A 72,089-nucleotide genomic window follows, 5' to 3' on the forward strand; every position below is an offset into this window, starting at 1 on the left:
TGTTTTCCTTTGTTCTTTTCACTGTTTTTTTGCATCAGTTCACATAAATCTTTCCAGGATTCTTGGTATTTATCATATTGTACTTCTTTGGGTACAGTAATATCCCATTACATTCACATACCACAATTCATGAATCCATTCCTCAATCAATAAGTATCTCCTTGATTTTTGGTTCTTTGCTGTTATAACAGATGCTACGTATTTTTTTGCCATTGACTTCCTTAGAGTATATGCTTAGCAGTGGAAGCTTCAGGTCAAAATTTACAATATTTTAGTTACTTTTCTTACACTAATTCCAAGCTGTTTCCCAGAACAGGCATAAAAGAGTCTTTAATAAATATTTGAATGAACTGAATTCGGTAAAATTAAATTCAGGAGGGATAGAAATATCCCTATTCAGGAATAATAACACTAAATTATAACAAGAACTAGAAAAGCCATAAAGAGCAGGAAAAGTTTTCTAAGATCATCAAAATCACAGAAAGGGTATTTTTTGATTGCTTTCTTTTTTTTTTTTTTTTTTTTTTTTAAGAAAAAACGACTCAATGAAAGAATAGGATTGTGAGTCCATTTGGATGGGATGACAAGGAAATGAGGTCAGAACATCTAGTCTCTTATTTCACACTGGTTCCTTTACTAAGAATTTCAGTCAGATTTGGAAAGAGCAAAACAACTATGTTTTTTGTTTGTTTTTCTTTAATTTTTTTAAAAAAATTATTTTTTATTAAAACTTATTTTCAAAACATATGCATAGTTTTCAACATTCACCCTTGCAAAATTTTGTGCTCCAAAATTTTTTTCTCCCTCCATTCTCCTCATCCCGTTTTCCAAATGGCAAGTAATCCAATATATGTTAAACATATGCACTTCTTCTTTACATATTTCCACAAGAACAACTATGTCTAATGGGAAGATGATACTTAAGATTAATTGGGTAATAAAAAATAGAACTTCTAATTGCCCTTGATGAATTCAATTTACAAGGCCTTATTAGCACAATTCTGGAATGGATTCTTAAAAGGATTGTTAGTGAACATGCTCTAAAGGAAACAATGCTCACAAAGAACCAATGTGGCTTTATCACATTTGTAGGTAACCTCCTTGAAGACAGCCACTATCTCATTTTCATCTTTGTAGAATTGCCAGAAGGCAGTACACTAACTAGCACTTATTAGGCACTTCATAAATACTTATTATAATTGACTGATTGATCATGAATTAGCCAGACTAATCTTATTTCTTTTTTGAGTGTTATTAGCCTTCTAGTGAGGGGAATGCTATAGCTATATAACTCACCCAAATTTTAGCAGAACATCTAATAAAATTTCTCATGCTATAATTGGGGACAGGATGGAGAGACATGGGCTAGAGAGTAGTATAGTTACATAGATCCAGAGCTGGCTGGATGTGTTGATTCAAAGAAAAGTCATTAATGACTCGATGTCAACTTGGAAGGATGGCTCTTGCTTAGTGAATCCTAGAGATCTCCTTGGCCCTGTGCTATCTGAGATTTGGATTAAGGACTTGGATAAAGACATAGCTAGCATTTAAATCAAATTTTCAGATGTCATAAAGCAGGGAAGTAGAGTTGTTACACCAGAGGACAGAGCCAGGATTATAAAAAGATTTTTTTATAGGCAAGAACATTGAGCCAAATTGAATAAGATGAAAATTTAACTGGAATAAATGTGAAATCTTTTCCTATGGTAAAAAAAGTCCAACTTCCCAAGTAAATAATGGGGAAGACAAGGCACAACTCGATAGAAAAAGCTTGGGAGAGGGAACAGTTGATCAAAAGCTCAATAGAAACCAACAAGATTGCAAAAAGTTGAAGAAAGTTAGTATGATCTTAGACGGCATTGTTAGGAATAGTGCTTAAGAATATAAAGATAGTATCTGATTGATTCAGTTCACATTGGGAGCATTATATTCAGTCCTGAGCATGACCTACATGGTAAGCAGCTAGATAGTATGGTGAATAGAGCAGATTGTAGAGCCAAGAAGACCTGAGTTCAAATATTACCTAAAATTCTGGACAAGTCATTTTCTTCATGTATAAAATGGAGATGATAACAGCACTTACCTTACACAGTGGTCCTGAAAGTATAGTCCAAAGAATTGTTGGGGTCTCTGAAACCCTTTCAGAGGGTCTACAAATTCAAAATCATTTTTTATTTCTAATATAGTAAATTGCTATAAATATAACCCATGTGAACAAAAACTCTTTGAACTCTATAGTTTTTTTTTTTTTTAACAACATGAAGATACTGAGAACAAAAGTTTGAGAACCACTGCCTTACAAGGTTGTGATGATCAAATGAGAGCACTGAAAAAGTGCTTTGTATCTATAATTACTAAAAATGATGAGCAGGTTGGTTTCAGAAATGCCTGGACAGTCTCACATGAACTGATGCTAAGTGAAGTGAACAGATCCAAGAAGTCATTGTACACAGTAACAACAAAATTATGTAATAATCAACTATGATGGACATGGCTTCTCAGCAAAGATAATTCCAATAGACTTGGTATAAAAAATGCCATCCACATCCAGAGAGTAAATTCTAGAGACTACATAAGGATTGAAACATAGTATTTTCACCTTTTTGTTTTCTTTTTCATGATTGTTCCCTTTTGATCTTATTTTTCTTGCACAACATAAAAGTTATGGGGGAAAATCCTGGTTCTACCTCCCTGAAAAATTTCAAGCAACAGTTGAATGACTACTTGTAAGGTATGTGTAGAGGCACGTCTTCACAGTTATAGTTTGACCTGGATTGCTGCTGAGGTTTCTTCTAACTGTGACATTTTATAATTCAGTCACTCAATTGGCTGGTTGGCCACAATTATGTTAAGCCAACAGTTTGATTATTTTGGAGCTAAATTTGAGAGGCCTGGTCCCTTTTCACAATGCTTTGAGAACATGGTACAAGAAGATGTCTGACCTAGCAAAAAAAAAAAAAAAAATAGCTCTCCTTAATTTCTGGATCAAGGAAGTTAAAGAAGAGAGCTGATTTTTCCTGATTTGCAAAATAGTTATTTGCCTGTGATTTGAAAGCTGTAACAATTTTTGACTTCCTTAATCCTAATTTCCTCAAGTCTTTCCTTATAAACACACTTTCCTTTGTTTAAAATTCTAACCCCATCTCTAGGAGTCTAAACTAAAAAGATTTTTAGCATACAATGCTGAAAATGTAATTGAATGCACTGAAATCAGGGTCAGAGCCAAGAAATAGAGTTAGATGGCTGTTCATCAATAAAAACAATATTACAAAAGGGACCTCGCTTCTCTGGCTCTCACAACAGACTTCCCTCCCTTTTGCCTCTTCCTTTTGCTTTGAGAAAAAACAGCAGCTGAAATCAATGACTAATGACCAATGTTTTTTTTCTCCTCACTCTACTGTAATACTGATCTGTACCAAGGTTCTTATTTGAATTTTGAGATCAATCGGCTGGAGTAGAGTTATCAATTCTCATTCATATCAGGAGGTATTGGTATTGCTTCATTTCAGTTCATTTCAACAATTTCTTTTGAATAAGCCCTTATGTACAAGGCATGTGTTGAGTTCTGTTGCTGTTTGTACTTTGTTCTTGAAGAAGCCAAAAAAAGTTATGTGACTTGCCCAGGAAAAAAGGAGACATCCTGATGAAGTTACTCAGGAACACATGGAAAGGGAGAGGTCATTATTAATTTCAGGACTCAAGCAGTGCTTTATAGAAGAGCTGAGCAGAATCTTGAAGGAAAAAACATGTTCTAAGATGCAGAAATAAGTTCAGACCATGTTTCTGCTGAAGAAGTTGACTGGCATGGAGATATGTTTATTTGTTTAAAATAGAGAATGCAAGAAATAATAAGAAATAAGAAAAGGAGGTTGGAGCTGGGTAATGAAATACCTTTAAGGATGTTACATGATAAAATGTATAGGGCACTAGCCTACAGTCAGAAAGATTGATTTCAAATCTGACTTCAGACTATTTATTGTGTGACCCCAAATAAATCGATTAATTTTGCCCTTTTCACATGTAAAATGGGAGTAGATGTCTACATGGTGTAGTAGAGAGAGCACTGGGCCTGGAGTTGGGAAGACCTGAGTGAAAATCTGGTCTCAGACACTCTGTAGCTGCGTGATCCTGGACAAGTCACTCAACCCTGTTTGCTTCAGTTTCCTGATCCTTAAAAAAAAAAAGGGTAGGAGAAGGAAATGATGAAAAAAAAACAAGAAAAACTCAAATGGAGTCACAAAGAGTAAGATGTGATCAAACCACTGAACAACAACAACAAAATGGGGATAATCATAGCACCTCTTCCCAGGGTTGTTTGAAGATCAAATAAGAGAATATTTGTAAAGCACTTATAACTAATGCTTAATAAATATTTGTTTAAAAATTCAAAGATGGAAAAATCACATTTTAATAATAGCTAACATATCTAAGATGTTTTGGAGTTTGCAAAGTCTTTTACAAATATTATTTCTTTTATCTGCCAAAGTAGTCTTGGGAGAGAGAGATACTATTTTTATTCCATTTTATAGTTGAATAAACTGAGGCAGAGAGGAGATAAGTGTTTTACTTCAGAGATTTACAACAAGGAAATCTCTAAAGCAGAGTTTAAATGTAGTTCTCCCTGACCTCAAATTCAGTATTCTATCCAATATTTACTGTTCAGTCAATATGGGATTTTCTTGGCAAGATATTGCCTTTTCCAGAGGCTATTAGAACGACTTGTCCAGGGTCATACAGCCAGTAAGATTTGAACTCAGTTCTTCCTGTCTCCAGGCCTGAGCTCTGTTTCCTCACCCAACTGCCTCAATAAACCACTGACTTTAATCAAATAGGAAACTTTTTTTTTTTTAAATCAGGGAAATGACAAAATATAAGCTCTTAGGGTCATAGACCCAAAAAGGACCTAAGAAATCCTCTTGCTTTTGTAAATGTAGAAGCCTGAAGGCCTATAAATATTTTTCCCTGAGACAATTGGGGTTAAGTGGCTTACTCAGGGTCACACAGCTAGGAAGTGTTAAGTGTCTGAGGTCAAATTTGAACTCAGGTCCTCCCGACTTCAGGGCTGGTGCTCCATCCACTGCACCAATTAGGGCCTATAAATGTTGAGTAATTTTTCTAAGGGCATGAAGATAAGAAAGAGCAGATTTTAAATTCAAATCCAGTCCTTTTTACTACAAATTCATTATGGTTCTTTTTGGCTGCTGTGTTTGCAGCTATTTTAGGGGGTGTCAGGGCTATTGAGCAGAGGCAGGGAAAGCTGTTGGGGGCTTATCAAAGTGGAATCTAATCTTTAGAAATGTTTAATGCAAGAGCATTGAGAGAGCTTTTTTTCCCCTGAAGGGATCACACAATTCAGATTATACTAAGGTCAGAATCAGCCATAAGGTTACCTACAGTTGGTAGTTACTAGCATTATGTTCTTGTTTGATGGGCAGAGATAGGCCTCCATGACCAAAAACATCTCATTAATTGGCTCTGCCAAAGGTACTAATATTCCCATATAACTCACTGCTCCCTTGGGTTAAGGCACGGAAGCCCCTGTTAAAACATAAATGTCAGGTGGGAAGGACGGCCCATTAAGCCATTAGCATCCATTAACACACCAGGGTGAATTAATTTATAGTAATAATAACTGACATTTAGATAGCAAAGCTCTGCTTTATTTGCATCACCTCATTTGAGTTTTACAATGATGATGCTGGTACTACAGGAATTATTTTCTACATTTTACACGTATGGAAACTGAGGATGAAAAAAAGCCAAGTGATTTATCCACAGCTCTGAAATGAGATTCGAACTCACTTCTTTCTGACTCCAAAAGCCAAAATCTATCCACCGGCTTTTCTTTCTCTCCGATCAATAAGAGTCCCCATCTGTCATTTGGCTAAAACTGGCAGGAGTACGATGAAGGACGGATAAATTTTGATGGGAAGAGGAGAAGCGTGGGAGATGGGTAGGTTATTTCTTCTGTTGACTTGGGTTTCATGAGTCAGTGGGAGGCCAGTGTTGAAAGGGATCCCAGAAAGGGAGGGCAGGGGCATTGAGGATTAATCCACCTACTTCCCCATTCTGCCTCAGGCCTGCTCCAAGCAAGAGTAAAGTTGAATTCTCTTGCCCAGGCCCCCTCCAGTTCCCATCCTGCAGCTGCTCTAGGAGCCAACATTATAGGAACCCTTGGGTTCCTCAAAAACACCCCAAGGAGAGGCCCCCAAAATGGCAGAACATGATGTTGCTGGGATTGCTGCCAAGACAAAGAAACTTGTAGTTTTCTGGGGACGAGAGGCCTCGTGAAAGGAATTTATTTTTTTCATCTTGAAAAAGAAATACTAAAAAGCAGCAGAAACGTGTGTGTGTGTGTGTGTGTGTGTGTGTGTGTGCATGTGTTTGGCAGAAGTTTGATCAATTAGCCCAACAGCATCGGCTTTAAATTAAAACTATTTAAAATGTGGCAGGAGAAAACATGGGAGCGGGACATAATCTGAATTTGAGCAAATGAACAGCAAATGGGGAATTAGAGGCAGGGACTTTGCACAAAGTGAATCGAACCATATGGAGCCCAGAATCAGAGGGAGGCGGCCCAAGAAGCGGCAACGAATGTCTGGGATGTTCCAGCTCTCCTCTTGCAAAATCAGGGCCTGGAAAGGGGTGGTGGAGAAGCAGAAGAACGGGCTGAAACGCAGCCCTCTCCAGCTCCAACGAGCGGGGCCAGATGGCCTTCTCCCAAAAGGCCTCTGGTTCTCATGACAGAAAGGTTCATTCTGAGGAAGGGAAACAGAACAGGCTCTACATCCCTGCCTGCAGACAATGAACTGAAACAGGCTGCTGGGGCTGGCCCGCTCCTGGGCCTATTTCTTTACTAGGGATAGGATGCCAAGGTTCTCCCAACAGGAAATGAGTGAGACTCCAAGGAGAATACTAAAGTGAGTCAAGAGGAAACCATTGATCCTGGTCACAATAGGAAGAGGGGAGGGAGGAAACCAGGGGGAAGTGTTTGTTTGTTTAATGTTGATCTATTAAAGGTCAGTGATATATGTTGAGGGGGAAAAAATATTCAGGGCTAAATGTATAAAACTTCAGAGGACAGAAAGGAAGGAGAGGGGCTTGTGTACAGGACCAGAGATCCGGTGCAGCCCAAGGGGTCCAACTCCCCACTAAAGAATAAAAACTGGTTTTGCTTCTTCCTCCAGACATGGGTCTCTGTAGGGGGGCACCTGTGAAACAAGGTCCTGAGAAAGATCCCCAAGTCAAAATGCCTCATGGACCTTGACCAGGCCCAAAAAAGGACACATTGCTCCAATTCAAGCACCTCAATCATAGTTAAAATTAGACACATCCAAATTCTTTATTTCATAATTGAAGTAACTGAAAGACTGTGTGTGCAGGTTTCCATTCCCTGTACCTATAAGTGGAAAAAAAAAAACAAATCTAACATGATCAAATCCCCAAGTCCAACTCACTTCTTTTTAAAAAATATTTGTCAATTGGTATTGTCATGGTATAATATCAAGCGAATCAGAAAAAGACACACTTATAGCTCTCAATATTTTGTTTTGTTATTTTGCTAATAGTTATAAAAGATCCTGCCAGCACTCATTCAGGGACTTTGAGAAAAGTCATTGGCCCAAATTATTGGCTATTACTAGCCTAACTAATAAATTAATCATGCTGGAGAGGGGGAACAAAAAACAAACAAAAAACTCAAGCCCTTCTTCTCTGGATCTGAGAGACATAGGGAAGGGGGCCTCAAACACTTTTCCAATATCTGATGTCATTTAACAAGAAAAAGCCTTTCAATCCAGAACATCACTGGAATGTGCTTCCATCAAAATGTCTTAAAGATGCAAGCACTTGCTTGTGGCCTATGGAAGGCGACTGCTCCCAATTAGGTGGAAGGCAAATAGCAAAGTGTCTTCTCCCTGATGTATCCCATATGGGCGCCTCCATTTTAAATAATCAGGGTATATATCAAAGCTTTGTTATAAAAGTTAACATTGAGAAATGAATATCAATAAGAATGAGACATCTAGGCTTTGATGTTACAGATAAGTGAATTAATAAAAAATATGGATTAAGTGTTACATGCAAAGGGACTGGGAATACAAATACAAAAAGCAAAATGATCCCTCCCCTCAGGGAACTTAAATTTTCTAATGGAAGAAATAACATATTCAGAGAAATTGTAGTCTCGAAGGAAGTTTTAGATTTGGGGAATCACAAGAGAGGGAGTACAATGCCAGTCTTCCAATGCTATTCCATGTCTTCCCAAAGCTCTGAGAGATCCAAGGCATTAGGTATTATTACCCAGTTGAGAAGTTTCCTATATCAGTAAACCATCTAAATCACGAGTGATTTTTTAAAATAGATCTTGGGTTGCTTTATCCTCATTGTGATTTGTTCTACACACCTTTGCCCAATGATAAGCCCCTTAATCAAAGGTAATCTCCTTGAGAGAGAGGGTTATCTAATCATGTTCTGCTTATTTCAGAATGTTGCACCTGGAAAGCCCCTGATAAAATTTTCCTGGATTGTATGATTGGATGTGAGTTGCAGGGGAAACCAAGCTAGCCTCCTAAGTTTTCTTCCCTAAGTTCATTTCAGCTTAGTCTTCTTAAAAAAGAAATTCTGTTTGTAATCAAAGTACATTGAGTAATAAAAGATGTCTGTTATTCTCAGACTGGGATTCAGAGATACTGGTGACTGAAAGGTGTACTATTATGTCTGAAGGACGGTCCCTTGTGAAGAGTTCTACCCTACATACTTAGGAGAGAAAATATCACAGAATCTCAGAATTTTATGCAGGGATGTGCTGGTAAATATTTAACAATTGAGTCTCCAGGAGAAAAAAATGTATGCATGACAAATTTTCAAGCTTAATATGAATAACATTTTTTATCATTTTCTTAAGTTTAGACAATAAGAAAGAGAGAAAAAAGAGACAAAGAGAAAGAAAGAGAGAAAAAGAGAGAAAGAAAGGGAGAGAGAAAAAAGAGAAAGAAAGAAAGAAAGAAAGAAAGGGAGAGAGAGAGAAAGAGAAAGAAAAGAAGAAAGGAAGAAAGAAAGAAAAGAAAATTAAGTTCTGATTTGTAGTTTACTGATTTCCAAGGTGTAAATGGTCACACTGAAATTTTAACACTTGGCTTTCAGGAACCAGTTGAAACTAATTCCCCAAAACAATGGTTATAATAGATTTACCAATATAATCATTACTCCAAGCTGCCTCTACTTGACCAAGTTGTTGAGGAATAATAGCTGACACTTATGTAGTATTTTAAAGTTTATATATGTCATCTCATTTGGCCTTCACAACAACCCTGGAAGGTTGGCAATATTTTTCTAGTCATTTTACAGCAAAGGAAACTGAGGCAAATAAAGATTAAGTGTCTTGCCCATTTATATAGCCAGGAAATGTCAGAGACTAGATTTGAACTTAACTTTTACTGCTCTAAATACAAAGCTCTATTCCCTGAATAGATTCCTCAAAAAGCATATCTAGTGTCTATTTGGAGATTTTTGTTGAAAGGAAACTTACTCCCTCCTGACTTGGTTTATTCTTCCTTAGCCTACTGTTGGGGGAATTTTTATTTACATGGAGCCAAAACTTACCTCTGTGAAATTTTTACTCATTGTTCCTCACACTGGTTCCCGGGGCCAACCAAAATAAAGATTATCTCTTTCTGCTTGACCTCAGGAACCAGTGTGAGGAACAAGGAGTAGAAATTTCACAGAGGTAAGTTTTGGCTCTATTTGATATATATTTGGCCTCTTTCACACACACAAAAAAAGTCTTCTTTAGCCTGAAAATCCCCAAATCCTCCAACTTCCCTTTGTGTTTTTAGTCCTTGAGACATCTTGGTTAACTTCCTCTGGCTGTGTTACAGTTTATTAATGTCTTTTATAAAAGTAGGTTCTAGAAATACTCTAGATATACCCTGACTTTGTAGAAGAGTAGAATGGGATCCTTTATTCACTCCATGCTACAATTTATTAATTCTGCTTAAAATTAGTTCATAAGTTCTCCAGCTTTGTGGTGTCTACCTTTTGGAAGGACTGTTTATTACAATGATGTAAATGCATGAACTAAAATACACAAGATTACGAAAGAAACTAATTATATTGAAATTATCAAAAAAAAATTTAATTCACAGATCCCAAATTAGGAACCCCTGAATTAATTTGTTTGGCTAATATTTAGCACTGCAAAATATCCTGAGAAGAGGTAAGATCTCTACCTTCAAGACACTTTCAATCTCTCAGGAAAAGTCTCAGTTTAATTGAAGGTAAACTTAGGATGGAAATTCCGGACCATTTGGAAAATGTGTGACTAATTAGGAAAGATTCCTGGAGGAGGCTTTCAGCTGTAGGTTTTTTTTTTTTTTTTTTTTTTTTTTTTTTTAAGGGATGTGGTATGACAGAAAAGAAGTTAGTCCACACAGATGGGACAGATTAGGCCACTACTCAAAGGAGGAGGAGGACCAGATGCATCTCCCTTAGTAGCTTGACTCCGTCTGGCCTTATGCATGATTTGGGGTGATTCCCCCAAGGAATGGAAGTTTCTTGGGGCTTTCATCTTTCAACCTTCAGTCCCCAGTCTCCAACTCTCTTCACTTTCTCCGGTCCAACTTTTTCAGGATTCCTCACTTCTTTCAAAGGTTAATTACTATGCTCAGGCACAATTTTTTTTTTAGTTTTCATTAAAAAGTCATAAGAATTTGCCTTTGTAAAATGTATGTGAAATGCATGATATTTTTCCAATTACTCTTATACATCCCATCATATTGGATTTTTCCCCAAACCCTGAAATTTATAGGGTTACAGGTCAGGAAGAAAATCTTTTCTTATCCTTCCATTTTACAGATTAGGACACCAAAGAGATTAAGTCACATGTTGGGTCACCTAGATTTTATGTATCAGAGATAGTATTTAAACCTAGTATTTGAAACCATTTTTTAAACCATACCACACCATATTATTTCCAGTTCTATTTGAGGAAAGAGGAACCAAGAGGTTAATGAGAATTACCCAAAATCACCTGTCTCATTCCTGACAGGGTCAGGAGGAAAAGTCCCCTTTCAAACCCTTCTCTCCATACATGGGTGGCTTGGGTGGAATTGATTTCTATACCAGAAAAGAGCTTGTGTTCCACAATGCAGGTGGTATAGGAATTCCAGCTGTTGCCAGTAAGAGACTCTTAGAAGGTCCATTCCAAGGTCCATCCACTTAATAGTCTCTTTGGCCCCAGTTCACAGGCCCTTTGAGAGCTGTTCAGGCTCTGTATAAATACTATCTAGTTTTCAAGTTTCCTTCGCTGTGGTGGTTTTATCTTTTACAGCCGATGTTTAAAATATGTGCTTTATTAAGCCTTGATTGTGCAAAACTGGGGGTGGATAGGGGTGCGGAAATGTATTACTTTGGAAATACAGATTGGATAAATATTACATAGGGATTTACTCTTTTATTATGGTTTTAATCATTCCATATGAGTTTTCTCTGCAACGACCTGGATCTCAGGAATGGGGAATCATTCAGCATCATGCTCTTTAAATGCACAAACTACTGGATAAACGGAATCTTTAAAAAAAAAAAAAATAAAGGAAACGAAACATTTGTTACGCGACATCAAACAATTGTTCCATTGGCACACCTTCCTAATGACTTCTTTATGCAAACGTTATGGCTTTTGTACCATTTTCTACTTCTGCTGTTTCCAGTACATTTATTTCAATGAAGGCTGCAGTAAACCTTTAGAGGAATTTGGGAGATTGGCCCCTTTCCTTGTGCCCCAGGATGTGCCTGCATGGGGAAGTTGCCTAAACCACCAGTGAACGAGTAGGAGAAGGAAGCTCTTTCTGTTTAAACTGCACTATTTATGAGAGCTACAAAAAATGCCAAACATATGTGGTCCATTTTAGCACTTTAAATTTTTACTGAGATATTTAATTAAATGCATAGAGGCAGATTTTGTATTGCATTGGATTTTAATATATTTGCTAGGACTAGAGTTCACTGCTATTATCTACAAAAATTTAGAAATATAACTAGGAAAAAATAAAATAAAATGAAGACATTGCAGTGTATATATATATATATATATATATATATATATATATTTACAGAGAGAGAAAAAGAAAGAGGGGGGAGGGAATTTTGGCACTTGGGAAAATTTTAATTGAGATAATGGGGCATGTGGTTACCTAAATAAGGAAAAAAACTCAAAATTCAGGACATTAGGCCTCCCTTCAGGGGAGAAATCATGGGAAGCAATTCATGGTGGGAAAGGAGAGGACATAGACTCTGGGATATCACTTCAGGAGAGGGATCACAAGAGGTCAAAGCAGAAAGGGAAAACAGTGGGCAAAGTGAGGGAAGTCTAAGAAGGGGTACCCCAGGGATAGGACTAGAGGAAGGGCAGTCCCATCAAGGCAAGGAAGAGGGGAAAGATCTATAGTGTGAACCAGCAGGAGACTACAGATGAGAGGAATTGCATCCCTACCATAACGATGCTCTATCTCAAAGCCCTGATTGTCTTACCCCAGTAATGTCATTAAAAGGAATAAAGAACAATAAGCTTATGAAAACAAGATTCTTTTTGCACTGTTATTGTGAAGGAATATAATTACTTGCTAGTTAAGGAAAATGCAATGCCTTGAGGAAAAGTATTATTATCTATGACCACTTTCCAATGCTTTCTCCTCTGTATTTTACCATTTTGCCTATTTGACACTGTCAAAAAACATATGCTTCGTAAAAACTTTACTTTTCAATGCCTTTAGTTTTCATCCAACATTTTCTACTAATATCTGAGTAAGAGCAGCAGTGCATGAACAGTAAGAATATAACGTATTGTCAGTGCCAAGGGAGGCCTGCCACCCTTTTTTGGATGAGATAAATTTGAAAATGAGACAGCTCCCAGAAGTCTTGAGCATTCAAAGCCTAACGCAACTGCCTGTATGTTCCATGGAATGGATCCCAGACCTGTTGAATTCCCTTTGTCTCCTGGCCCCATTTGACTAATGGGTCTGACCCTTCACTGACATGTAGTGTCCATGTTCCTCTTATCTCATACTATAGGAATTGATACCAGTTACCAATATTATCAGAATCCAGTAATTATTCCTACTCTTCTCTGTTCATCTTTGGGCTCCTACAATGTGTCCTTACTGATTATCTATTGAGACCAGGACTCATCTTTTCAAAGGCTTGTAATTTCCTTTGCCTAGTTCTATATCCAGTGGGACCATTCCATGGACATTCATGTACAGTCAGAATTTTGCCTTATATTCAGCTGATTTAAAAAACAGCTTCCAAGGATTAATTTGACAAAAACTAATGATTAAAAGTAGGCCCTTGGTGCATATAAAAGTGTTAATTAAATATGTCTCTGTTGTGATATGACACGAAATTCGAAAAAGTGGATCTGCATTAAATGTAGACCCAGCAATGGTTTCTAAAAGATAGATAAGGAATAAAAAACAAAAACAGACAAACAAAAACCATGTTGGTTATTTTTTATGCTTAATTGGGTACAAAAGGGAAAATTAAAGATGAGGTAAGATTGCTGCTTGTGGTAGATAGAATGAAGATGAAATAAAAAAGGAGGAAAAAAAGACTACCAAATTCCTATATTGCTCCTGTTTTTGTACTAAGGAAAATAATCTCCATTCTAGGAAGATAAAATCACACTGCATAGAAAGGAAGTAAAATCCAAGGTAACTAAGGAGACATTAAAAGAACACCAGGTTGCTGTGGATGAGTTCAAGCCGCAAGGTACTAGGAAAAAACAAAGCTTTTGGATGTGATTGGTAAACTGTTAAAATTGATTTTTCAAGAATTGTGGAGAGCAGATAAGATGCCACAGGAATGGAGATGTGTAAATAGGAGCCTGGTTCTTTAAATGAGGAATAAGGAGTATTCTTTAAGCTATGGGTAAGACAAGGTGGCCATAAATTTTAGGAAAAATTCTAGTTATGTTATTAATGAAATGGTTTATGAACCCTTCTTGAAAAGAAGTATCTGTGATCTCCAATAGTCAGCTCTCCTTCATCAATTCTCATATATTCCAAATTAGCTTTATTTCATTTAATATATATATATATATATATATATATATATATATATATGTATATATATTTGTTTCTAACGAGGAAGTTTTCTGCATTTAACTGCATTGGCCCTTGAATGAGGCACAGTCCAACACTGGCACATGCCTGCAGTCGTTCAAGCTTGGCAGGGACTGCCAGAGTTTGTATTCCACTGGCATAGGCTTTGAAAACAAACTCATAATCAGAAACAGACAAGGGCGAGTTGTAGTGGACATTGTGATACTATGGGTAATAATATTGTGACCCACATTTGGAAAACAGACAGGTATACCATTACATATCTAAAGACTAAACTCAGATTCCTTCAGAATAGTAAAAATCAAATAGCATTTTTAATTAATTAAACACATTCCCAATCTCTGTTGTTTGATTAAGCCTTTCTCTCTTCATCAGTCTGATACCACATGAAATAATGGAAGAGTTTGGTTTCAACTTGTAAAAAAATAAAATGTGTGAAGTTCGATGAGACTTGTGAAATATGCATATGAAATATGAAAGTTTTCATTAACTAATGCCTGCAATGTGACTATACAACATTCTTGTTCTGAAGCAAATGATAAATTAACTTTAGTAATAAGAATAAATGGAAAGTAATAGTGCAATAAAAGCATGATTTATGATTTTTAAATGCTCCTTTATATTACAAACTTTGATCAACAGTTTATTTTATTTGGATTATGGATCTATGTTGGCTTTAACCATATAATGGGCAAAGAAGAAAGTCTTGGAAACACTATCCTATCCAGCTACAGGTGAAGGAATAAATATTGCATGACCCCACAAATAACTAAACCATCAAATGAATGCATGAATGAACATGTGTGTTTGTCCACATATACTATTCTATTCTCAGAGAAACATTTGCTATGTTTTGTCACTATAGTAATTATATATAATTAATACACATACACACATTCAAATTTATATAGACATATATGCACATATATATGGTGAATGGACTAGCTCTGATCAAACTAAGCATAAATTGACTGTTTCTTAAGGAAATTTACTACATCTAGTTTCTAACTTTATTAATTCTATATTTATGGTATTAAATATATGTACATGCATGTATGTTCATATTCATATATATATGATTAATACAGTAAGAAAAATAGCTTTTATGAAAATGGAGTAGCATAAGTCAGTCAATTAACATTTATTAAGTACTTCCTATGTAAAGAAATTAATTTAGATTATTTAGTGGAAGATCAAATACTAAAGCTGAAGCTTAAATATTTTGGCCACATAATGAAAAAACAGGATTTGTTGGAAAAGAACCTGATGTTGGGAAAAAGTGAAGGCAAAAAGAAAGGATAAAGACAGATGATGAGATTGATAATTAGTGTTATGGAAGCAATAAACATGAGCTTGGACAAAATTTGGAAAATAGTGGAACATAGAAGGACCTGGTATGTTATGCATGGTCCATGGAGGTTGTGAAGTTAGTCACAACTGAAAACAAAAACTGACTTCTACTCTCAAAGAGATTACATTTTAACAGATACAAACAACTATATTCATACAAGATATATACAGTGTAAACAGAAGATAATCCCAGAGGGAAGATCTTATAGTAGGAGAGACCAGAAAAAAAAAAAAAAAAACACTATAGAAGGTGGGATGTGAGGTGAGTTTTAAAGGAAGGTAAGAAAACCAAGAGTTGGGGGGAAGCGCGAGATTTTCCAGCCATGAAAGATAGTGTTTGCTGAGAGTGAGAGATGGAATGCTGTGTATGAGGAACAGTAAAGTAGGTCAGTGTCATTGGTTCACAGAATATGTGGAAGGAGTAAAATGTAAAGAGATTGGTAAAGGAGGGATAGACCAGGTTGTGAAGAGCTTAAAATGCCAAATAGAGGCTTTTATATTAATCCTGGAGATAATAGGGAGCCACTGGAGCTCAATAGAGTAAACCAGCATTTTAAGAAAATCACTTTGGTAGGTGATGTAGATAAATAAGGGTGTGTGTGTGTGTGTGTGTGTGTGTGTGTGTGACAATCACAATAAATTAAATCACAATGGGTAAAATCAAAGACAATGCATCAATTATAATTTAATGGAGGTTTTCAAAGTATTTTATTTACCTTCCCTAAAAATCCTCTTTAAAATATCATGTTGTAATTGGAGGGGAAATAAATATGATTTTAAAAATAAAAATAAAACTAAAAGTAAAAAAGATTATGTGTAATTGAAATCAGGTATGGAAATATTAAAGAAAATCTTTTGTATTGGGGGATGAATCCAAAATGACAATAACCATAACAAAAATGAAAGGTAGCATAATATGATCTGAAAATCAGAATGATTTTGGTTTAACTCCTGTTTCTGATGTATACTTTTAGATTGTGTTTACAAAGGCCAGGATAGCTTAACGGTCACTGTATTCTCATGGAAACTTAATTACGTGTGTGTGTGTGTGTGTGTACTTTTTTTTTTTTAAACAAACTTAAAGATTTGAGACACTTCCAGGTATTCCATTTCTAATTTCCATGATGATGCTATAGTACTTGAGTAACTAGGTTGTAATCCCCTGGCTCACTTGAACTGGACATCCAATTTGAGGTATTGGACAGTGCATCAGATAACAACAGACATTGAACAGAGACAATTTCTCTACTTTTAATAGACAGGTTTTCTTTCTAAGCCCCAAATGGAACAATGTTCATTGCAATTTTAATGGAGGATAGGGCCAGCCACAATTCCTTGAATTTGCTTCCTCAAATCAGTCCAGCCCATTTGGGAACAAAGGGGGAGATAAAAGTCCTCCCTTTTCATTAGAAGCCTGAGGGAGATGAGCTGTAGGTTCCCTCAGTCACGGAAGAAAATAAATATGTTCTAGTGTCATTCCATGCTCTTTCCTGAACTATACTCTAAGGGATACCAAGCTGCTTACAGAAAAGTTTTAAAACAGTATAATAAAAACCAGGAGAGGTGTTTGTTAGTTTTAATGTCATACAACTTTGTGATCCCAGGCAAGTAACCTAATCTCATAGCCTCCGCTTCCTTATTTATAAAACGGGTAAAAAGATATTATCCATCCTATGTCTCCCAAAGTAATTTGAATGACTCCATTGAGGTGCTAGCCATAATCCTTTGTGTAATGACCAGCACAGAATAGAAACTTAGGTAATATTTTTCCATAGTCTAATTAAGGACATAATTAAAGTATCCTTTTTCTGAAAAATCTCCCCTCCAGGCCAGGCCATCCTGGGTCTTGAATTCCACTATTAGAGAATTATTCTTTTGGGTTAAGCCCTTACTTCTCCAAGATTCTTCAGTTGAAAGTAAGAAGCCTGCACATTTAAGCTTTTATCTGCCATTAACATCCTCATACAAAGTAATTCATGCATTTAACAAGTACTTATTAAGGGTCTACTGTAAGTCAGGCACCATATTAAACATTAGGCATTTAAAAACAAACTTGAAGCAATTACTACTCACACATGAAGGAATGCGATGAAGTAATGAAGGCATGAAGATGCTGGGCAGGTGAGTTTTGCTGAAACGACAAGAATAGCTTTGTATATTTGGGAAAGAGAAACAGTATGGTAGAATGTTTCAGCACGAGGGGCAGGAAGTTCAGTTTAGGGATGGACCTTATTCAGGATAATTCTCTGTTAGTTCAGGTTTGATGTGAGGAAATGAGGCACATGCAGGTCATTTAACACAGACGTGTCAAACATGGGTCCCACTGACTCTCTACACTTTGTCTCAATACTCCCTAGTGAGTCAACTAGATTAAAATGTAATTGGGAAATATTTAACAAAATAAATATACTATAGAATACAGATAATCTTAATGCAGGGTTTTCTAGGATGATAGGCAACCCCCAGGGATCTTTACATACCATTTCTATTTGGTTTTAATACCAATGAAAACAGTTAATAAAAAGATGCATTAAAGAGGTTTTTACTTCATCCTATCATGAAAAAGGTAAGTAATGAGGATTCTTGAACACTCAACTTCAGCAGATCCAGGCCCCCATTTCTGGACTCTTGACCCACCAAAATTATAGAGCCCTGGTTCCACCTGGATGAGCCTATTAATGCCCTCAAGTGACCAGGAAGCCACATTAATATGGCCAGGAAACTCCTGTCAAGGGAGATGAAGCTTGATCTTTGGCCTCTTGGTCAATGAATCCTGGGACAGTTTTGTCACCTTTTAGGGGAAAATTAGTCTAAGCTTTATTGGGCTTGGAGGGGAGGAAGGGGACCCTGTGGCACTGGGGGGAGGGGGCAGTGAGGGGATACTTCCAGAGGCCAAAATAAGAACAGGGAGCACTTGGGGCAAAAGTGCTAAAGAGAAGAAGCATGTTATACCAGCTGCTCCCATGGCACTATTTTGCTGAGAGTAAACCATGAACTGTGAGCCAGGAGTATAGTAAATTTAACCCAGAGAACCTACTGGCAACTTCTCTTAAGCTTGGACCTGCCACTTAGCCATGTGTTTTGGCCCTACCTGTCCCTTTCCTGCACCATGGGTCCAGAAGAACACAATGACAGTCTGGTGGGTGCAGAGATGGAAGGCCAGGCCAGGTCTCTTTCTTTCCCACACTGCCAGGATCCTGCTCCCCACCCACCCCTCCAAATGTGGAGCCGCAGGTGTAAGAGGGCCAGCTATCTCAGATAATAGCCTTCTCCTTTTAAAGCTCTTTTATTTCCAACCCAAGTTCTTAACCGATAATGTCAGCCTCTCTCATCACCTAGGCTTATAAGGACTCAATTGCAGCTCCCCAGTGGCGGTTCCAACATCATCAGAATGTGTGACAGTCTCCTGCACAGCCAGCTCAGAGGAAAACCAGATCATACTTGCTAAGGGGAAAAATAATGCAGCAGGCACTCCCCCACCCCAATAGTGCCCTATAAACATCACCCAGAAAACCAGGCCACAGAATTTCTGTTATCTACAAACAATGAACTGGGCTAATTTTCTACTGAAAGGTAGTATAGCCATCCAGAAATGGCTTTGTTAACTTAATTTGAAAAACTGATTTTGTAATTTAAAATGAGGCTTAAGAGCATAATTAATATAATGCAGGGAAGAACAGAACTGCTTTGTACAAATTGTATGGGGAGGATTTGGCCCCAGAAGGGAACCAGTAGGACACCGCTTTGGACAAAATTCTGGCTTTTTCCCTTCCAGAAAGAGGAGCCCATACAGCTATTTATACATAATTTTTACCCTCAAATGTCTCCTTTCCAGCTGTGCCTTGTTTTGCTTCTCATTCCAGTGTGTACTGGATCTCTTCATGTCTCCCAAGATCTAGAGATAATATAGTTTGTTTTTTTTCTTGGAATGAAACAGAGTATTTCATTCAACAGACATTTATGAAGTGACTTTGCTTTGTGCTGGGAATGCAAACAGAGACAAAAGATTGTTTCTTCCTTCCAGGAGCTTACAATCTATTCTAAGTAAATAGAGTCTTGAAATTTGAGTCAGGAAGACCTGAGTTCAATTATTACCTCAGACACTCAACTAGCTTTGAGACCCTCAACAAGTTAGTTATTGACCTGCTTTCAAGTTCCAGTTTCCTTATTTATAAAATTGGGATAATAACATCATCTTTATCCCAGGATTGTTGAGTAATAGGAGACCACACAGGACATGCTTTATAAAACCTTCAATACCAAACTATTATTAAGTGTGTAATGTACTTACTAGAAGAAACATCAGGCATCCTGAAGTCAGGACACCTACATTCATTTTCTGATTCTATCATTTGGCATTTCTGGGCCCCCTTGGTGTCCTCATGTATAAAATTATTTTGGGGCAGTGACTTCTAAGTCTATTCCAGTTCTGGAATTCTGTGATTAGAACTCAGGGACCTTTATTGTACTACATATAGGAATTTTAGCTCAATTTGTGGATATGAAGTTTTTGCTGTAAAATTAGAAGTTACATCATAAGACATCTGATCCAACTTCCTCATTTTATAGATGAGGAAACTGAAACTTAAAGAGGTTGTGGCTATCCCCTATCCTTCGGTCACAAAGGCTGTAAGATATTGGAAATATATTTGAACCCAGTCCCTCTCACTATAGCTAAATTAATCCTCATTTACAAGTATTCATTATCGCTGTTAGGCACTATGCTAAGCATTGAGGATACAAAGAAATATGGTGCTTTTTTTTTAGGTCATACATGTGCATTCATTTTTTACATATTTCCATATGAGTCATATGGGGAGAAAAAAATCAGAGCAAATGGGAAAACCATGAGAAAAAAAACAGAAAAAAAGCTGAAAATACTATGCTTTAATTTCTTTTCAGTCTCTCTCGATGCAAATGACATTTTCTACCCTACATTTATTGGAATTGCCTTGGATCACTGAATTGCTAAGAAGAGCCAAGTCTATTAAAGTCGATCATCACACAATCTTGCTGTTGCTGGGATTCAGACATTTTTTTAAAATAGTTCCTGCCTTCAGATAACTTGCATTCCAATGGGAGAAGAAGCAAAGAACATGACTCGTGTGTGTGTGTGTGTGTGTGTGTGTGTGTGTGTGTCTTATTTCCTCCTTTAAAGTATACAAATCTATACAGAGTATATGGAAGATTTTCTCAAGGAGAAAGCCATGGAAGTTGGAGGGTTGGAGAAAGCCCTCCTGCTTCAGAAGGTAGAATTTGAGCTAAGCCTTAAAGGAAGCCAGGGATTCTAAGAGGAGATGAGGAAGAAAAACATCTCCAGATATGAGAAATAGCCAGTGTATAAAGAGAGAGGAGATGAGGATTGTGTGTATATCTTTCAGAAAGGAGAGTCTTGTCTATGGCAGATTAGCTCAATAGCTCTCTCTTTTTTTAATTCCCCAGCTTCTATGTGTCCTTGTTACTAAATCCCAGGTTTCCCTTCTCCACCTTCTCTCTAGTTCAGTGCCCAAAGACTAAACACCATAGAAGTAGAATGATTTAAAACAGAGGCATTGGACAACAAACCCACAACATTCCCAAATGTGGCCTGAATCGTATTAAAATGTAATTGGGAAATATTTGATAAAATAAATAAAAATATTACAACACTTGGTATATTTTGAAACTAAGTCAATATGCAGGCCACAGAGAATCTTGTGTATAGATTAGTGACCCTGATTATTCGAACCACTGGTGTGGTCTGAAGGAAAGAACACTGTATTCAGTCACATGATGTCTAGTTCTTACTTTTCCTGACTGACCTTGGGGCAAGCCACTTAACCTCTAAATTTCTCTTTCCTCTTTTATTAAAGGATGGTTTTTGATGACATGAAACTCCAAGACCTCCTGTTGCTCTAAAATTCTATGAGTCTATCAAATAACATTGCTTATTAAGTAATCATCAACTGTAAATCAGAAAAATGTGCTTAAGTTAAAAAAAAATAAAATTTGAGCAACACACATAATAAACAAGAAAGAATATATGTCCCAAATGTATGAAACATCATATATCCCTAATAATAATCCACTCTGTTTAATCATTCCTGTTATTTATGAAGGCCATAAGAAGTCTTATTTTAGCCACTGGGGAAATGAAGCAACCTCTGGAACTTCCTAGCAGTATAAGTCACCCAACAGCTTTATGGGAACACACACACACACACACACACACACACACACACACACCCCTCAACCTTCATAATTCCAAAAGGCAAATGGAAAGTTACATTGAAATAGCAAGGAGAAATTTAATTGGGCTGATGGATATTTCAAAGTAATATTATCAAGGATCTTTCTCCAATTCTTCCCTGTCCCTGTTCTGCTTCGTAGAGAATCTCTCTCTGTTTCTGTGTCTGTCTCTTTTTCTGTTTCTCTTTGTCTGTCTCCCTCTGTCTCTCTATTTCTTTTTCTGTCTCTGTCTCTCTCTGTGTCTCTCTTTCTGTGCCTCTCTCTGTCTCTCTCTTTCTCTCTATCTCCTATTTGTCTTTGTGTCTGTCTCTCTCTTTTTCTCTGTCTCTCTATTTCTTTCTCTCTCTGTATGACTCTCTTTCTTTCTGTGCCTCTCTCTGTTTCTCTGTTTCTCTCTGTCTGTTTCCTTCTATTTGTCTCTGTCTCTCTGTCTCTCTCTTTCTTTTCTCTACCTCTCTCCCCCCTAATGTACCAAGCAGTATTAGGAATAATAAATTTAGAACGAGAAAAGACCTTAGAGTTCATATAGTCCATTCCCTTCACTTTACCATATGAGGAAACTGAGGCCCAGAAAATTTTAAGTGACTCATCTAGTCACACAAATAATAAATGACAGATCCAGAATGAAATGTTTCCCCATAAGTCAGATATCCGAAGCTCCACCCCTTTAAGTACCAATATTTTGTATATATTAACCAATTTGCATAAACACCTTAAAAATGTATGACCTACAATACTGCCTTCTAAAACAAGCTATGGGTCATATGCATTAAATGAGCTGTCTATGGTGTGGAAAGTTAAAATCAGCTTTAGAACTTAGATCTCTACTATTATTAGTCTGACTTTTGATGAGTTTTCATGAGTTCAAAGGCTAGGACACAGAACAAACTCTCATCCTCATTTCTGTATCTCTAACTCCCTTGGCTCAACCCATGTGGTACTTCCTAATTAGACCTTTCTTGATACCTCTCATTTTTAGTGTTCTCTACTCCCACTTTCCTAACAAAATTACTTTGTGTTTAATTCATATTTATATAAATATATGTAAATGTAATTTTTACACATATGTGTATATATTATATTTATACATCTATAGATGTATTGTATAGATACACACATACATACATGTATTAATACACACATATATACATATACACATTTATGTGTGTATGAATAGATAGATAGACAGATAGATAGATAGATAGATGTCCTGGATAGGTAAATGTATAGGTAGGTAGATAGGTAGGTAAGTAGGTAGAAGTCTCAGTCTACAAGTTGCTTCTCCCCTAATAGCAAATAATCTTCTTGAAGGAAGAGGCTATTTCCTCATTATCTTTAGCCCCTTGCAAAGAAATGAAAGGATTGAGCATCCAAGAGGTTAAGCAACTTCTTAAGCAACACAGGAAGTTTAGAAATGGGATGACAATTGTCTAATAGAATAACAGGCAGCCCTGAGAAAAAAACCTAAAATCTTTGGCCCACTTTGGGATCCCCCTCACCCTCATCTTCTTTTACAAAATCTAACTTACAAACTCTAATTTGTGAGTTAGGTCAGCGTTAGTGTCATGATTTTCTCCATGCTTGTCAAATGAATAAAGGAATGCTTTTGATTTTTCTGACTTCTCCTCTCATGGTACCCATCATATGCTCTGGTATCTACTTTCTCATAGAAGGGACCTAGTAGCCCGGAATGAAACTTCAGTTGACATTTCTTCTCTTAAACCGATGCCCTGCCAGACTTCCCATTTTTTCCCAGTTGACCTGAATTTTCTGTGGGAATAATAATGAGCCTTGATAAGGATGGCCTAGAATCATTTGAAAGACACCATGCCAGAAACTCAGCCTTTGGTTTTCCACAAGGGATCAACTAGACACTCACTTGCCTGCCCTAGTCATCAGGGTTCATGTTTGTTATAGTCAGAACAAGAATATTTCCTTGTTAGCCCTTTGATCTTGCAATGTCACGACAGCCCATACTGCTGATTGCTCATCAGACATTGAGGGCTAAATGTTCACAAATCATTGATTGGGAGAGAAGCTTCCACTGTAATTCTCCTTTTGTAAACTATGCTACAAAGGCACCGTCCTCTTCTGTCTGCACATCTGCACATGATAAATTATTCCTATTCTCTTTAATCCATTTTTTATTATTCTTCAAAAATCCCGTGCTTTATGTCTCTGGCGTTGCAGAAAATAAATCCTTGCCAAAGCTCAGCACTATTGTCAGGAGGATGGCATTGTACAGGATGGACGCAGCTTCGAGTTAATGAATTAGTAAATTAGCAAGCAGTGATTTGAAATCAGTTAATTGTCTTAACTTGGAAATCTATGTATTCATGAAGCCCATTACTGGAATAATATTTATTGTCTCTGACATCTTCCCCACTTGATCTCTCCCTATGTCTCTGAATTTTAGTGCTAAACTCATAAGATGAAGGAATGGCGGGGTATTAATGTCTAGATTTCTGCTTATGCCAGCTAGGAGTCTATAAGCACCAGGACCATTTAGGATCCTCAGATAACCTTCCACAGAGAGCTCATATATTCTCATTCCATTTTCACGCTCTTGGTTATTATGGTAGAGGCTGCCTGCAATTCTCTGCTCTGCATTATTGACGTCTGAATTTTACTCTCAAATATCCTTCGAAAATTAGCTGGGTATTTGTAATTTTTTTCCATTATGGAGAAAATTCTCAAATTGCATTCTAAATAAAATAGGGCCCCATGCTGTCACAGTGTCCTTCTGTAGTCACTTTCCAAACCATAATTAATTAAATCTTACAATCTCTCTGTCACATGTGTAGATGTCACTGTCCCCATTTCAAAGCTTACAGCCTTAGTTAATGGCAATTACTTAAAGTAAATGAAGGACCAGATCAAACAGAATTAGCAAGGCAGTGGCTATATATTTTCAGAATAGGGCCACATTGAAAAAACCCCGGAGTCAGAACTGGGCTTCTCAATTCTTTCATCAGGTCTACCTCTGTTTCTTAAAGAGATGCTCAATTAGGCTGATCCCTGTGTATAAGGAGAGGGTAGAAGTCCCTATATTATGATTTACTATTAGAAACCCAGGATGTCCCTAAAATGTTTTCTCCAATCCCCTTTCCTAAGAAGCCTAACATTCCCACTGATTAAGTTGTTGTTGCTTGGTTGTGCAGAGATACAGTCACTGAGTAAAAATGTGACCTCCCCTGCTCTTTATTTGTCCAGATGATGGGGAGCACATTGTTTGAAATCCTCTGCAACCTTCATTTGAGTTGAGAGCCAATGTTTGGTACTAGTAGTCCAACCCTTCCACTACAATAGAATGTAAAATCCTTGTAAAATGCTTGTAAAAAGCAGGAGCTTTTCTATTTTTGTCTTTATATCTCCAGTATATAGAATAGTGATTACCTAATAAATGCTCTTTGATTTAATGTTATTGATGGATTGTGCTCAGGTCAGAGAGTTTAAGTGACTTATTCGATGCTACACAGATGACTGACCAAATGGTAAAAATGGAACTACTATCTTGGTGCTCTTTCCATCATTTGACAAGAGACTTCATGAGAACCTGGGGTCTTCTGGAAATGGGGTCATCTAGAGAAATAACTCCTCATCCTTAGGCTCTGGCTTAGTAATCAATTTGCCATGAAAAAATGTGAATCTGACATCTTCATTACCATCTTCTAAAAGAATTTAGTAAGCCCCTTATTCTTTGTGTATGCTGGCATATTCTACGCTACAACTGAGATATATTTAGATCTGGTCTCTACTTCTTTTAGTGATTCAAAGCATAGAATCACACAACCAGAAGAAAGTTCATTTAGTCTAACCCATACCTGAGAAGGAATCTCTCTCCATGACATTCTTGTCAAGTAATTATTCAGCCTCTGCCAGAAGAATACTGGCTTTGGTCCATAAATCTGAGTGAGGGTGAGTCAGCCAGTTAATATTTATCAAATGTCTACAATTTACTTAGCTCTACTAAATATAAGAACAGAGATAATATGATTTAATGGAGAAAAAAATTGAATTTTTTCTCAGTATTTATTTTTCTAAATACACAAAAAATAATTTCCAACATTCATTCTTGTAAGATTTTTTTTCAAATTTTTCTCTTTCCATCCCTTATCTCTTCCCTCCCCAAGAAAGCACATAGTTTACAATTCTTTTAAATGTATTTCCATATTTGTCATGTTATAAAAGTAAAAATTCAAAACAAAAAGGAAAAATCACTTAAAAGAAAAAGCAAACAAAAAAGGCCAAAATAGTATGCTTCAATCTGCATTCAGTCTCCAAAGTTCTCTCTCTGGATATAGATGACATTTTCCATCCCAAGTCCACTGAAATTGTCTAGGATCACTGAATCGGTGATAAGAATTAAGTCTACCATAGTTGATCATCACTTAATCTTGCTATTACTGGCTATCATGTTCTCCTGGTTCTACTCACTTCACTTAGCATCAGTCTCTCCAGGCTTCTCTGAAATCAGTCTGCTCATTTCTTATATGAAATATTGAACAATAATATTCCATTGCATTTACTTACCATAACTTATTCAACTATTCTCTAATTGATGAGCATCCACTTAATTTGCAATTTCTTGCCACTACCAAAAGGGCTGCTACAAATAATTTTGCACATGTGGGTCCTTTTCCCTCCTTTATGATGTTTTTGGGATACAGACCCAGTAGAGACACTGCTGGATCAAAAGATATACACAGGAAAACATTGAATTTGGAGTTGAAACATTTAGATTCACATCTTGGTCCTATCACATACTAATTTTGTGAGTTTTTCATTAATTTATAAGCATTTAGTTAAGTACCTAATATGTGCCAGACACTGTGCTAAATATTGGGGAAGCAAGACACAAAAACTAAAGAGACTCTTACCTTGGGGAGTTAATATTCTCTTGAGAAAAACATGAACACATATAAATAAATACCCTTATGCCCAAAACAAATATCAAGTAATTTGAGGAAGAGAGATCTAGTAAGTGGAGATTTGAATTAGAATAGGAGTTTCTGAGCAAATAACAGAATCATATAATTTCAAAGATAAAAGCAACTATCTAGTCTAAACCATATCTGAACCAGAATCTCAAATGCTATCTACTAGACAAATGTTGTTTACTCAGTCTCTGTTTAAAGATCTCTAATGAGGTTTGTGAACGTGTAGAATTCCATGATCTCCATGGGTATTTCACTTTCATCATTAGCGTAAAGTCTGTCCTGCCCATGGAGGTTATATGTATTTCTACCTGGAGTAGCTAAACATATACATGAACAGCATGAGGGAGTCAGAAAGATATCTCAGGAATCTTCCCCACCCCTTTCCTAAGTAATTTGTTGTTCATCCCTTCAGGGGAGCAAGAGAAAGGACCAAATCCAATCACTCTGTCCTCCTCTGAGAGAGAAGGTACCAGACTAGAATTACATTTTCCTGCCTTTCTAAATCATGGTAGTCTAGGGATACATTTTTAAGTTTACAACAAAAAGTTACTATCTTCCCTGGTCACTGTTTCTTAAAACGTGAAGGGTAATCTTTAGCTTGTACTTTATAATCTGATTCCTTCTCAACAAATATTGGTAATACAAAGGATCATCACAAATACCAAAAAGTAACTAAACTCTCTCATCCAAAAAATAGCAAATAGAAATCTACAAACAGTACTAGAAAATAGATGAATTAGTTCTATAAATGAAAGCAAGATGAGATCCTTCTCAATCAAAAGGGAGGCAATAATCTCCTCCCAAAGGGAAATTCCCAGCAGTCTCTGGGGAGTAAAGCAAAAAAAATCAGACATTGAGAAGTTTCCTTTTCCTATATGTCTTTAAGAGTTTATTTTTTCTTTCTTTTTTTAAAGCTTTTTTATTTTCTCCCAAATATTTTATATTATCTATAGTTTTTTAATGGAATTTTTCTTTGTGTCTCTTGCTGCTGAACTTTGTTAGTAATATATAAAAATGCTGCTGATTTATGTGGATTTATTTTGTATACTGCAACTTTGCTGAAGTTGTGAATTGTTTCTAGTAATTTTTTTAGTTGATTTCTAGGATTCTCTAAGTCTACCATCATATCATTTACAAAGAGTGATAATCTTGTTTCCTTATTACCTACTCTAATTCCTTTAATCTCTTTTTCTTCTCTTATTGCCAAGGCTAATATTTCTAATATAACATTGAATAGTAATGGTGATAGTGGGCAATCTGGTTTCATTCCTGATCTTACTGAGATTGATGGTTTTAATGCTAATGGTTTTAAATAGATGATACTGATCATTTTAAATAAAACTCCACTTATTTCTATACTGTCTAGTGTTTTTAGAAGGAATGGGTGTTGGGATTTTGTCAAATGCTTTTTCTGCATCTATTGAGATAATTATATAATTTTTGTTAGTTTGGTTATTTATACAATCAATTTTGCTAATGCTTTTCCTAACATTGAACTATCCCTGCATTCCTGTCATAAATCCTACTTGGTCATGGTGTATTATCCTGGGAATGATTTGCTGTATTCTCTTTGCTAATATTTATTTAAGATTTTTGCATGAATATTCATTGGGGAAATTGAGCTATAATTTTCTTTCTCTGTTTTGACCCTACCTGGTTTAGTTATCAGCACCATATCTGTATCATAAAAGGAATTTGGTAGGACGCCTTCTTTCCCTATTTTTTCAAATAGTTTGCATAGTACTGGAATTAATCATACTTAAATGTTTGATAGAATTCACATGTAAATCCATCTGGCCCTGGAGATTTTTTCTTAGGGAGTTGATTAATAGCTTGTTCATTTTTTTTTTTTTCTAAAATGGGAATATTTAAGTAATTTATTTCCTTTTCTGTTAATCTGGGCAATCCATATTTTTGTAAATATTCTTCTATTTCTCTTAGATTATCAGATTTATTGACATATAGGTAGGCAAAATAACTCCTAATTATTGCTCTAATTCCCTTTTCTTTTGTGGAAACTTCTCCCTTTTCATTTCTGATACTAACAATTTGGTATTCTTCTTTCCTTTTTTTAACCAAATTAACTAAAGGCTTATCTATTTTGTTGTTTTTTTTCATAAAACCAATTCTTAGTTTTGTTAATTCAATAGTTTTCTTACTTTCAATTTTATTAATTTCCCCTTCTATTTTCAGAATTTCAAATTTGATATTTGATGGGGGTTTTAATTTGTTCTTTTTCTAGGATTTTTTTTAGCTGCAAAAAGCCTTTTATTTTCAAAACATAAACATAAATAGTTTTCAACATTCACCCTTGCAAAACTTTGTGTTCCAAATTTTTCTTTCCCTTCCCACCACCCCCTCCCCAGATGGCAATTAATCTGATATATGTTAAACACATGCAATTCTTTTATCTCTATTTCCATAATTATCATGCTGCACAAGAAAACTCAGATCAAAAAAGGAAAAAAAAATGAGAAAAAACAAATAAAAACAAAAAAGTGAAAGTACTATATTGTGATCCACACTCAGTTCCCACAGTCCTCTCTCTGGCTATAGATGGCTCTTCTTATCATAAGATCATTGGAACTGGCCTGAATCACCTCATTGTTGAAAAGAGCCATACCCATCAGAATTGATCATTGTATAATCTTGTTGTTGCTATGACAATGTTCTCTTGATTCTGCTCACTTCACTTAGCATCAGTTCATGTAAATCTCTCCAGGCCTCTCTAAAATCATCCTGCTGATTGTTTCTTATAGAACAATAATATTCCATAACGTTCATATACCATAATTTATTCAGACATTGTCCAACTGATGGACATCCACTAGATTTCCAGTTTCTTGCCACTACAAAAAGGGCTACCACAAACATTTTTGTACATGTGGGTCCTTTTCCCTTTTTTATGATCTCTTTGGGGTACAGTTCCAATAGAGATACTATTGGATCAAAGAATATGCAGTTTGGTAGTCCTTTGGGCATAGTTCCAAATTGCTCAACAGAATGGATCAGTTCACAAGAATTTATTTTTTTCTTCCTAGAGTCAGTCTTGAAGAGTATCTGGAATTGTACATATATATGTATATATCATCAAAGAAAAAAAGAAGAACATCTCTCCTTTCTCTTCAATCAATCACAAAGCATCACATCAACCTTCTCTTTACCAGTTAGTATGGTCTCATGGCAATACTCTCCAGGATTGGCCTGGAAGCTGGATTGTACTTAGAAGCTGTGTCTTCCAATAAAGAATTAAATTGAGATCTTTGCAATACCCACAATTCTAGTTTTCTTCTCTGGGATCACACAAAACAAATCTAATCCATCTTCCTCATGATTTTCTTTGATAGTTATTATGACTCCTCTCTTCTCTTTTCCTATTTAAAGATTCCCTTTCACTTCAGTGAGGTTAATAAGTGAACTGGAGGTCCTTCACAATTCTGGTGGCTTCTTTTGGATCTTTGGCTTTTAAACATCCTTTCTGTATTGAAGTACTAAACAGAACTAAACACTAAATTCTAGTAGAGGTTTCACAAGTGAATTATATGACAAGATTATCACATTTTAGCTCCTGAACATTATACCCCTCTCAAAGAAGTTTAAGAGCACATTATTTTTAGCTGTCATATTATAGCATTGAATTACATTGACCATTGACTTATATTAGAGTATCAAATTATATTGAGTTTATAGCCAACTAAGGCTTTAATCTTTTTTGTTGTTTTTGTTTTCTTGGAAAAGTGCTAACCATGTCTCTTCCATCTTTACCTATAGAGTTTATTTTTTATCCAGTTTTAAGACTCATTATTTATCCCTTTTTTATATCTAATCTTACTCAGATTGGCCTACTGTTCTAGCCTATTAAGTGCTGAAAACCAAATCTGTCATTTCATCATTTCTCCTCACTCCTAATCTCTCTATCCCAACCTCAATTTCTTTGTCTATGAAATGAGAGGTTTGGATTGGATAATATCCCTTATTTCTTTCAACTCCACTGATTTAGCATTCCCAGATTCCACATTTCCCAATCTTCTAGATAAACATAGAGCAGGTAGGTCACCGAACTTGAGCTACTTCTGAAAGAAAAGGACACTTCTAGGAGAAATTTCTCCACATTAGCAACAGCATCTGACATACAACTAGATGTGTTTATTGGATTCAGGGAATAATGGTGAGTGGGAAGGAGGGCAGGATTGTATATAAATTAAATAGGAAATGCATTTCCTAGTCTTATAAAGCTTACCGTCTTGTTAGATCCACACAATTAGATTTCTAAACTGTATGATAGTCTGGAAAGTTTAAAAAAAATGTTTAGCAAATGCCAGTAACTTAAAAAAATGTGGAGAGAACAAAAAACGTATTGTTTTGTTTTGTTTTCTGCACACATTTAGTGATAACCTAAATTATTTGCTTTTAAATATTTCTTTACTCTGTGTTATTCTTTGCATGATGTTTCAGGGATAATTTACCCTTGATTTAAACAAAAAAAAAAGAAAGAAAGAAAGAAAGAAAGAAAGAAAGAAGGAAATCTATGTTGATTTAGTTGGCGAAACAAGGTTAAATTTATTTTGCAAGATAAAATTGTCAAGCCAATTTTTTTGAAAACAGTAGTCATTTAATTTTAGCAATTTCTTGAGATGTTCCAACATCTATTCAATCAATATTCCTTTGGATTCTACTGAATAACAATTGAAGAAATTTCTGTTATATGTTCTCCAAATTCTTCTGTAAAATGACACAAGAGTAGGGCCTAATGAGGAAGACTCAACCGGCAGACAAAAGTTTTGGATTGTTAAATAGTAGAAATGGGCTTTTGGAGATACAAGGAGGAACTCTTGCTCATTTTTGTATGGAGGTTCCCTTTGACTGAGCAACCTTATGATAGGATAAATACTACTTCAATCAATTATCCCAGAAATCAGAGTTCTATAATAAGCTTTTATACACATAAATAGAAGCAAAGGTCTCTAATCTTGGATGAGTGGGAATCATGAAATTCAACAATCTTCTTTTGTTTACTATTTAATAGAACATTCTGGCCCTAGAATAAAGCACTGGTTAATGGACACATAATCCTGTCCAATCCTCTCATTTACAAATAAGGAAAGCAAGACCCAAAGGGATTAAATGACTTGTCCAAGATCATACCTGTACAATGTGTAGAACTGAATCTAGGTCCTCTTACTTCAAATCCAGAACCACATTATTTTGAGCTGACCAAGTCATATAATCCCATCTAGTTAGCTATACAAACAAATAAATAACCAAATGTCTGTCTTTTTGTAAATAAGAAAATTAAAGAAATGACACCCGCCTTTCATGATGCTGAGGTTGTAATCCAGAATGTAGAATAATAGATCTGAGAATGTTCTCTATTGATATCTGAACCCAAGGTCACTGATGAGGTTACTTGAGTAACAGTGACATTTATAAAGATCCAGCAAAGAAAAACAAGATGGAGCAAACAGATGATTAGATGAAGAACTAAAAGATAAGTCATAAAAACCCAGAAAGGAAAGGCCATCCAAGAGAAGGGAATAATACTGATAACAATTAGCTCTTACATAAGATTTACAAAGTGTTTTACAAAAATTATTTCATTTTATCTTTACAACAACCTTGGGAAATATAAAGGCTTTTATTGATCCTCTCCTCCACCCCACCCTTCCACCCTTTAATGAATCTAGATAGAGACTAAGTGATTATCTTAGTCACACAACTTGTAAGTGTCTAACACAAGACTAGAAGAATTAGGGTCTTCCTTACTTCAGGTCCAGTGCTTTATCCATTGCACAACTACCTATCTAGCAGGGAAACACTGTGAAATGTTATGAATAGAATGACAGATGCTACAAAGAGGTAAAAGAAGAGGAAGTTTGAGAAAAAAACTATTAAATTTGTCATAAAGAATTCCAGGGAAATTTGAAGAAAGAAGTTTTAGTTGAATGATGACACCAGAAGCCAGATTGCAGAGGATTTAGAAGAATAATGGTGAGAAAGTAAAGGTACCACGGGTGGATATTTTATAGCTTTTTCAAGGAATTTAGTTGAGAAAGGAGAGAGATTTTAGACAGAGCTATCTGGCATGGAAGGAACTTGTGAGGGATTTTATAAGATAGAAGAGACTTAGATGTATTTGTAGACAAAGGGAAATAGAGGGCTGAAAGGAGAGAACTGTATAAAGTTGGATTGGTTTAACCAAAGGATTCAGAATTGAAAGGAAAGTCAATAAAGCAGGTGCAAGAGGAGTGACCTTAAATAGAATTGGAGGGATGAAGGGTCTAAAGAGTCTAAAGTTCATCGAGAGATTGAGTTATAGGTGTAGGAGTAGGAAGTATAGAGAATGAAAGAGAAAAGATGATGATTAGTTAAAGGAAATTTGGATTTTTTGAACATGGAATTAGAAAACTTGAGAGCAAGGTCAGAGAGACAACCATCCCCATGCATAATAAAAATAGAAAAGAGGAATAGGTCATGGGAACTTAGTAGGTTAAAGAGATAGGAAGTTAAGGTATGGGAAATCACAACAACCTATATGTAGAAAACCCCAATAATGAGGGCAGAAGTTGGGATAGTAAGGGTGAGTCAGGTATTAAATTCATTGAATAAAAAAGAGGAAGAATATCCTGGGATGGGGCATAGAGAGTAAGAATCATAACTGGATGGTAAATTTGATAAATTTTGCATGAACCTCAAAAGAGCAAAGGTTGCTGAGTGATGGTGGGAGAGGGACAGTCTGGGAGTACTGTGGTGAAGTCTTTTTAAAGGAAATTAAGTTTGTTGATCTATATTCAGCCCTCTCAACGTGTAAGTAATCTTCAAGTTTCTTAATAGATTCTCGGAGGTAGGGATGGTTCCACGTGGGTTTGTTACTCTAGAGCACCCAGAATATATCTTCATGTTTACCACTTCCATTCCCAGGAGAATGTCATAATGGCGAAGCTATTCTTTCACTTTTAATGTTCTTAGGCAGAAAGCAGAAATGCTAGTTTAATAGCATATTATTTATTTCCCTATCTCAGGAGGGCGGAGGATAGAAAAGGAGAGCAAAGTGTTTATGAATGTAATATAGTCTGGATTAAGGTATGAGGCATTTTTATCAGGGATCGCCTAGTTACAGATGTTCTGAGCACCTGTTGAGGATGAAATGCATTAAAGCAATGCCTCCCAGGCCTGCTCCAGTTGGGGCTTCTGGCTGAACTTCGAATCTAAACCTCTTTTCTCAGGGGTTTCTCCTGCAGCTAAGCTTTGCTCCTGACTAAAACCAGGCAAACAAAAAAAAATTGACGATGGGAACAATTTTCCCTAGAGTCTCCTCCACCAACCTTCTCCCACTTAATTCATCTTTTTTTTTCTTTTCTTTTTTTCTTTTTTCTTTCCATTTTTCATTTTTTTTTTGTCTTTTCAAAACTGCCCAAGTGCATTTGATTTGATTTCCACTTTGCAAAGTGAAAAATAAAAAAAAAAATATTCAATCCAGAGAGGATGTTTTGCTTTTGTTATCATCAGCTCTCTTCTAATTACAGAAGAAACCCAGGTTAAAAACTACAACTGACAAACGAAAACAAGACCCCCACACAGTAATCACTTCTGAACAAATGGTGGGCTTCTTCATTGCCCAAGGGATTGCTCTTCCTGGGCCTCTGGTTGCAGCTGGATATGCCCAGAGGGAAAGATGGCAGAGTCATCCCATCCTCGGTGTCACGCCAATGCCCTTGTCTGATGAAAGAAGAACGAGATGGAATTTGGCAGCTCCCGGGAACTCTTGGCTCCTGCTTCCATGGGGAATTTGAGCGCCCGTCCAGCACGCTGCAGACAGGAGACACTATCAGCTTGCCATAAAGGGATATTTGCTTGGATTTGGTCTCTCCAGACTCTCATTTTTTATGTGGTGATGTCTGGAAGCAAAGATCAATGTTTGACCTTCATTCTCAAAAAGGACCATGACGTCAGGGAGGTGATGTCATGACATTCAAGAGAATTGGATTTAAGTGAGAGAGGGCTGTGTCTGGAAGCAGAGCCTCCTGAGGGACTGGTGGGTGGGGGTGCCAACAGAGGGCCACTCCTGAGAGCTTCATTCGCACCCTCTTCCTCCTCTGCCTATCGGTACTACCCAGGATCCGGCTCCGTTTCCTCTAAGTCCACAGCCTCATTTTGTCTTACTCTCACCAGGACCTTGGATATATTAACCAAATATCCATGTGGTGACCTTGGATAGAATGCAAGTTCCTTCAAAATTGGGGCTGGTTTACGGTCTAAGACAGCCAGCAAGATCTAGTGTTTAATGGCATGTATGGAGGCAAGAAGACCCTCTCAATGTTATGGGACTCTGGTAAATCACTTAAGTGCTCTGGTCCTCTGTTTTCTCATCTGTAAAATGGGGCTAATTATATCTGTCGCTCTGTGTGTGTGTGTTTGTAAAGCTACAAAAATGCCTCAAAAAATGAGTTACTGCTATTATTACTGAGGTAAGAAAAGCATTCACCTGTCATGTACTGGTTTTATTTAGCAAGTAAGCTAGCTTACTCACAACAGCTTAAATGAGGACAGCAGGAAAATCCCTATCTTACTTGCTTGCTTAGCAGGAATCAGCAGTGGAATTTGAATTCCATCTCAAATTCAGAATTTGAATAATCTGTGTAACTTTGGGCAAATCACTTCAATTGTCTCAGCCTCAGTCTTTTCAGCTATAAAATGGAAATAATAATAACACATATCTCATAGTATAGTTGCAAGCAGAAGTCAGCAACAGAATTGGAATCCCATTTCAGATACTTTACTATCTGTGTAACTTTGGGCAAATCACTTCAATTGTCTCAGCCTCGGTCTTCTCATCTGTAAAATGGAAATAATAACAACACACATCTCACAGTATAGTTGTGATAATATATTCAAGTCGAGATAATATATACAAAGTACTTTTCAAACCTTAAAGCATAACAATAATACTATAATTATCATTAATCTCTTGTGGGTTTTGTTGCTGTTATTTACATCTGAAACACAGCCAATCCTTTCCCTTTTTCCCTTTTCACCATCAGGAATCGTCAGTGGGGAGGGACAGTACCACCTACTTGCTCTGCCTTGATGGCTTTGGGGAGAAAAGGGAGGAGTATGTAGGTGGATAACACCCAGGTTTTATTTAGTGCCATCTGGGAGTCATCCCTTTCAGTCTCACTTAGTCACTCCCCTGCCAGCTGCTGAAGCTTCAGGGACCTAGCAGGGCCCAGGTGATTGCCCCAATTCATCACACTATAAGCACAGCTCTGATTGTAGCTGATGATTGGTGGCTGGACTGGACTGAGAGAGGACTGTTCTATTAGGAGGGGAATGGGATGATTGAGGGGCTTGAAGGCAGCTGTGGGGGAGAAAAGAGAGCCCTGGGCTAGCTGTCAATCAGCCTTGCCTGACCTAGCATCGAGTAGCCAAGCATCTAATAAACATAGTTGGAAAAACAGCTTCATGAAATGTGCCTTGAAGAAAATGTGTCTCTTTGTCAGGTCCCCACCCAACCCGGGTCCATTGTTTTCACTGGGGCTGCCCTTCTAGCAGCAAGACCCAGACTCAGTTCACACTGGGCAGCCTTTCAAGGGAGGGAGGCTGTTCCATCATTTCTCAAACTCACTGAAAAGAAAAAGAGAAACACATAGACGGATCCTCATGCATATCTCTTCCCCTCAAGGCTCAGGACTCTCGCCTGGACTTCAAAGAAAACTGACTTGGAGAACTGACTGGAAGGAAAATCCTACAACAAGAACATTAGACTTGACCAGCATAAGTAATGGTAAGAAACTGGCCCGGGACTATGTGGTCTGAATAATCTTCAACCTGCCTCCTCTTAGCACTTAATAACCATGGTTAAATTTTCCACGCAAAGTACAAATTTTTTTAAATCTCAAAAAATGTCTCCTTAAACAATGTTTTTAATTAGATTCCTAGTTTTCTTCTTTTCTTTATTAGGCAAGCTCTACACTCGGGCTGACATTAGAATGTTCTTAGAAATAAACAGTTTCCATAAAAGCAAAATTTCTTCATAAGATCATTACGATAATGTTATGTGGGAAATACAATAGCACCTATGGGAATTGGATGCTGTCAGGAGTCTATTTCAGTAAAAACTGAGGCATATTCTGCACTGTCTCCATCTGCTGCTACTTCTTGGGAAAAAAGGGGATAGATCTAAACCATTCCCATTGATTAAAATCAAAAGCATTTTCTCCAACAAATAAATAAATCATCTATTTTTTTTAGACTTTCCCTTACCATCAGGATTTCCCCTGTGGTGTTTGGATTGGTTGAACCTAACACTAAACCTTTTGTCATTCCCCCAGTGGAAGATCACTGGGGAAGGCATGCTATTCACTCTTAAGAAATGGGATTCATTTATGTGTGTTTTGGGGGGAGGTAGGAAGAGAGTTTTGTTAAAAATGAGATTCCCTTTGCAAACAGGAGAGCAAAATCCATGCTAGTCAGGATTCTCCTGCTGTCCCGATTTCCTGAAGAGTAACTTTTCAAAGAAGGCTGTTATTCTGACAAAGGCCCACAGCTGAGACCCCCAAATATATTTATTATGCAGGTCTTCCTGGTGGCCCAGATCTTTTCCCTGTCTCCCTTAATGACTCATGTGTAATATAACATTTTAGTGTGAATGTAAGCATTTTAATACGAAAAGGATTGATTTTTGCCACTGACATAGGATTCCAATGATTGGAAACAATGTATTGATTTCTTTTTTAATTAAGGCCATCTTCCCACTCATAATGGAAGGTCCTGCCCTTTGTGAAATTTCTATCTATAGTACTTGGATGATGTCTACTTACAGCCCCCCAATGGTTAGCCCCCATATATGGGAAAGAGAAAGGATCCCCCTAATAAGGGCAGAAATGATTCTTTCATCCTTCATGGTTAAAGAGGCTTTTAGCTTTGATCATAGGTGACTGATAAAAAAGCTGGGTGAAAATGAAATCTCTTGCCTGTTTTGTAGCAGCAAATTGCAGCAGATTTACCCTTTCCCCAGGATTAACAGATTGCACCATAATGTTCTCCGAGATACCTTCATCCTCAATCTCTGCTTTGGGATTGCTAAGAAAAGGCTCTATGAACTGCTACAGAAGAGAATGATATAAAGATTAATTTGAGGTAGCATGCAAGGTCAAAGTCTTGTTCTGTCCAGGTGTTTCTACTACTCTCACAACAGCTGTATTCTGAGTATTCTGATCCCCAATTTCCACAGTGCAAAGTCCATCTCAATGTTGGCAAGTCCAGACCTCAGCAAAATCCCTACTTAAGGGGTCCCTAACATGGGTCTGTGAACTTTAATATTCTGACAACCATTGTTGTTCAGCCATTTTTCAGCCACATCCAACTCTCTGGGACCCCATTTAGAGTTTCCTAACAAAGAGGGGTTTTTTTTTGCCATTTCCTTCTCCAGCTCATTTTACAAATGAAGGAACTGAGGCAAATAGGATTAAATGACTTGCCCAGATTACATAGCTAGTGTCTGAGACTCATCAGGAAGATGAGTTTTTTCAACTCCATGCTCCATACTCTATCCACTGTACCATCAATTACCCCTCTGATAACTGCGAGTCAATATAATTGCTTTCCTTTGTAACCTTATGCATTTGATTTAAAAAAATCATTCCTACAAGGGGGTCCATAGACTTTATGGGACTGTCCATGACACACACAAAAAATATTAAAAGGCCTTGTCCCATTCCATGGCCTCATTCTTAAAGGTGACCCTGGCTTCTTTCAAGTTACTCCAGCAGAGTATAAGCTTATAACAGCAGGATCTGCCAAACTGGGCTCCCTGCCAAGGGGGAAGCTATCTAAGTGCAAAGAGGTTCATTGACAATGGGCTGGTCACTAAGTGATGAATTATTTGGCCAAAGCAACTCATGAAATAAAGAAATGGACAAAGTGGTACACGGGCTTATGTAGTCCCCTTCTATTCCAATAATGACAGTGGCAAAATGCAGGAAAAAAACCTATTTTCTTAGAGGGTACTAAGAAAAAAAGTTTTTATATACTCTACAGCCATTTTTAGCTATTGGTGCTCCCAATGTGAGATTCTTGTTTAATGAACAATGAGTAGAAATTCTAATGGAGGAACTAAATTATATCAATCTTGGCATTCTTTATACAAATGAAATCAGTAAATAAAAGGAAGTTGCAACAGAAACTTTCTGGGTTGGGTGGTTATGTGATAAAGAAACACATTTTCTTCAAATAAAAGGAAGAATGACTTATAGTTCTCCCTTGGAAAGCAAATAAGGGTAGAGTTAGTTTTAACCTACATCCAGTGGTATTAAGTTTTATAGAATATGGGTCATCTTACATTGTAATACTTATTATTAGCTCTTATAAATAGTAAAAAAAAAAAAACTTCATTGAACTACATCAATGCCAAGGTCAAAATGTGATTAACGCCAATAACATCGCAAGGGGATGATTTACTCAATAAGGAAATGATAGATAGAAAATTGAAGAGAGAATTGAAATCTCTGAAGGAGAAATGAATGTGTTCCAAGAATTACAAATAGGAGTTCACAGAAATTAATGGGAAAGAGATCATCCAATAAGCTCAGAAAAAGAAAAAAGAAAAAGATTGGTCATGGTTGGTGACTCCTTGTTGAAGGGACCTGAGGCATCTATTTGTGGATTCCACAATAGGAGTGAAGAGATCTTTTTTGAACATTCTCTTCTTTACATTCTCTCCTATGTAATTGTTAAAAATCACACTAACGTAGCTATTAAAAAATGCAATAGCCAAAGCTGGATTTATTTGCCCATCCTTTGATTATTAATATTAAGTGAAGGGTAAAACTGGTCAAAGTGTGCTCGACAAGTGTGTTTGTCACTGTAGCAAACAGTCCAAATAAAGGAGGAATGCCTTCTTTGTTAGCCGTGAAATGACATTGAGCTGATTGCATCAAACCCCAAAACATTGCAAAATCTCCTAAACGATATTCACTATCTCTCAAGAGTTCAGTCTAAGTCAGGAGGATCTGAGTTCAAATTTGGCCTCAGACACTTAACATGTCCTGGCTGTGTGACCCTGGGCAAGTCACTTAATCCCAATTGTCTCAGAAAAAAAAAAAAGAGTTCAGTCTAACTCATCCCACAGGAAAAACATCAATTATATAAAGAAGAATTTTTGTTGATGGTATACTATATAATTGAACAGATGTCCCCTACAGCTAGACTATCAGTTCACATGTCTTAGATAATGTATGTATATAAATGCACATAATCCATACATGTATGTATAGATATGTGTATGTATACCTATGTGTATATATACACATGCATGTATATACATATCCTTGAATGATTGGGTGGGAGGTATTTCTTCTGCAAAAATAAGGAATCCTGGAGAAGCAGATTTATTGGAGATGATAATTATTTTCCATTTTGGATGTATTGAATTTGAGATTTGCAGCAGTCAGAGGGAGATAACCAGTGGGCAGCTAATGATACTTGATGAGACTTCAAGAGACAGATTGGAGCTGGATACATAGATTTTGGGGCAATCTATGTAGTGATTTTAAGCCCAAGGGACCTGATGAAATCTTCATGAAAATGCAATCTTCACATAAATAGAGATGGGCCCATGACAGAACCCTAAAGAACATTCACAATTAGGGAATAATAGATAGTTAGTAATTCATTAAAGAAAGCTAATTAGATTTAGTTAGGTAAAAGCAGTGCCACTGAAATGAAGAAAGTAGAAAGATTTGGGAAGGGGTAATGATAAATAAGAACAAAAATTACTTGACTGAAAGTCTCAAAAAAAAAAAAAAAAAAAAGCTATGAGCTACCATAAAGTCAGTTAAAAAAAAAAAAAAAAAAACTTCAGGGAGGGTGTATCAGTTATAGCACTATACCAATGAACAATTATATGCAAAAAGTGGTACAAAAAATATCATCAAGTAGACATGACTAGAAGATGGGAGGAAAATAATCACATATAAGAATGAAGAAGAGCAGATGGACCATCCTTATGCTCTATTGATACCCACATAATATCAAGAGATCTCAAGAATGGCCACTTGCATATTGGGAGAACCACTGAGAAGGAAAGATTTAAAAGCAGAAGTAGCTAAGAATGGCACAAGATGAGAAAATATAAGTGGGCTGTGGTTTCTGCCATTGTAAAACTTTCCTGTATAAAAGAAATCATAGATCCATCAAAGTAACCATGACATGTCCTATAAAATCCCCCCCTCACCCCCCGAAGCCAGAAGAGTTCCAAGGCTGGTTCTGGTGGCTGACTGTATGTTTGCTATCAGGATAGCCTAACTAGGTCTAGAAAAGTTCATTAACAGGTTGGATATGGGTGACAAAGACAATGATCAAAGACCATCTACTAAATCAGAAAGTTAAGTTAAAGGAGAATGGGAACCTATATGAAATACCATGCTGAGGAAATATCAGATCTCTGAAGGATGAAGATTATACATATGAACCTAAATACATCCATATATAATACACACACATGAATCAGATTAACCATCTCTGTGCTTGTAGGACAGTAATTCAGTTCGACTTCAGAGAGTAGAATACAATGTTGTCTTTCTGAATGTGATTTCAGGTGTGCAGAAAGGATCCATCCCCTGGATTCAAAACACCTTTCCACAGATGTACAGAATTCCACCATGACAGCTTATTGCTGCGACTTAAATCTAGTGTAAACTGCTTCCCAGTCAAGATAACAATAATTTTTTTTAAAGTGCTTACTATGTACCAGGCACTATACTAAACACTAGAGCAATCCTCATCAAAGGGCTTCCATTCTAAAGAAGGAAATAAACAACTGTGTACAAATCATGTAGATAAGATAAATTAGAGATAGGGACAAGAATTAAGGATGTAAGTCTTATCAATCATTTACATGTTATTGGGATTTAATTTATCAACTCATTTCTTCAAATCTGGTTTTTATGCCTAGGAGTAAGGAAGAGAGATTATGGGGCACCTTTGATTAAGAAGGTTGAACTCCTGAGCTACAGGGAAACTTGGAAGATATGAAGGAAAGCAAAATGACTATCATGGTGATAATACTGTGTGGCAGTGGGGGAGAGAGGAGAAATGCTCAGAAGACCAATTTCAATGGTTTTGTATTTTTCTCTTGGCTCAGTCTTGTCTGGTATTTTGATTTTATGAGCTGACTCATAGATGCTGAGAAAATCAATTCTGTCCCCGGGTTTCTTTGCCTCCTATATAGTAAAACATGAGGTTTTGTGACACTTGGTTAAAAAAAAAGTTTAATGGGTTTGCCATTATCCCAGGGTGTATCTTGGAGGGTTTTAGGAGAGAGAAAAGAAGGGAGGCAGTTGCAAATTCAACTGCACTTGACAGTAAGGCAGAATTTGGGAATGTGTGTGTGTACTCATATATACAAACATTTGTATGTGTAATATGTGCACAGTATGTATATCTATATACTTTATACTACATATATGTAGTATATTCTATATATCCATATCCATATATATATGCACACACACATATATATATATATATATATATATATATATATATATATTCCTTTCCCTCTTAGGAATTACAATCTGAATGGAACTGGAACTGAAGTTAGGGTCAGGACCACTATTATAGTCTGGGAGCTACAATCTGGCTAAAGAAGAAACTGGACTGGGAAAGATAAAAGGAAAATGAAAAATGGACAAACTCAGGTAAGGGATTTTTCCACTGAGCTTTGTTTGAATTGCAAAGCATGAACCTTTGGTATTTTCCTGCCTTTTTAACTATGCTTGGTGAGTTCTACACTACAACTTGGAATTCCCTTGTTCTCTAGCCAAAGGTAATACAAGATAGAGTGCGATATCAGACTCTTTCAGGAAACAGTACCCTCTTCATGTGGCTGTTTTATAAAAGAGCCAAAAAAGAAACTTGTGATAGCATAGATTCCTAGCATCCCTTTTCATTTGAAGCAGTCTCTGGTTTGTTTTAGCCTGATGTCTGGAAATAGCCTCACCTCTGATATAGAGATTATAAGAAAACATAGGGAAAATTAGTTTCTTGTTTCAGTGTTTGGGCTATAAAAGTTTATTTTTTGATTATGGCAGGGAAAGTTTTGCCTAGGAGAATAATTTACACCTTTATTATAATGTAAAGAGCACTAGATATGAAGTCAGATGAACTTGGTTCTATTAATTCCATTGATTAATAATCATGAAGTCATTGGCTATTATGTCACATTGGGCCTCCATTTCTTTGGAGGAAAAAGATTCCCTGGTCTCATTTTTGCTTAGATTTTTTTTTCCAACCACAACTTATGTTCCCTTTTTATGTCTATTATGTGCAGAGTTCCCTATAATATTCTGTGCAAAATGCAAATTTTTAATAAGACATAGTCCTGTTCTAATGATTTAAAAAAAAACAACAACAACATAGATTTCAGATAAGTAAATTAGGGAATCAACAAAACAGTGTTCTGTGAGACTTGCACTATCAACCAGAGAATCAAGGAAAGTTTTGTGACAGAGGTGGCATTTGAGTTGGGTTTCAAAAGAGTAGTGAGACTTTGGCCATTGAAAAAGATGGTAAACAAAAATAGAGAGCTAACATTTGGTTTATGACCCATTCAGAAGAGAAGAGTTAGATTTGTTTGTCCTTAGTGAAGAGTTTTCACTTGGAGAGCAGAAATAAACGTCAAGATGAGAGACGTCGGGCAGTACCACAATGTTGAGGACCTTGGACATCTGGCAAATGAGTCTAAAGTTTGTTCAGTGCAAAAGAAGGAGAAGTGATATGGCTAAAATTATGTATAAGAAAGATGATTATCAGAGATGTTAGATTGAGTGAGAGTAGAGCTGGGAATACCCGTTAGGAATCTATTGTAATAATCCAGGAAGGGGAAAATAGGGTCTTGTACTGGGGAATGAAGAGAGGCTATAGAGTTGTAACCATTAGAATTTGCTTCTGATAGCAGATTCCTCCAGGTTTATCAATTGATAAAGGATAAATAATATAATACAGGCCTGCCTGATAATCCAGAGGCCTAGAGTGTAGTCATCATGATTCATTTACTAATTAGCTTTTTGAGCTTGTCATATGCCTTTTTTTTTCTTTTCTTTTCTTTTTTTTTTGGAAGCAGTTGCCGTTAAGCAACTTGCTCAGGGTCACACAACTAGTAAATGCCTGAGAATGGAATTGAACTCAGGTCCTCCTGACTCCAGGGCCAGTACTCTAATTTACCACACTTCTTAGCTATTCCATCATATGATGTTTTTCTGTGTCTAAATCCTCTCAGATTTTGAATGAAGTAGGCAGCAAAGATAATCTATGAGACCCCTTTTGACTCAAAATTTGTTATTAGACTGATTCTGCATCAAAGAGGAAAGAGATAGAAATATATCTTGGTACATGCTTCTGAGCTCCCTAATACATGCTGACCATCAAAATATTCTGAACAGCAGAGAACTGTAGTCCTTTTAAATTATGAAGAAGGAGGATACTGGTGCCATTCTCTTGGTTAATATTCAAAGTCAGAAAGAGAACAATACCCGTGAAAAGGAAAATATCAGGAACTGAGATTTAGTTTCTGCTTAGGATGCTTTCTGAATTATAGTCTTTCTGCAAATAGCTTTCTCCAAAATGTTGTTTTTTTAAAGGACTGATATTATTTGAATACAGAATCAGATCACTAACTACTTAATGGCAAAAGTTTGACATCAGTTTCTAGGTGACTGATTTTCAAATGAGAAACATACTCATCAAAAAGTGTCTCTGTGTTCAAAGTGGAAAGAAACTTAGAGGACATCTAATCCAATACCTTTATATCCAAGGAATATAGAGATTAAGTGACTTTTTCAAGGTCACAAACTCAGACTTGGTCTAGAACCCAATTCTCATAATCATATTTTTACCAATCTTCAGAAACTAACTCCAGGAAGACAAGAAATAAATGGGGATGGAGACTTTAATTTCCCTTCCCTTACATGACTGCCCTCAGATCTATGAAAATGATGTACAGTTGTAAGATGACATTATTTAGTGACAAATAAGAAACTGATTTAAATGTCATATAAAACTTATAATTAGTTTTGGTGCTTTCTGGGGAAGCTTATTATCTAAACGGAAAAGATATAGAAAGCAAGAGTATTTTAACTCTTGGATGGTATTGACCTGGGAAATCCCCAGTCAGAACATTCCTTATAATCGGAAAGGAATAATTGGATGTCTACCCTAAAATGTTTCCCTGAGGCAGTGAAAGGCATAAACCATCACTTTAGAATGTGCTGTATTTAAAAAAACAAAAAAAAACAAAAAAAAAACCTCTTTCTCACACAATTAGTCATATGACTTTGGTTAAGTCATTGAACATAAGTTCTTCATCTAGAGAATAAAAGAATTGCTTTCAATTCTTAAGTTACCTTTGCTTCTAAGAATATGTATAGGACCTATGTCCAAAAAGGCCTAAAAATTCACATTCTTTTTTTAAATAGTATTTTATTTTTCCAAATACATGGAAAGATAAGTTTTCAGTATTTTTTTATTCAGTATTCTTTTTTTCTTCTTTTTTGTTTTTTTGGCTGAGACAATTGGGGTTAAGTGACTTTCCCAGGGTCACACAGCTAGGAAGTATTAAGTGTCCAAGGCCAAATCTGAACTCATGTCCTTCTGACTTCAGGGTTGGTGCACTATCCACTGTGCCATCTAGCTGCCCCCTCAGTATTCATCTTGGCAAAACTTAATGTTCTAAATTTTTCTCCCTCTCTCTCTTCTCCATTCCCCTCCCCAGATAGTAAGTTAAATATATGGAATTCTTCTAAACATATTTCCATATTCCTCATGCTGCACAAGAAAAAATCAAATTAGAAAGGGGGAAAAAATCCCACAAGAAAGGGGGGAAAAACAAGCAAACAAACAACCCTAAAAATGAGGGGCTGAAAATACTATACTGTGATTCACATTCAGTCTCTTTCTAGATGCCAATGGTTCTTTCTATAGCAAGTTTATTGGAATTACCGTGAATCAGTTCATTGTTGAAAAGAGCCAAGTCTATCCCAACTGATTATTAATAAATTTTGTTATTGCTGGTGCAATGTTTTCTTGGTTCTGCTCACTTCACTTAGCAATAGTTCATGTAAGTTTTTCCAGGCTTCTCTGAAATCAGCCTGCTCATCAAAAAAATCTACATCCTTTTGGGAACAACTTTCCCCAGAATGTAATGTAAGTGATTGAGTAAGAAATTGGAAACTGGAAAGAGAAAAGATGAAAAAAAAAAAAAAAAGACAGCTGAACAAATGGATAGTTACAAAGCTGGGGAGCTGTCTTCATTTTAATTCTATCTTTGCAGACATTGAGAGCTTCCCCAATGTCATGTGTTAGGCTCTGATGACCTTGTGACACTTCAGTATTTTGGTACAGGGAGCATTAGCTGCAAAATCCTAAAGGCTCAGGAGGCCAGAAGTGAAAGTCAACAATCACCTTTGTGAACAAATTATAAGTCCGATACTTTGTTCTTCTGTACAAGGCTACAGGCTGGATACCCAATCTTTAGTTCGGAGCAGGAGATACTTGCTCTGTGTCTTGGTTTGGGAAATGGCTATTGAGTATTTTCTGTTTAAATATCCTTTCCTGATATTTTTCTCATATTTCTATTTAAAGCAAACTACACTACCACAATGCATGTCATGTTGGTTGGTCTGCAGGAAAAATAGGATTTCAGAGAAAAAGCTATGAACTCCAATTACTTAAAAAAAATACAGAGAGGAATCATTTTTTAAAAGTCATTACAGGAGCAGCTAGATGGAACAGTGGATTAGAACACTGGCCCGGAGTTACATTTCTGTCATTGTGACCCTAGCATAATACAGTACTTTGTACATAATGTTCTCAATAACTGTTTCTTTCTTTCTTTTTTTTTTTTTGTTTTGTTTTTGTTTATTTTTTTTTCAACAATTGTTTCTTGACTAATTGACTAATCACAGGTAATGCTTTAGGTCTCTACCAGAGCTCTATGAGAAACAGACAACTTTGAGGGTGGCCAAAAAAGTCTGACCTCTGCCCCAAGTAACATTTTTTTTTTTTTTTTTGTCCTGACATCAGCAGCCTTCCTCCATTTTTCTCAGAGACTCCTAGAATAGGATATTACTATAATCCCTTTTCAGCAAATAGATACGCCATCCCCATCCAGAGGGTCTGCAAAATGGGTGGTTTGCTGCCAGATCTCTTCTTTCCAAAGCATTATCCGAGTTTAATGAGTTGAAACTCACAAGTATAATTAGCATGAGGCTTAAGATACTACTCTCTAAACTTAATTGAATTTAATTTACAGCTTGAACAATTACATTTACATGTTCAACCAAATGTTTGCCTTTGTTATCCCTTAAAAGCCTCGGTCCCAGCTTATCTACGGTGACTCAGTGAGGCTAAAGTTCACTTGTAAAGCACCAGGGGTCTGAGGGATATCTGGCTTGGCAGGGCTTAGAAGGCCTCTTTGTGAAATTCCAGCCTTGTTGGGAAGCCCAAAGCTCTGAAACTTTGTGGGAAACGTTATCAACTTTCTAAATGCATGGCTTTAAGCCTTGAAGGAATGCAGGCAGCAGTGCACTGTTGCCTAGCACAGCAACCTGAAGGATCCTGGGGTGATAAGCACTTAACATAATTAAGCCACTGGATGTTCTTGAAGAGGAAAGGTGGGCTTTGTTTTAAAATTACCAGCAATCTTTTCCCCACAACTTCAAGTGGGAGCCATCTTGGTACCTTCCTCCGACCAAGCATTGTAGCCTAAATGTGCTTAAAAGAGACGGTGTAATTTTATATATACAACATCCCTCCCTGGAGTATTTTACAGATATAGATGGAAGTATCACATCTCTCTCTCTTCCCCTCCTCCCCACAGTGAGCTAGTGAGAAAGAAAGCAGGAGAGGATGCTGCTGAGGACTTGAGAGCCGAGTACTTCCTTTCTGGGCCATTGAACCTGTGAATCTGGAGACCTGTGATCCCCGGGTCTCACAATCACCTCAGAAGACCAGACCAGATCATTTATTACAGCAAGGAGCCGGAGGAAGATGATGTCTCCAGACTGAGCCTGTTATAAATGGGCTGTCCAGTTTCATCTGGGCCTCCTCTCCTGCGTGCAAGCCCTTTCTCATTTGGGAGTATCTCAACTCCCTGGCCCAGCAAACCACAGCAGCTGTCCCAGGCCAATCAGTAAACAGATAGGTATGGTCACCCACGTGTGAGACACCGTGCTGGGAGCTGGGGGTACAAAGAAAACACCGAGATGCACTAACTCCTTTCTAGTTTGCTTGCTGCTTTCCCTGTTAGGCTGTAGATTGTGAGCTACTTCAGACTGACTTTTTGCCTCTCCCAAGCACTCAGCATAGTGCCCACCTGCACATAGTAGGTGCTTAATGAATGCTTTTTGATTGACTCTGCCTCTTAGAATCTCTCTTCTCCCTCAAGACTCAACCCAAGTATCAGTTTATATATCCAAATCAATCCAATAAATATTGTAAGGGCCTACTATGTGCCAGCACCATGTTAAGTGCTTGGACATACACATACCTGAGACCTTTCCTGATTCTACCAGATGTTTCTGTCCTCTGGCCTCTTACTTCCTCATCACCTTGTATCTAATTTGAATATATCTGAATATTCTCTATGTATTTTTTTTATTCCCTTGATTGACCATAACTCCTGGAGACCAGGGACCATTTATTTCTATCATTGTGACCCTAGCATAGTACAGTACCTGGTATGTAGTATGCTTTCAATAATTGTTTCTTGACTAATTGATTAATGATTCTTATAACTGTTATTCATCTTTACTGCCTGTAGATAACTTTTTTTATGATTTTCTTGAGATCATGACTATCAAAGTGACATCAGTTGAACACCCTGGTTTTTAATACATATAATCCGTGTTCTTATATAATTTTCTTCTTCTTTCTTCTAGTTTCAGAAGAACAAAAACCCTTCGCCTCTCTCAAACTAAGTGATGCTCTAGAATCCATATTTTTCTACTTCTTCCAGGCCTTATTCCCACATTTGTCATCTTCTTTCTTGAGCATCCTCAATTTCTCTTTCCAAGGGCTCTGCTTTTAAGCATGCAAATTTCTCCACATCTTAAAACTCTCATTTGACCCTACTACCTTCTGTGGCCTTCTATTTCTATCCTTTTTTGTTGTCAAATTTGTGGAATAAATAGATGGTCTACAACTGTTGCCTTTATTTCTTATTCTCAACTATCCAATACAAATACATCATGCTACTTCCTTCTTGCTGGGATTGTTTTGCCCCTTTTATTTATTTCTCCCGTGTTTGTCTTAATCTGATCTCATAAGCGGAAAAATGCTTCAGGACACAGAGCAATCCATCTTACTTCTAACATCCACTCTCCCAATATGCCCCTTATAAGGTGAGGTAAAAACCCGAGTATATGGTTGATTAAAATTAGAAAAGATTTTATAGAACATCTAACCCAGGAGTTCTTAAATGTGTTACGCATATGCGTATGTATGTGTATCATGGATCCATTTGGCAGTTTGGCAAAATCTACAGTCCCCTTCTCAATAATATTTTTAAATGTATAAAATAAAATACATAAGATTTCAAAATAAAACAATCATATTAAATATATTTATCAGAATATATAATCAGAATATATTTTGTGCACGTATTGCATAGACACATATACACATACACAATATAAATATACACATACACACATACATATACACATATGTGTATATGTATGTGTGTGTGCATTCATGGATACCAGATTAAGATCTGCTGGTCTAGCATATTCATTTCATTTAAAGATGAATAAATTGAAGTTAAGTGACTTGTCTAAGACTATACAACCATTGTAGTAAGTGGCAAAGTCTGGAGAGAAACTTTGAACATTATTCCATTACTTCTGATGATTCTCAAGTGATAAGAAGAAATGGCATTATTTAGTAGTAGCTTCGAAGATTTTTAAGCAAGGGCTCTCCCATAGCAAAAACTTCTGCTCGGTACTTCCTGAAATTCCCATTTTACTTATTCCAATGAGATCCCTGTTACAAAGACAATGTTGTCTGAGTGTGACAATGTATGAAGCCATTAACAATTACAAGCTATCAAAAACATTTACTAAGCCCCTGTTTTGTGACAATAGCTATGCTATGTGATAGAAATACAACTACAAAGACTGAAAATGCTTACTCTTAAGGGAGCATACCTCTTGACACCTCTGCTCAAACAAATCTATTCTTATCTTTAGTTTCTCCTATGGGTCATAGAAGTCTAGAATTAGAAGGGACTTTAAAAAAGTTATATCTAACTTCAGTGGTTTTACATTTGGTATAGAATTCAGGATGTCCATGAACTTGGATAGAAATAAAATTAGATCTTTATTTCATTATATTTTATTTCTTTTGTAATCCTATGGATTTCATTTTATTAATTTAAAACATAATTATGATGGGGAGTCCATAGCTTCACCAGACCATAACTAAAAGCTACCATGACATGAAAAGGTCAACCACTGATCTAATTCAGTTCAGGAATATCCCCCCCATCCCAACATCTCTTAAAGATTTTTGCTTGAAATTTCAAGGAACAGAAACTCACTATGGTACATTGCTTAGAGATCAGGTTGGAAGAGGGAGGAAGTGTGATGGAATGGGGATGAAAGCCAACCAACGTCATAATTTTCTAAGAAGCTTCCCTGCAGACAATCCAGCTTTATTCTGCTGCACCAAGACTTCCTCAGCTAACCATTAACCCCAGCTATATCATACAAGATAATTGATACCATCTAGCTGCCTGAAAACGGAAGGAAGGGAGTCTGCTCTGGCTTTTGTTAGTAAAGCGAAGATCTTCAAATGAGTCACGGGACTGAGGGAACAATTTTCAATTGTAAAAAAAGGATGAGCCATTGGATTCCTTTAAAGGTGTCATTGGAGATGTGGTCCTTTATGATACATGTGGCCTGGATTGTAGGAAGCAGTTTTTTATTCATCAGTGTTGGAGCTGGGGCTCTTCAGATTCCTCATTCCAAACTAATCCCTTCTCTGGCAGGGCCTGAATGTAGATAGAGCTATTAGTACCTTCTAGTTAAAGGGAAGAAATTGAGGCACCAAGTTGATTTCCTGTAGAAAGGGACTTGATGAGCATCAAATATCTTGGCTGAGAGTAGTAAGAATAGTTCTCACAGAGCTTTTCTATCTGCATATCTTTTTCCTGTCAGCTGGTGATAGGACAGTTTCCTGAAGCTGATTTGACCTTTCTTTTCTCCGAACTGGCAACTAGAGTGATACCTTCTGATACTGCTCTGATCTTTTTTTTTTAATCTTCCAATCATCCTTGAGTTAACACAATAGCCTGTTGGTCTCTGCTCTGATCTGGCTCTTTGGTGCCTTTCTTCTAGTTTTCTTCGCCAAAATTGTCTTTTTCTGTAGGATTATCACAAAAAGCAAAAGCCTGGTTTGTGCCTCCTTCTAAATTGTTCTCTATTATACATTGGTCTCCTTCTATATTGTTCTCTATTATACATTACTAGATTAAGAACTTTTGATTTTTTTTCTGATGCCATTTATTTTTCAGGATCAATTATGTGCCTTAAATTTTGAAGTATTACTAAGTTATTTTCATTTTTTCATTACATAGAAATTTTCATTACATAGATTTGTATGTTCTTGAACTAATGATTTACATAGATAATGCAAGAATAGATCAACTCATACTAGAATTGTTTATTCATTATTGAACTATGAATCTCTCTAATGATTAGTGATTCCCATTCTACCTCTCTTACTCAAGAGCAAAATGTTGTGTTTGTTTTATGGAGTTCAGTTTCCCAGTATCCATGCTCAAGCCCTAAAGATACAAAGAGTTCTGTCTCCTGCAAAAAAGAGCACAGCAAACTTGGTAACAGCTGATAAAATTTGGCACTTTCTTCTTTGAACAAGACCATTAGCAGTGGAGTAGAGTGAACTAGCAGATTGTTCTATAGGACCTCTGTATTTTCTAGCTCTTCCCTTGTCATTGACCAGGTCCTTATAATAATACCTAGAGGCAAGAGTGGTATAGAAAAATCCAAGAATAGAATTGTTAGGTGAGGGGAAGAAGCTTTTCCATGAATATAGACATATCCAGAACTTTTATCAAAGTGCACAGGGAAAGAACTGTATGGGGGCAAGGGGAAGGGAGGTTGTCAGTGACTCAGGAAGAAGAATCTCTCTTAGTTGGTACTACTAAAAATCTTAGGTTCATCTACAATACATACAACCTATTCTCCTAAATTGCCATAGTCTATCATATGTGAACTGCCTCTTCAATTTACTTTTTAGACCTCTCTCCCACCTAGGTATCTTTCATGTTTGTTTTAATGGTAATCTCCTCTTCATTAAAATGTTAGGGTCATACATTGTAGGTTTTTCCCTCAAATAAATCCATAATCATCCCTTATCCTCCTACCCCTGACCCCCATTGTAGGGATATAATCGTCACATCATTAAAAAAAATCAAAACCTAATTTCTGCTGCAACATTTTAAGAAATGACCATGGAAAGATGAGGGGTGAAATTTAAACCCATTATACTATATACACTTGAGAATAGATCTCTGAATCACAAGCCTCTTTAGCCAATTTACTTCCTCTTGTATCATGACCTTGTGGTTGTCTTTAAAAGTAGACCCTCAATGAAAAGAGGCTACTTCCCTCTCCTTCCTGTCCCTACTCCCTAGTCCCCTAAACCTTACCCACCTCAGTAGTCATTTCACCAGGAAATGATCTATTCCTAATAACCTAAATCCCATGACCCTTACTATGAAATTGTTTCAACACTCAGGTCAGAGAAATATGATATCTGCTTCCTTCTTTCCTATCTTCCTCTTCCTGAAATGATTTTTTTTTTTTGCTTGTTGATATGTGTGTGTGTGTGTGTGTGTGTGTGTGTGCAAAGAAACCAAATATTCACAGCTCACTTTTTTATATACTATTTGAAAATTTACAGGCACATTTTTCTATACAAAACCCTGTGAAGAAAGTAGAAAGGGGAATATCTTTATTTCCTATTATACAGATGAGGAAAGTAAAGATAAGAAATTAAATGATTTGTCCACACTTCTCTTAAAGGGAAGAGTCAGAATTTGAAGCCAGATCTGCCTGATTGAAATGAAGGTTTCTTTCTGCTAGACCAAACTTCATCTTTTATTTCTGTGAATGGAAATTAAGCCTTTTGATTAAAATGTAATAACATGTATATAAAATACTTTCAGATTTACATAGTTCTTTTCCCCACTGTGAGAAAGTAAGCAAGGTGCTTATTTGGTCATTTTACATATTTGCAAACTGAGCCTTAGAGAAATTAAATGACTGACTCAGAGGGCATAAAGTCCATGAGAGTAGGGGGGAGAGGGGTTAATTGTTTCATCTTTGTTTCTCACCACATAATGTAGTGCTTTACAAATGGCACATGATTAAAAAGTGCTTGTCAGATTCCACTGCATTGCCCATAGCTCCTAAAAGGCAGGTATTGGAATCAGGACTTTAGGTCTTCCAACTCCAAGTCAGCGGTCTTTCCATGATACTGTACTGACTCTGGATCTTGCCTCTTCTCAAGAGATGAGTTTAACCACAGAAGTATAAATCAAAGGTAAGTATGGGGAGGTGAAAATTACAGAAATTGGTTCAATTGACCATATCCTAGTTGATGGGGCACTAAGGCAAAAAGAATAGAACAGTCCCTGCCCTTGACAGGTTTACATTCCATTGAAGGATATGAGGTATCCAGATAAGTAAACATAAAATATGTAAAATAAGAATACAAAATGATTTTTGGATAGAGAAAGCAGTAATAACTGTCAAGGAAGGCAGAAGAAGAATGGGATAAGGAAATGTTTCTTCCAGAACACAAGGATAGAAATGGAAAGACAGTTAATATCAGACAATATCATATGCAAAGAAAGAGGTGGAATTTTAATGTCTTGATTAAAGGGAAGCTAGTTTGACCATAAAGGGAAGCTCTTGAATGGAATTCATCTGAAATGATTATATATAAGTGGGAGCCAGATTAGAGAAGACCCTAAATTCCAGGATGAAGATTTAAAAAATTTTGTCCTAGAGACGATATGGAACCACTGAAAATTTTTGAGTAAGGACATGGCATATTCAGGTTGGTACTTCAAAACATTGCCTTGGCAGCTGATTACAGGACAGATAAGAAAAGGTGAAAAAGTAGAAGCAAAAAGATGAACCACTAATATTATTAATATTTAGGCCAAGAAAGCACTTTCTGTCACAGAGAATTTTTTTTCAGACATCTAAGGCCAGTCCTTAGCAATTATTCTATGATGGGAGTCTCACTTCCCCTCCTGATCATCTCTAGTTTCCACCCTTAAATGACTGTACTTTGCCCTTCCACTCCTTAAAGCACATGGGGGAAAAATAACTACTTTCATTTCACTTTTATACTTGAAGTGATTTTTGACAGCTATATTTTCTTCCTCTTTTCAGTAGCAAAAGAGGAGGGCAATAATAACAGCCCAAACGGATTATAATAGCCCTCAAACTTCTCCAATGTACTAACTCGGTCAGGCTGTCCTTTTCTTCCCTTCTTTCCAGTACCATTTATATTTGAGCACAGAAGTGGCATCCAATGGTGGGTGTGCTTTGTTAATATTTTTCCTTCTTTATTCCCCTCCCCAAGAAGCAGGTTGTAATTGTATAAAAATGCCCTAAGCAAAACTTGATTTATTTCTACTGATTTACATTTGTAGAAGATGCACTGATAAGGATAGCTATGTGATTAAAAAAGAGAGAGCAAAGCTAACAGTCATTTAAGAAAAAAAAAAAGCCACTGATGGTTGACATCTCTCTCAGTGCAAAAGAATTAAGTTGGCCCTCATGGACTTCACCTGACTTTTGTTAATTTACTTATTCTTTGTCTTTATTTCTTGTAAATAGCTAAAGACATAGAAAAGGAGCTGGAGAAATGAGCTGCCTTTTCCTCTTTAAGTATTATCTGATTGCCATGGGTTATTTTTTTTTTTTTTGTTTTGGGTTTTTTAAATCACAGTTTTAAATGTTCATAAACTTGTGGTGACATGAACTGAGGCTTAAGATACTATACTCAGTCATGTAAGAATGCATCTGAAATTGAACTTGGAAGCCAATAATATCTGAAGACTCAGGCCTGAATATGTTACACTTTTTTGAATAAAGTAAATGGGTTTCTAATGTGATATGGCTGTGAAAGGAAGATGGAGTTATTGAAGGTATTGGTGCAATATCAGGGAACATAATCACAGACACATCCTCCAGTGGGGCTATATCCTCTCCCTCAGTCACACAAAAGTAGGGAGGTAGGAAAGCAGTCAAGTTTCTTTTGTTTGGCTAAAATATACACATGCATCAACACAAAGGAATCTGTTCGGCTTTTAAGGGCCTTCAGACTGAGATAGAGGTTAGCATTAGTTTATTATTTGGCACTTCCTGTACCTCTCCCCAGGAACTCAGACCTGAACCGACTATTTCAAGAGGGTCAGAGGATTGGGAGAAGAGTAGTGATAGATCTTTTCCCTTCTGCCCCCTCTTCCTTAATCACCTGGCACCTGAAAGTACTCTACTAAAAGAGCAGGAAAGGTTGAAAACATAATAAAGGGAAGGCAAGCTGAGGAACTAGGAATGATTATTCCAACCACCTGGGGATAGGAGTCAAGGGATAGAAAAGGAAATGGACACATCTTGTAACCGCTTCATGGTGGGGGCGGGAGAGGAATGAATTCTTCATTCATTATGGAGAGTGCTTGTAGCTACTAGTGGAGGCTTGGGGGCCACATGGTGGGAAAAGGCCAAAGATAGAAGAAGCCTGCCATCTTTCTCCATGCTGAGGGCTCATTAGCTTCTGCTGGGCTGGAGTCCTGGCCGGTGGGCCTTTTGTTCAGGACCCACGAGTGTGAAAAGGGAAAAAAAAAAAAAAAAACTCAAAGAAAAGATGGATCAACATACGGCAGATGGAGATAAGAGTCTGATCCCTATAACCCAAATAATCAATGCTGCCAGAAAGCCTGGTGACCTTTCAGGTAAGTGAGTTACTCCACTATCCACCGAGAACATGTCTCTAAAAGACTGGACAATTTGAAAAGGCCTGGCAGGCCACTCAAATCAAATGATTATTGGTTGAAATTGGGATTTCCCACAAGCTGAAACAGTCTTCTCCCCGCTGTCAGGGGCCACTCAGGAAAATGTAGAAAGCCTGACCTCCCTTTGGACACTTCAAAGAAAAATCAGAGAAATGACTTTTAGTCTGATCCTTAAAACTGAATGCCCCACTGATCAGGATAAGGGAGGATAAACACATTAGCACCTACAAAAAATGGCTTTGGGAAAGTAAGATTTGATCCACTGAGCCGAATGATCATTGCAAGCTGTAATCAGTAAAATCAAACTCCACAGCAAATGGAGAGACATTTGTTCTCCTAGTTGCTCAGTGGGGGTAGATGTACATGGGTCCAGAGAGGAAATGAATTTCCCTCAAAGAGAGATACTTTGGCCCAGTTGACCAAAAGGATAGTGTCCCAGAAATAAAATACAGACATTGCTCTGTTGATGTGCACCTCACGGCTGTTTTATTTGTTTTGAAAGGGGCATTGTTCTTACCGTTGGCTCTGTTTAACCAGGGTGAGCAAGCTGAGCTTATCCATTGAGTCTGGACTGTAGCTTTTGGCTTCCAGCTAGGGAGAAGAGGCAGATTTGGCCTGCTGCTAACAGCTGTTTTGTATGTGTTCTAGTTATCAGGGCAAACACAGGTAAACAAGATGAATAAATAGAATGCAAATTGAAGATATATTTAGCATTATCAGATTTCCAACCCCAGCTAACTTTGGACCATATTGAATGATGGGAAATCCCTTTGCTGAAAGCCAGGGAAATTGGATGAACTCAAAGTGGGGGAAAAAGAAATCTGTGTTGTCTTGATTTTTATCAATCCCTGCCTGACTGCTTGGAGTGAGATGCCTTCTTTTTGAGAAGCAATCATAAGACATAAGAAATGACAGTAGTATTTGGGGGCTTTTTGAGGAAGCTACTTTATTTCTGTGAGGAGATCCATAAGCTCATTTAGATTCTCTGATTTGCAACTGGGAATAAAAAAAAAGTCTGTCATTGGGTTCCAGATGTTGGCATCTGTGACACAAAGAAAGAAGCAGCCACAGGAGGATGACCCACAGAGCGAGTTGACCTCTTTCTATGCACTCATGAAAGCTGACATTCAGCTCCTGTGCTCAGTGAAGCAGGAAGACCAACCAGTTTTTCAAGAAAAAGCTTTCACAGAATCATTGAATCATAATTTGAGAGTTAGGAGGGATCTTAGAGGCCTCTTCCCACCCAGTGAGAAATCCTTTCAACAGCATCCCTGACAGATGGCCATGAACCCTTTGTTTAAATAGCACTAATGTTAGGGAGCTCACTACCTCTAGCTTATTCCATTGTTAAACCACTCGGTTAATCACAAAACTCTTTTTGTTTAACTTAAAAATGGCTCTGTGTACCTTTCACTTTTTCCCAGAGGGAAAGTAGAGTTTGAAAGGCTTTGCTCTAAGAGAAACCTTCCCCCCTTCCAAGTCCAATCCACTCCTGTCCATCATGTAGCCCTTGTATTGAGTAAAGATATATAGCAACATTAAAAAAAAAAAGCTTCAAAATTAACTGGAGTAGAATCTAATAATACTAAATACAGCATCAATTGTACATAAAAGGTGGAGGGAATGCCTTTAATTTTCAGACTGGAAGATTGCTTACTATTTCTGGGACCCAAAGGCAGCAAATGTATTTATCTGGTGATTGCTATAAATTTCCAAATGGGAATCCAACCTCTCCTTACTAGAGAATGCCCCAGTCCTCATGCCTTAGTTGAGTTTGAGATACATCAGCAAATACTGCCTATCTCTGCCTGATGTCCTATAGTGATTCCAAACTCATGACTCAAATAGAAATCATTATACTTTACTCTAAACCTGCTCCTCACTTCCAATGAACCACCATTCTTCTAGTAATTCAGGTCTACCCAGTGCCATTTTTAATTCTCTCTCTCTTCCCCATTCATATCAAATCAGTTGACACGTCTTAGAAATCCTATTTCTGGGATGTTTCCACCCATTTCTTCCCATTTACAGTGTTTTTTTTTTTTTTTAAATGTCCGTTGCCTTTCTTTGACTGAAATAATTTTCGCTGACTTCCCTGTTTCCAGCCTCTTCCTTCTTCAGTCCATCTTCCACATACCAAAATAATCTTCCTAAAGTACCTTTTCTTCAATCACTTCCATGCTCAAAAACTTCAGTTTGTCTCTACTGTCTCTTGGATGAAATAGAAACTCTTCTGTTTGATATTTAAGGATCCTTCCCAATGCAGCTTAAACCTGCTTTTCCAAAATCTAAATTTCATCCATACTGGACTATTTACTTTTCCTAATATGTGGTATTCCAGCACTCCCTTCTTTCCTTGGTCTGGAACCATCTTTTAGAAGAGGACTTTCCAGTTCTCCTTAATTATTAGTTCTCTTCTCCCTTCTAAAATCACTTTAATTTAATATTGTAAGAATCCCCTTGAGATAATGGGTGCTCTTTGAGAACAGATGGTTTAATTGTTCTATGGTGACTGGCACATAGTAGGTGGCTATTAAATACTAGCTGATTAATTGATAACCCTAGCCCCTAGCACAGTGACTTATGTACTATAGGTGCTCAATAAATACTTGTTGAATGGAAATGTGATGTTGCCTCTTCCATTCAAACAGAAGTTTCTTGGAGAGAGAGGATTCCCTCTTAATTTTTTTTGGTATTCATATTGCTTAGCACAGTTGTCTAGCAAATGATAATAAAAGCTAGTATTTCTATAACACTACCTGCCAGATATCCTCCTAGATGCTTTCCAATCATTCTCTCATTTAATCCTCATAATATTCCTTGAAATTAGGTACTATCATTATTTTGGTTTTACAGCTAATGAAGTAGAAGCAAACATAGGTTAAATGATTTGTCACATAGCTAGTGTATCTGAGGCTAGGACTTGAAATCTGGCCTTTCTGAATGCAGATTAGCTATTCTGTCCACTGTGCCACTCACTTGCTCCCAATATAATTATAATTTAATTTATATTATGTATTATATAATATGTGATATATTGTATATAATATAATACAAACATATAAATATAAATAAATAGATCAATTATATGAATACATAATATAATACCAGTTGACTGAAGAATTTTTTCAGCTAGAATCAGAAGATGAAGTTCAAACTATACCTCTAATGTCTTTAATTCCTATGTGACCTGGGGATGATCACTCAACCTCCTTGGACCTCAGTTTCCTCATTTGTAAAAAAAAAAAAAATAGACTAGTTGGCCTATAAGATTTTTTTTTTCAGCTCAAAAACAATGTCCCATGAGGCTTTTATAGGAATTTCAGAGCTGAAAGGGACCTTAGCAACCATCAGGTCCAGTACATTGTCATAAATTCAACAAGCATCTGGAAAGCTTCTGCTTGAAGACCTCTAAGAAGGGGTGACCCACCATCTCCTCTCCATTAAGTACAATCTATAGCTCAAATTGCAAATTTTACCAATTGGTTCTGCTTCTGCCTTCTGGGGCCAAGCAGAACAGGTCTAATCCTTTCTAATCCCTCCAAACAAGTAGGTGGTTATGGTAGGAAGAGTTTTATATATAGGAAAGGACTTTACATGTGTTAACCTACATGTAAACAAGCCTGAGAAGTAGGTACTTTTATTATCTCTATTTTATACATTAGGAAACTGAGGGAGGTTAAGGCATAATAAGTAATTAAGGCAGGATTTGAATTAAGGTTTTCCAGGATTCTGAAGTGAACATTCTATCCACTGTCAGTAAGCTGCCTTTTTGAGTCTCCAGCCTGTCATCAAGTGGTAATTAGTTACTTCTTTCTATTAGCTATTACCTGTAGGGTAATATACAAACCTGATGAAGATGCTGTCTGTGCCTTTATCTAATTTAATAATAAAAATATTAAACAACAGAGAAACGAGCACAACCATCTAACCCATTTTTGATACAGATAATTTCATCATCTAATCCATTTGTCTAGATCCCTTCCTTAGAAGTATAAAATACATTAATATCTTATATAAGTATAATAGTATAAGATACATCAGTGTCTTAAAAGATACAGTAGCATAAGATACAAACATTTTGCTAAAATCTAGACAAACTATCCTTATAGTCTTTTAAACATTACTGACATTGGCTCAGTGATTGTATCTTCGTTTTCTTCCTAGTACTGAAGGCCATAGATCACATGGGGCAGCTGATTTGAATTCATCAAGGACAACTAGGTGCTCCCTTACAATCCTTTTACATATCTTAGCTAACAAATTCATGTTAACTACTTCTGTACTGTCATTTCCAGTACAAGAGTCATTCTCCCTGAAGAAGAAAGCACAAGGGTCATTCTCCTTGGCAAAGTAAACAGAAGGAAAATCAGAATTAAGGTTTGTTTTTTCTCTGTTGTCAGTTACCATTATCCCATCCACTCTAAGCAAAGTTCTGTCCCATTTTTTAACCTTCCTTTTTTTCTTATAGTTTAAAAAAAATCTCCTTTTAGTGTCCATTTACCTTCTCAGTCTTAGCACATTTTTATAGGACTATATACCATGCTTTTATAATCACTCTTTGTTACTTGACCTGGCTTCCAAGTTTTATATATTTATTTTTAAATTCTAAATTAGTTGGTGAGTTCTCCATACTTCTCTCCTAAGAAAAATTCTATTTTTCTTTGAGTTTGGAATCATTTCCCTCTGCATCATTAAAATTTAATTCTTAGATACCCTTTAATTCTTAGTCCCTCCTGATCTGACTTGCCCCTGTTTTTCTGACCCAATGATGCTACTATTTTTATGGTCTTCTCAAACCTTAGAGTCATCCTTGATTCCTGCTCTTTCACTATCCACATCTAATTATTTTCCAAGACCTGTTGACTCTACCTCTGCAATATCTCTAGAATTCATTGACTCCTTTCCATTTTCACTGCTACCATCTTAGTTCAGGCTCTCATTATCTCTCAGCTGTACTACTGAAATGGTCTTCCCCTAGACTTCCTGCCTCCAATCTCCTTCTACTAGAAGAATAATTTTGCTAATGCACAACTCTGATACTGTCACTCTACTACTCAAAAACTTTTTAACACTGGAAGGACCAGAACCATCAACTGATGCTCATATATTCATATATATTCTCTCTCTCTCTCTCTCTCTCTCTCTCTCTCTCTCTCTCTCTCTCACTCACACACACACACACACATTATATGTATGTATATTCATATATATATATATATATTTTTTTTTGCTATAATTGCTCCTATCTGTGCAAGTACACTTTAAATACAAATAATTATGGGCAGGAATAATTTTACTTTGAAATAAACATTTTCATTCCACTGCCTCTTTTCTTTGCTTTATGAATTGGAAGAAAATAGAAAAGAAAAGCCCTGCAGGTTGGTCTTTCAAGATATTCTAGCACCCCATAGCCTACCAAAAAAGTCTAAAGTACATAGCCTAAAATTAAAGACTATTTTAAGAATCTGACTTCAACTTACCTTTCCACTTTTGTCTAACACTCACATTCTCTAATCTGGATAATACACACTCAATTTACCCCAAGCTTTAAGCCCACGTTCCCGCAATCTTGGATACAGCCGTCCTCCTACCAATTTCTACTTGTTGAATTTCTCCCCATTCTTCAAGACTAAATGCAGGGATTTCCTGCAAGAAGCATTTCCCAATTCCTCCAGGTGGAAATAAATTCTCCTTCCTCAGAACTCCCATAGGACTCTGCAACTCTCTTTGTTCTTAACATCTTCTGTTTTATATTATAATGATGTGTGTGCTTGTCATCTCCCCATACAAAATATAAACTTTTTGAGGGCAGAAGCAATATCCTATTTCTTGGAGTATTCTCAATACCCAGCTAACATGTACCTAGTCATCAAGAGGACTCACAAAAATATGATGTCAGGGAAAAGATACCAATATAAACAGTGGTGTCTTTTACCACTTATTTACCACTTATATTTCACAGTGATAGTTTCTGGCATAGACGTCCCTCAATTCAGTCTACAAAACTTGAAATGATTTTAATGACTAAAGACTAATCTTAACATAAGAGGGATTTAATGCAAATGACCCTTCCAGGACTATAGGAGCATACCCATGCAACTCGGACTGCTAGACACGAGAACAGCACCTGGGATTATGGTTTTGAAAAATAAATGAAGAAAGTAAAATTTGAGTGAAGAAAAGACAAAAGGAGATAAAAATGGACCTAGATGCAAGAACCTACTAGAGTTTACTATATCCCTAACAGTGCTTGGTTTTAGTTCTGTTTTCTGCTGCTTTTCATGAGTATTTCCCCCTGATCATGATACCATTGAGTTTCTAGAATATGGGCCTTGATGGGAGGGCAAGCTGCAAATATTGAGGCTCTTTCAAGGGTCATCTTGAAGCTTTGTTAGTGCAGAGCTAAGATATAATCCCAGAAATTAAGATTATACCCTTTCTGATCCCTGTAAAAGGGCTAAAGAGAAGCTCTGGTAATTGAGGATATGGAGGCTCGCTAATATAGCATCCTAACTCTTAGGGAACTATGGTACAGGGAATTATTATTTGAGCTCGTGGATGGCAAAAGGGCAGATAGACTGTTTTATTCTTTTCTTTTTACCTTCTATTTCTGTTGCAACATACTACGTGCTTTCACTATTACAGTGTGAAGTCTTGTGAATAATTCCCAGTCAGCAAGGGAAGGAAATTGAGAGAAAATAAAGACTTGTGAGCATCCATTTGTGTTGATGCTCACAAAACTTGAACTAAGTTTTAAGATCCTGGAAATAATTTGAAAGCACTTCAGTGATGATGATTTCCCCTTTTCTCTCAAAGCTCTCTACCTCTCCCTTCTGAATGTGATAAGCCTAGCTTATCCTTATACTTAGGAAGGAAATAGCTATTTCATCTCTGATAGACTGCTATCCTAGGGTCCCGTTACCTTTGACACAAGCCTACCTGAGAGAAAGGCTCATGATATTTTCCAAGAAGATAGGTTTTTGCTAGCCTTGTCCCCCAAATCCTTTAGTTCTCTATACATTTGCCTCCGGAAGATTACAACACAGCAGCCTGTTGCAACAAAGCATTCTCCAGGGATAAGAAGAACACACAGTTGCACAAGGAAAGCGACTCATTAAATTCCATTCTAGGGCTACAATACCTTGCTAAAAGCAGGTCTCGCTTGGTTCCTTTGCTCCCCTTCTTCCTTAGAGCTCTGCCATGACATTATAATGGGCCAAAATAAATACCAACCTAGAGATTTAGAGGCTTCTTTATTTTAAAGGCTGTCTACAAGCGGCCTCAGAGTAGGAGAGAGGCCAGTATCCTCTAGGGATATTGTAAATACTTGCTTTTAAATCAACTGTCCAGCCTCCTAGATTATAGGAGCAAAATCCAATACAGGGCAAACCTTTCTACATCTGCAGCAGACTCTAAAAGTGGTAGAGAATCAGGAAGGAGATCCACCAACCCCACAATGTCATCCTTCTCCAATACTTTCCTTTTTCAACTTTCTTCAACCCCTTCTAACTCCTCTTCAGCTCTTTCATTCACATGTATTCCCAAGCCCTGTCACTGCTACCTCTTAGTGCTGATCCCTCCCACTGCAAATCAGAGACTAGCACTTCCTGATTGCCTGTTTCCTTATTTCAGCCAAACTCCTTTCCCCTCCATTGCTCTCTCACTCTCCTAAGGAAATTACCAGGATGAAAACTTGAAGAAAAGGCATGTACCCCAGAGGGTGAGGGAGAGAGCAGCCAAACACTTGTGAATCATTGACACTATCCAGAACCTTCACCATAATTGTGTTCTGATTGACCGGCTTGACCCTATTCCACCAATTAGAAAGTGAAGAGGGTTCCGTGGACAGGCAGGAGAGACAGTCTCCATCTGGACCTACATTATGGTGGGCTTTCACCTGATTTAAATCAGTTATCATGCATTAAGAACATAATTAGGTCATATGTTGGTTGAGGCATGTCACTAGGAGATGCAGACAGAAGTTATTTCCTCTGTCTTTGCTAAAAGGAATCAAAGAAAGGTTTGATGAAGATTTGTAAATATTTCAGGGCCCTACAATTGCAAAGAAACAGAGCAAATACCCATTGGCCTCATGCTCAAGATGGGTGTTACAGTTTGCTATAATGAACCAAAGCAATTTCCAAAGCAGTATTTATTTTTTAAAATTATGCACACAACAAATGACCGAGGTGAACTAAATTCTGAGAGCTCGGTGCTAATGTGTAGGTAGGCTGGTAATTTTGAGCACTCAGTTGGGAAATGCAGAAATTATGGCTCTTTCCAAAGTATTGACTCATCCATCCTGTACATTCTAAAGGTACAATTTAACAGACCAATTAGTAATCTCAAATTCTCATTCTCAGTTCTGCAAATGACTTTATGGATGAGGACCCTTTTTCCCCCCTCTGATTTAATGCTGAGGATGTTCTCTAGAATGTCATTATGAGATGGCTTTGCAGTGAAACCGAGTCGGATTTAAGGCTGGGTAAAATAGAAAATATTAGAAAAGGGCCACTCAGCTGGATATCTCTCAGGTACACCACTGTGAACCTAACACATTCTACCTGTGTGTCTGTGAGATTTGCATTCATCCATTAAATTGCTGAGTTAATATACCTATGAAGAGAGTGAGTTCAGTATTGGATGGGTACGGCAGTAGGGAGAAAAACCACTGCTTCCTGCTGCCTTTCTGATATATACAATTCCCAAAGGACATCACACACAGTGCCCTGCTCCAATAGGTAGATATTTGTGATCATTTGTGAGTGTCCTTCCAAAAGGATTCTTTTCTGTTGAATAACAAACAAAAACTCAAATTTATATAAAGCTTTGCAAAAAACTTGATATGCATTGTACTATTTGAGTTTCCCAATCACCCTTTGAGGTAGGTAACATAGGCACTGTTATTATTCCCAGTTTACAGGTGAGGAAACTAAGTCTCAGAGGAGTTAAACTAGCCTGGTAAATTTCAGAGGCAAAATTTGATCAACGTTTTTCCCTAACTCCCAGTCTATTACATCAAGCTATCTATCTGATTATACTAATACAATTCACAAAAATTTATTAAGTGCTTAGCATGCATCAGGTGGTATAGTAGATAAAGCACTGGACCTGAAATCAGAAAGATCCAAGTTCAAATTTGCCCTTAGGCACTTAATTATGGTGAGACCCTGATGAAGTCATTTAAAATTGACGTTTGCCTCAATTCCTCACCTATAAAATGGGGACACACTGAAGAAGGGAATGGCAAACCATTCCATATCTTCTCCAAAAACCCTATAGACAAAGTCCAAAGAGTTAGATACAACTAAAGACCGAAAATGACAACAAATGTCATTAAGTGCTGACAACACAAAGACCAAAACTAAAGCAATATTAGGATAAAATATGATAATAAAAGTAAATTGCTTTGTGAACCTTAAAGTAGGATGATGGTCAAAAACCTTATATTCTATCGAAGGAAAAATTCTATTGACCATCATGTCTGCATTTCCCAACTTGTGAATTTTTAAGCTCTATGAATAGAGCAATAAGCCATATGAGAGAAAGGACAATGGCTGAAAGTTTTACATCTCTCCCAGTCCCTAACATTGCTCTGTACACATTAGAAAAATATTTGTTGAATGAATGGATGATATCAACTTTGATTAAGAACTCTTGTTTAAAAATATAAAAAAATATTTATTCTTCCTGGAAAGGCATTTATTTGGTAGATTTTTAATCAATGGAAAGAGAACAATCTTAGGACAGGGAGAATTTCCCCTCAAATCATCTTAGTTTGAATGCATGTAGAAAGCTTCTTTCTAGCAGACAGTTCCCTATTATCCTGAGAGGTTCAGAACAAAAGCTGGGATAATGGTTCAGCCATCAGTAGCATCATTTATTTGTTACCCTGGATGCAAAGATAATAGATGAATCTTTAACTTCTGGGAGAGGTCTGTGGAAATGATAGTCCTTGAATGGCAAAGCTGCATTCAATAGAAAAAGTGTCCTCTGAGTATACAGGACTGGCCAAATGGACTCCATCAACTTGTAATGCACTTCTTTGTTCATAGTTACATCTTAAGGGCAACAAACTGATTAAAATGAAAAAGGCCTTTCTAACAGATGCACCAAGTCTAGCTTGGGGTGTGTCAGTATATGGATGTGTTTATGAATGCAAGACAGTGAGAAAAGAGAAGGGGACCTCAGTCAGAACATTTTAAAGTAGAAATGTTTCCAGGATCAATCTCAGAGAATGTTGTCTACTCCAGGCCTCTCATTTGAGACATATCTTTGATATAGACATATAGAGACTATATCTGTATCAAAAATCTCTGAGACTCAGAGAAATAAATATATTAAGCACATAAATTATATTTAAAATTCTATTGTTAGGAGGGACTTTTGGCATACATTTCCACATAACTGTGGAGGAAAATGAGTCAGAGAGATGACTTTCCTAAAAGGTTATATGAGCAATACCCAGCAGAACATATATTTAAAATAGGTCAACTGACTGTATATCAAGTATGCTGGACCGCCTTATCTAATCCCAAGATGATTTAGGGATCTCTTGAGGTCTAAATACATAACTGACCTACCAAAAATCAATGAGTCTAATTCTACAAACCACACAGAAACCCATCCCACTGCTTTATAGTCTCACCTAATTTGGGCTGGGATATCCAGGAAGATAGAATGAAGGGTAAGGATGTCAATCTTCATGAGTGGTCTATGTCCAAAACAGTTACATCTTCCCAGCACTAAATGTAGTATCTATATTAACACCAGAAGTTTCTTTCCTCTTCAGGATTACATTTATTCCTTTCTATTTGCCTTTCAAATCTACTTTTGTGTAAATTATTTATATGAATTATTTGTTTTTTGTATAAATTATTTGCCATGTCTAGTCATGGCATTATTTTTCAATCCTTCCTGACTGCATATGATAGAATTGCTATATATAATTCAGTTGTTTTTAGCAGTGTCTGATACTTTATGACCCTATTTGAGGTTTTCTTGGTAGACACGCTTAACTGGTTTGCCACTTCCTTCTACAATTCATTTTGTAAGTGAGAAACCGAGGCAAACAGGGTTAAGTAAATTGCCAGGGGTTACATAGCTATTACACAGGTATGTCTGAGGCCAAATTTTAACTGGGGAAGATGAGACTTTCTGATTCCAGTGTTGTATCTACTGTGTCACCCAGCTCAATGCTCACCTACTGAACTGCAAAGCTGTTCAGCAAACTGAACTGAAAAGCAATTCAAAGGTCACAGCATCTAATCTCCCCATTTTACAGAGGATGAAGTTGAGATCCACAGAGGCTATATAGTGACCAATGTTACACAAATAGTGTATAACAGAGTTGGGACTCAAACCCAAGTTCTCTGACTCTACGTATAAAACTAAGCTTTAGTTTCTGAAGACAATTTCATGAAGTAGATTTTTTCTTGATTGTTGAAGGTTACAATCTTTTTACTAGGATTCAACTAAGATTAAAAAACTCGTAAGTGGGGAAAAAAATGAGAAATAATCCTTGCCTTCAAAGAGCTTATGGAAAACAACAAATGCAAAGATAAATCAATGCAATATGACTTGGGAGGGAGAGAACAGTGGCCACTGGCAAGATGAGTTGGAGAGGAAGTGGTACCTGAACTGAGCCTTGAATAAAACAAGCTATTTTGAGAGGTGATGTTGAGGGAAAAGTGCATTTAATTCATGGAGGCAGCCTATGTCCAGGCATGGAAGCTTGAGATAAAATTCTAGAAGGATATTTAATGCAACATTTAATGCCTGCTTTGAAGGCAAACCCTCTACTCCTTCCTCAATCTCTCTACTGCAACTCCAAACCACTTATTTAAAAAACTAAAGCAATGACTGTCGCCTTTCATCATATTTTGAGCGGGTAGGAGTACTTTTCCAGTTCCTCTCTTGCCATTTTAGTGGCAATCTTCTATTTTTAGCAACAAATTAAAAAAAATAGTGTTTGACTTGCTTATAAGGGATCACAAACTAAATCAATTATATTTTTATTGTTCTTTTAAATTAATTGTATTATTATTTTTCCAACTCATAAATATATTTAGTAATTTAATTTGGGATGGCATCGCATAAATTAGTGAGGTAAAATGTTTGTTTTTGTTTTATTGGCTTTGCCTCCCTTTAAACAATTAATGTTTCCCTATTTATTTAAATGACTTTATTTTTAAAAGAGTGTTTTGTGAGTATATATTCGTGTAGTTCCTGGGTCTGTTTAGGCAAGTAAAAATATGTCCAGATATTTTATTCTTAAGTCAATTATATTAAAATTCCATCCTGCCTTATCAAATATCAGAACATTTTTTAAAGATATCAAAATATCTTTGAAAAGAAAGTTCAGAAATCCAGAGTTATAAATGTCCATCTTAGAGAATTGTTTGGGTCATGGAGTAGATTAGGTGACTTGCCCAAGATCACATAACCAGTATAGATTAGAAATGAGATTGGACTTGAGTCTTTTTGTGTCTGAGGCTAGCTTTTTATTTGCAGATCACCTTTCATTCCTAACTCTACAAAATTAACTCGCTAACACTAGCAAACATTTGATATCATGATTTTTGCAACATGGTATCTTTCAATGTCAATGTCCATGTCAGGAGTAGATCTCCTCAGGCTCCTTAGTGATTATCCACATTTTTTTTCTGCTACAGTTCCTGGCCACCATCTTTTTTTTTCTTTTTTTTTTGTAAATCACATATTCTTCCCTGTTTTTAAAGACTTCCTCTTCCCATAATCAGTCATATATCCCCCTGAGAATAGCCTTGATTGTCCACAGCACTCACTGCCAGCCTTGGCAGTGCTGCATGAATGATACTCTATCCCACAATTTGAGTCAATGGCTATAAATGAAAGGTTGCTCAACATAGAAGTTATTAGTACTAGATCAATGGACATTGAGGAGGATATCTCTTTTCTCCCCACTATCAGATCATCTATCTAATTCTCAGTTTATTTTGTTCTCACCATGAAGGCTTTATACTTCACATTAACTCCTGGTTAGCAATGGGTAATGTAAATGAATAAATGAAAGAATAGGTAGATAAATATGTGAATAGATGGATAGATAGATGGATAGATGAATGAGTTTTTATTAAGTGTTTATTAAGTACAAGGCACTGTGGCCAAATAACAATTAATTTCTCAGCTCCCCTCTCTCTTTACTCATTCTCCCTTTGGGGATTTGGATTTTCCAATCGATTTCCATTGTTGTGGTTGAATTGTTTCAGTTATGCTCAACTTCTTGTGACTCTATTTCAGGTTTTCTTGGCAAGGATATTGGAGTAGTTTGCCATTTCCAGTTCATTTAACAGATGAAGAAACTGAGGCAAACAGGATGAAATGACTCGTTCAGGGTGACACAACTAGCAAGTGTCTGAGACCAGATTTGAACTCAAAAAAATGAGTCTTCTTGATCCAGGCTTAGTACTCTCTACTCTGTGCCACCTAGCTGTCCTATTCCGCCCAGCTCACATATCACTGAAACTGCACCATCTTTATGATTTTCCTTCTTGTATTCTTTGTGTTTTTGCCCCAAATTTCCAAAGCATAGTGTAGAATCCCTCCAGTATCCTCATCACTGCAGTATGTGGCTTCTCTTTCATATTGATGAGCATTTTGCTCTACTACTAATCACTTGTTCCCCAATATCTGAACAACCATAGTGCCCATTTATCCAAACACAGAAGCATGTGATTTCACTTTAACGTAATTATACAAGAATCAGATTTCTATGGTTTGTGTAGAAGGAGGCTTAAATTATCAGTCACACACCAAACACTGTAACCTACCAGCTCAAGGATACTCTGGTATAAGTAATTTGTGCTTCAGACCTGCAAAGGATTCCCAATGAGCTCCTGTTACCATTCTGTTTCACTAGGTCAAAACATAGCAAGACTAAAACCTCTCAATGATATGTATTTTGGTGCTATGTGGTTTCACTGGCGATTCAGCAAATTAGTCTGATCACTCGTGTTTGGTTCATGCATTGGCTCAAGTCCTTTTTATAATTCAACTTTCCCATCTCCCTAAGGTGCTTCTTTCTTCCACAGACAGCTAAGTACAGAGAACATAGGAAAACTTGGCCAGCCTGGAAAATAGCTACTGAGAAAACAGCTTTGGGTTCATTTCTTTCAACACTGAAAACTCCTTAGACCACAAAGACTTCACGGTTGCTGCCATATCCCTTTAGTTTGCATCTACTGTAAAGTAATAGACATTTGATTGTTTTGATTTTAAAAACTATACTCTTTAGAGAGACTTCTTCAGTTAGGGTGAGGATGCTCTGTTATCTTATTAATTTAGGATTAGCTCATCATTTTTTTTGACCCAACTAGATGGTCTTTAGCTTGGAGAACAGGAAATAGCAAGGAAAAATATCTGGATAATAGGGTCTTTATGAACTATTGTGGTCCAGTGGCAGTCCTTGGACTGGTGTTGGAAGAATAAATTCAATCCCACCTCTGATATATTAGTTGTATCACTCTAGACAATACACATTACCTCCCTGGACTTCAGTATCTTCATCTGTGAGGTCTAACTTCTCCTTTCTGTAGATCTCTCCTGAGTACCACTTGGGCCTTATCTCCCTGGTCTTTTACCTTAGAAAACTATTACCTATCCTAACTTTCCTTGCTTCCAATATTTGTTGAATGAATGAAATTTGAACACTCAATTGAAATACAGAATCGTTGTCTAGCAATTGTTAAATCTATAAATAATCATCATTGATTTAGACTTTCTAGATATGTTATTCTTAGTGAGAATTTAGGTAATCCTGTTTCATTTGGAGACAGTGAGACAGAGTTGAAAACAAAAACATTGGCTAGAGAGTCAAAAGGCCAAATCATAATAGCCTTTTGGCCCTCTAAACCTTTGTTTCCTCATCTGTAAAGTGGAAATAACATAGTTTGCATTAACCTTCTCACCAGAGAAGGAGGCTTCAGGGGCAGTGGGAGAAGGCAGCTGAGAAATGATGGTGAAGTGCTTTATAGAAAGAAACAGTACTTTATAGACCTTAAAGCATTATTATGTACATATAAGCTACTATTACTGAGTCTCTGAAAGATCAGAGCAGGGCAATTAGTAGTAGATAAAATAACATCAAAAAGAGGCAGATGAACCAGAGAAATAACCCTGAAGATAAACATAGGAAGTTAAAAGCAGAGGTAGAAAGCTTACCAGTTAGTTCTTCAGAAGCTAATAAAAGAAGGAAACAAGGCTTGGTATATCTGTATATTGGAAAAAAAGAGGTAAATGGAGCAGGAGATATGAATGCCCTTGCATTCATTGGAGGAGAAGCATCTGCCCTGTGAAATCTCCTGCCAACAACCAAGATTGCTTTATTTCTTCTGGCAGCTTAGGACGGGAAGAGTAGAAAGACTATAGTCATAATTCTCATATTCCCACACTCAGTTGCAAGGTGACCTTAGCCATTTTAGTGAGAATCCTCTTTGCTTATTGAGTAAGACAGGGCTACTGTCCAGAAATGTATATGATCTCTTTTTCTCTTTGCATGAAAATGGCTTCTGTTAATGTGGCTAAAAGGTAAGGAGAAGAGGGGGAAAAGCTATGTGCTAGTGCTATGGTTCATTTATCTTATTTGACCTGACGTCTCTAAGTTTAAGTGGCTTAAAGCCCCGATGTTTCACTCAGGGTGGTCATCAATTGATGAATTTGAAAAGAGAAGTGTGAATATAAATGTTTCAGAGGGCATTGGTGGTCATAGAGGGCCATGACTATGAAGGTCAGCTTGGTCAGTGAACCCAGGGTCCTGAGAGTTATTTACACACCATAATCAACTTAAAATCTGGTTCTGGAATAGTCATTTTGGAACCTTTGCCTTTGAGAGATTGCTTCCTTGACAAAAGGAAAGGAGTAACTCCAAAGGTTTCAGCTTTTATCCTTTTGTCTCACCCCACCCCCAGAAGTTCCTCTGCTAATTTCTCAACAAGGAACTCCCTTAGTTTCTACCTTCATTTGGTTAAATGGTATTCTCAAGATAATTTATTACTACAGGCAGTCATTTTCCTGATTTTTGTTTGAAGTTCACCAAAAAAAAGTTGAATGCTGAACCTGACGACAGAAGAATGAAGTTGAAATATAGATTACCAGATCTTTCTCCACTATTGATTTCAGACTATAGACATCTCCATAAAAAGGGATACTAAGTTATATTTTCTATGCTGAGAATTTTTTTTATATGAGAGCAGCACTATCTGGATGATTTTGGAGAAGACTAACCAACCCATAAACCAAAACCTATTTGATTTTTTTTTTTCAGGAATTGGGAGATTTGACAGTTTTTTTTCTTTGCATCATCAC

Source organism: Sarcophilus harrisii, chromosome 5 (assembly GCF_902635505.1).
Source record: "Sarcophilus harrisii chromosome 5, mSarHar1.11, whole genome shotgun sequence".
NCBI classification, from domain to species: Eukaryota; Metazoa; Chordata; class Mammalia; order Dasyuromorphia; family Dasyuridae; genus Sarcophilus; species Sarcophilus harrisii.